The sequence below is a fragment of the Mobula hypostoma genome, chromosome 13 (assembly GCF_963921235.1).
Source record: "Mobula hypostoma chromosome 13, sMobHyp1.1, whole genome shotgun sequence".
Taxonomy (NCBI): Eukaryota; Metazoa; Chordata; class Chondrichthyes; order Myliobatiformes; family Myliobatidae; genus Mobula; species Mobula hypostoma.
Window position 1 is genome coordinate 17,814,742 of NC_086109.1, and position 72,089 is coordinate 17,886,830.

The following is a 72,089-nucleotide window of genomic DNA, read 5'->3' on the forward strand; positions in this document are numbered from 1 at the left end:
TCTGGCAGAACTTGTCATCACTCTCAATAATTTCTCCTTTGGCTCCTCCCACTTCCTTCAAACAAAAGGTGTGGCCATGGGTACTCGCATGGGTCCCAGCTTTGCCTACTTTTTTGTCGGCTACGTGGAACAGACTATGCCAAGCCTACGCTGGTGTCACTCTCCAACTTTTCCTACACCACATCGACGACTGCATTGCTGCTGCTTCCTGCACCCATGCGGAGCTCGTCGACGTCACCAACTTTGCCTCCAACTTCCACCCTGCCCTCAAATTTACGTGGTCCATTTCTGACAGTTCCCTCCCTTTTCTCGATCTCCCTGCCTCTATCTCTGGAGACAGCTTATTTACTGATATCTATTACAAACCCACTGACTCTCATGGCTATACGGACTATACCTCTTCCCACCCTGTTTCGTGTAAAAAATGGCTTTCTCTTAATTCCTCTGTCTCCACCGCATCTGCTGTCAGGATGAGGCTTTTCATTCCAGAGTGAAGAAGATGTCCTCCTTCTTCAAAGAAAGGGGCTTCCCTTGCTCCACCATTAACACACTGCCCTCAACTGCATCTCTTCCATTTCGTGCACGTCTGCCCTCACCCTATCCTCCCACCACCCCACTAGGGATAGGGTTGCTTTTGGCTTCACTTACCACCCCACCAGCCTCCGTGTCCAGCACATAATTCTCTGTAACTTCCACCATCTCCAACGGGATCCCACAACCATATACATCTTTCCCTTCCGCCCCCCCCAACACTTGCTGCTTTCTGCAGAGGTCACTTCCTTGTCCATTCGTCCCTCCCCACTGATCTCCTTCCTGGCACTTATCCTTGCAAGCGGAACAAGTACCACACCTGTCCCTACACCTTCTCCCTCATTACCATTCAGGGCCCCAAACAGTCCTTCCAGGTGAGGCAACACTTCACCTGTGAGTCTGTTTGTTGGGGGTCATCTACTGTATCTGGTGCTCGCGGTGTGGCTGCTTGTCTATCGGTGAGACCCAGTGTAGGTGCTTCGCAAACACTTACGCTCTATCCAGCAGAATCGATGCCACCCATTTTAATTCCACTTCCCATTCCCATTCTGACATGTCAGTCCACGGCCTCCTCTGCTGTTGTGATGAGGCCACACTCAGGTTGGAGGAGCAACACCTTAAATTCCACTTGGGTAGCCTCTAACCTGATGGCATGAACATCGATTTCTCGAACTTCTGGTAATGCTCCCTCCCTTCCCCATTCCCTTTTCCCTCTCTCACCTTATCTCCTTACCTGCCCATCACCTCCCTCTGGTGCTCCTCCTCCCTTTTCTTTCTTCCATGGCCTTCTGTCCTCTCCTATCAGATTCCCCCTTCTCCAACCCTGTATCACTTTCACCAATCAACTTTCCAGCTCTTTACTTCACCTCTCCCCCTTCCCTTCCCGGTTTCACCTATCACCTTGTGTTTCTTCCTCCCCTTGTCGCACCTTCTAACTCTGACTCCTCATCTTTTTTTCTTCATTCCTGATGAAGGGTCTCGGCCCATAACATCGACTGTACTCTTTTCCATAGATGCTGCTTGACCTGCTGAGTTCATCCAGCATTTTGTGTGAGTTGCTTGGATTTCCAGCATCTGCAGATTTTCTCTTGTTTGTCATTATGATAATTGTTTTATTAATCTAGTACTGTATATCCTCTTAACTATTAAATTCAAGAGTCCAGTTACATAAAATATTCAAAATATATCTTGTGCATGTACCCTGTCCACTCCTATTTACTGTGATAATGCATATTATGTTAAGGCTTCAAATTCTACTGCTTTTTCTCCAATATGCCCTTTCTCTGTGTTTATTTCGTAAAATAACTTTTCAATTTGGGTTTGTAAATCAATTGTTAGAGCAAAAGCTGGTTGCCCTCCATGTTCGTTGCATGCAGGAAAATTGGGAGTTTTATTCTTTTGAAGTAGACTGAATTTGTAATTCTGTCTTGGAAAAGCCCAAAAATACAGGAGGAAATTCTCTTAGCCTGAGGAGGGCACTGTCGCCACAGTATGCAAGCTGGCTAGGATATATAGTGGAGAGATTTATCAAAGGAAATTAACAAAACACTATATATTTTAATTATAATGATGTAACTGCTGCAAGCAATTGCAACAATTAACTTTGAAACTTTGCCAATGTTGGTATTTTTAAACTGAGATCCAATAACCTTAGTCCAATACAAATCCTTGATACAAAGATGACATTCTTTGCATTATTTTTGGTGACAATATAATTCTTAATTTTATTATTTCTACTGTAGGAGCAAAACAATAAGTTTAATGAAGTAGTAGTTAATGTAGTGTACAGCAAATAGGATTGGTATACTTTGCTGAACTAATGCATTTGAGAACAAGTTGGACTTTATGGTTGTAATAATTATTATCTCCTTGTATAGCACTGGAGTACTTTGTATTGTATATATATTGCAAAAAATAAATTAATTAAGATTAACAACATTGATATTTATTACTCTACGTGATGATTTTTAAATGGTATTTTTCCTCACTAGAGTGCAATTTATGAACGAAGATATTATAAAACTTGGTTTCCTCTACATAACAGTAGTAGATAGCATCTCTATACCAGCATCTGGAAATGAATGTACCTGGAAAATTAAACATCTTTTTCATCATCATCAATATTTCCAGAATATTTGTGGTTTTAATTTTTTATTGTCATTTAAATTTTTCTTTGTTTTTGAATCACCTCCTATTTCTACATTTCCTATTTGTTACTTAGTATTTGAAATTATATTGCAATTTTTTTTGGAATTGCCATGAAAATCTCACCTGTTTTTGGTCAAATAATACCCAGCATATCCTACCATATCCATCATAGATTGAATTTAGACCAGTTGGAACTATTAATGTGTCTTTGGAAAGTAATTAGTTCTAAAACCAGTACATATCCATATTAGTAATATTACACATGAGATGTTCACATATATGTCAAAGGAGGTCATGTTTACAAGTTGAATGTTCAAGGTTATTGGGATAAATTTCAACACAAGACATTGAATGGCATAAAAATACTGGAATTGTTTAAGAACTGGGAATAGTAACCGACTTGAAGATTATTTTAATATGTTGTTTGAGTAATCTTAAGAACTAACCTGTGATATTGTAAAGTCAGTCTTCTTCCTATTTCCCCTGGTTTGATGAAATGGGCTGTAATTTTGGCCATTCTGCTGAACAGCCCCAATGTAAATTCAAATGTACATCCTGTCTCATCCAATTCTGTCCTCTGAGAGATACATGTTCGAGTAAATTATGGCAAGCTATTAGTTATTGGGACATTTTTTGACAGTTTAACTATTTTCAGTATATATTTTGTAATTGTATCTCCTTCCATCAATTACTGTAGATTAGAAATATAATACTAGGTAACGTAAACACATATAGGTAAAATAAAATTGTATGGATTAAGAATATCTATATATTAAAATGTATATTTATTTATACAGTACTATGCAAACTTTCTCTCTTGTATGATTGGATAAGTTCCCATCAGAATTGTACATTTGAATAACCAGTTCTCCATTGTAATAAAAATTCCTATTTCTTTTGCAGCAAGTTAAGGATTTATTAAAGATCTCAACACGAGGCAGTTGGATGGGTATCTGAGAAGTTATGCAATCCTCTCAATTCAGGGAAATTGAAGTCCTTGATTGAAGCTGCATGTAGCATTCCAGTGTTATTAGCCCAATTGATTATAAAGCCACACAAGTAATAATGTTACATTTGGTGATAGTTGAATCTTTTCTTTTAATTGGAGAAGGCACACATGCAGCTGAAACTGTAAATTTGTTATTCTTCAGTATGCTGTTGCTATGGAATGACATCCATACTCTATGATTAACAACTGTGATATTATCACCATTGTTTATTTTTGAGGAAAAACACACTGGTAGTTAATAATCAGGAAATCTACATTCATGTCATTCTACATATGTATGTGTTACACATGTATTGTTTATTTGTGTCAGGGAGGGAGGTGTTACTGTGCCAGTGACGCCTCGCTCCCTGATGTTCTAAATAACTTAAGAGGCATGCAACACGTTGCCACTTTGAGGCATGAAGCACATTGCCAGCCATGAAAGATACCTCCATCCCTGATGAGCAGTCACTGTCTGTAACAGCAATAGATGTGAGAAGGTCTCTGCAGAGAGTCAACCCCCGTAAAGCAGCCGGGCCAGACAATATCCCAGGCCAAGTACTCAGAGAGTATCCACAGCAGCTCGCAGATGTCTTCACGAACATTTTCAACACTTCACTCATCCAGGCTGCCGTCCTCACGTGCTGCAAATCAGCCACCATCACTCTGTACCAAAGAACTCTACACCTTCAGAACTAAACAACTACCACCCCATGGCTCTGATGCCAACCAGCTTTGAATGGCTGGTTACGACACATATCAAAAACTTCATTCCTGCCACATTAAACACTCACCAATATGCTTAGTAACCAATATATGTGAGCAGATTCAAACTCCTGGGAGTGCACATCTCTCACGACCTCTATTGGTCTCAGAACCCATTCTACCCAATCAGAAAAGTTCACTAACACCTCTGCTTTCTGAGGAGGCTGAAGAGAGCTGGACTATGCACATCTACACTCACGTTTTTCTATAGATGCACAGTAGAGAGCATCCTAACAAGCTGCATCATTGCATGATATGGAAACTGCACTGCAGCGGAGAGAAAGACTGCCCAAAGCATCACTGGCACTAGCCTACCCGCCATCAAGGAAATATGTACAGAAGGGTGCTAGAAAAGGGTCAATAACATCATGAAGGATCCTACTTATTCCAGTCATGGGCTGTTTGTCTTGCTCCCATCATGGAGTAGGCTATGTAGCAACTATGCCAGGGCTACCAGAATCAAAAACAGTTCCTTTCCCCAAGCAGTATAACTGATCAACACTCCACCCACTAACCTACCCCTCCACATCTCCAACCACCACTACCTTATCATAATTTCCTGTCAGTTACCTTATGTACAGACACTCCTTTCATTTTTTGGACATACAATCGATCTACAGTATGTATATAAGCAATCTTATGTATTTATTGTGTTTTTATTATTATTGTGTTCTTTATCTTATTGTGTTTTTTAATGCTGTATCGGAGCCGGAGTAACAATTGTTTTGTTCTGTGCACTTGTGTACTGGAAATGATATTAACCAATCTTGAATCTTCAGTAGCACTTCTTCCTTCTCTAATTGTCAATCTTAGGTGCAATTTTGCTATCCTAGTTAATCTTTAAAGTACTATATGAAGAAGACACAGTGTAGCCATCAATTGCATACTGCATTAATCATAGTGAGACTACATGCAACAAAATCTATAATTACAGTGACTGCAAAGTTTGTTATCAGTGACTATAGTTATGATGTCTGCAAGGAACTTGGTGACATGCAGCATTAAGCAGCTTTAGTCCTTTTATGAAAGGAAGTACACTAGGGAAACATAATTCAGGTAAAACTATGGTCTGATTGGGGAGTGGTGTCAAGTTGAGTGTTATAATGCATTGTAACATACTTGTTTATAAAGATATTCAAAAAGACTGGATGTATTGTTGCATTGTTGGAAAGCTTTATAGCACTGTGTTACTATTATATCCAGGACAAAACAAGCAGTACAACTCTTTAATTTATCGTAATCTCAGCATTACCAGATGGTGCACCATAGTTTGCCTTGGTACTCTTGAGCAAAAGGCAAGATTCAAACAGAATTGCCAATTTTGTGTAACAGCTGGGAAATTAAACAAATAATTTGATGCAAAATAGTCATCATTACATATTAAGTTACCAAGTTTTGTAAATAAATCTCCTAAAAGTTAGAGCAAACTTTTCCTTGCATATTCCATCTTGCATGAGGTGACAATAGTGTCAGATTTGGCTTTATTCCACTTGTAGTCAAGGAGTGGAAGTGGAGAGGAATAGTGGCAAAAAAGAAGAGGTAAAGGTTTTACATACCACAAAAGTAATAATCCCAGAAATATGAAATGGGTGGAACAATTTGCTTCCTGTTAGATGTTTCTTTATTTCTTAAATTACTTCTTTTCTCTTAAAAACCTCAAATTACAGAATTTACAACAAAGCAATGTGGCAACTGATCTTTGCCAATGTTTGTGCTTCACATAAGACTTTCCAATCTACCTCTAAGAAAAAGTATTATATTAGAATTCCTTGCTTAAGAGAATCAATTTACTTAAAATAATTCGTGATTCTGTTTGACTAGTTTTTCAGCTCATCAGGTAGCAGAGATACTTACGGACTGTCAAGCTCATAAGAAATGAAAAGTATATGTACAGCCAGCACTACAGTCTGTTCCAATATAGCAAATGATATTTGCCGAATTTGATGAATACTGATTAGGGAATCTGTTTGCCAGCTTATAAAAACATTGCATAAGCAAAAAGCAAACAAACAAAAAAGATTTTTTGTTAGTTTCAAAAATCAGATGTCAACAGGATGAGGAAACTGGGGGAAGAACTAAAGCTCATTGGTATAACTTGCTTAGTTCATTTGGAGATGAGTTGCTGAATTAAAAGCTAATATAATCAAGGGGGCAGATGGGAGGCATGTGGTGGTAGCGTCAGTTTTAATGATATTTTAGTTCCTTCTAGATATGATGCTTGAACAATAATAATCAATTTGAACCTCAAGATTGTGTCAAAGCCTCAATGCATCATTACAATAATTGACTAGACTAAAACATTTAATGGTGCAGTCTGACAATGTCTGCATTAGATGTCTAAAAAACTTGACAAAGCTCCAGGGATTAAAGGTTTGTCTTCTGGACAGTTCTACAAGTAGCAGAAAAGATGAGATGTTAACAAAAACTTGACTTAATTTTATTTAAGCATTTTCAGTTGCTGCAGGGAGGGAACCGCTTTGCTGATTTGCCAATTGATCATAATTATATACTGTTCTCTATCACAGCTCTTCATTTCAGAGGGAACAAGCATATATATAGCTTATTCCTTGATGACAATTGAATATTGCTGGTACAGGTATATTGGATTTCTTCAGGATGTTGAATAACACTCACAGTAACTGAATGTTCTCTGGATGTTTGCTGGCAAGGTATAGCATTTCTTTACCACCGCAATACAAATTTGGTTCAATCAATTGACTTATTAGGCTATTTCAAGAGCAGTTAAGAGTCGAGCACTTTGTTTTGTCAGTTATATAAGTCACAGGTTTATTTTATCTTGAGACATTAATGAATTGGGTGGATTTTTACAACAGTCTGCTATGTTCATGATTGTCATTGTGGATGCCATTTATTCCAGATTTTATTTAATTATTGAAGCATATATTTTCCAGGTTATGATGTGTGCAGATCGTTAATCCAAGCCTTTGGATTGTTAGAGCAGCAACATAAACTCTCTATTCCATGTCCTCTACCATCTCCTCACTCAAATATTCTAAAAGGATTTTTAAGATGCCAGCGAACGTTTAGCATCGCCTGTATTCTACGCAAAACATTTTGGATATCTTGCAGTGTCAATTATAAAGACATGGATCAATAGAATGAGAGAGAATGGTAAACCCATTTCGAATAAAACTTGTGGTGATTCTTTTGTGGAGCTGTCTATGTAAATCATGTAATCATGATATAACTTGTAGCTTGACCCATTCCTAGAGGTTGCTAATGCACCCTCCAATTGGTCTGCAGGACAAAGGCTTTCCTCTCTAGATGGACTAGACTGCATTTGACAATCTTGTACCACTGATGATTTGTTTGTTCATTTGGGGTTACAGCATCACGTTGGATTCCAAGCAATGCAATTGCCCCATTGGGGACAGGCTGAGTATACCATAATCCTTAGTCCATTTTTACACAGATGTTTCCCGTTCCGAGCCATGTTTTTCTTTTTTTTCTTTAGAATTGCAGAGGCCATGGAGTCCACAGAAACAGGCAAATGTGAACTGGGGCATCGCCTATGCGAATCGGTGCATGGTATCAACAAGACGTAGATCTGAAAAATAAATAAACAATGCCTTCAGGAATTGAGACATTTAGATAGTACTCTGGGAAATAGTGAGGTAAGATTACGAATGAAATCCTGTAAATAACAGCTGATGCCTTGACTTTACAGGTGGATTGTCCCAAACTTTTCTCCCTCTTTAAAATTTAATATGCTTTACAACATTAAGAAGTAGCATAATTTCTATATACAACATTTCTGTAATTTATGTAAAAGAATGGTTCTGCCTCTGGTGATTTTTCATGCAACTAAATTTGTGATTTTAGTAAATTTCTATCCTACTTCAATGAAGAAAGCACTCTATATAAGTTTAATTGATTTAATTTCACTTATGCTTTTATAAGGATGAAATGACACAGGCCAATATCCACAGCTAAAGCACGCACCTAAACGTGTATGGAAGTGCCATATTCCTGTGCTGGATTAGCAACACAAGGTTGGAATCTCAGCTCTGATCCATGTCCTGGAACTTGAGTTTCCTGCTGCAAATATTCAGATTTGCCTCAGTAATCTAGATTCTGAAATTTCTTATCGCACGTTTACTGAGTAACAGTGGATGTGTAACAATGGATGTAAGTGCAAATTTCTCCAATGCAAGTTATGGAAATGAACTTAAAATGTTTAGCAAATTTATAAGCTAGCACCAAGTTGATCACAACTCTATTGTATAGATTTCTATACACTATCTGTTATATAAGGCATAACTACCTATAGTCTGCCACTGACAACTTTTCCTAAGTAGTACAAAGCTCATAAATACCCCTCTAAAGCACATCATATGAATATGGAAATTGAAGTCATCTTGTCCTGCCATTCCATTATGTAATTGTTCATCATAATAAATGCAGTGTTAGTGATGGAAATGAGAAATATTGATGTAACACAAACTCTTGAGTTCATGATCCATTGCTAATATGAACTTAAGAGTTTATGTTAGTGATGCAGCATGGACTCAGCAGCTAAAGACCCAACCATTTATAACATGTTTAGGAATTATTTCCTGGCTACCTTCCCCCAAGATCTTGCTGTCCCTTCATCCCTGCACACTTATCCTTTCAAAGCACCCTACTTTAAACCCACTTAAACTGAATCTGCCTGCTTTGAAGATAATTTCATCACATGGTTGGTAATTGCCTATAATCACAATTACATAGTAAATTCTAAGTAAAAAAAAAACAAATTTTCTATATAAAAATAAACTTATAATTAAGGGGAATCTGAGGGGGAACTTCTTCACTCAGAGGGTGGTAAGACTGTGGAATGAACTGCCACTGGATGTGGTGAGTTCGTGTTTGATTGCAACATTTAAAAGAAGTTTGTAGAGGACTGTGGTCCAGGTGCCGATCGATGGGACTATGCTGAATAACAACTCAGCACAGACTAGATGAACAGAAGGGCCTGTTTTTGTGCTGTAGTGCTCTATGACTTTAAATCTGTTGGTTTTGAACCCACAAACTTCTGACTCAGAGGTGACCAAGTTATCAGTAAGCCACAGCTGACACCAGTGTAGTAGAGTCTATGGATTTTCTGAGTTCAAAAATAAAACGTGGAGTTTTACAATAAAGAGAGAATGGATAAAACAGCACTGAGAGTAGCTTTCCATGTCTAACATGCAAATGACGTAAATGCATTATAAAAAAGGACATAATTGCTCTCAAAAACTCGAGTAACACTCTCCAGGACCCCTGTCTAATGATCTTCCTGGTAGTTCCAGCAATGGTCTACATCTTTTCTATAAGGATAAGCCATGTATTTGACTGATAGAGTCTGAAATCTGTCTTGCACAAAATGTGTTTTTAGCTTTGTTAGCATCTATAAATATTACCCCCATATTCAGGACTTACTGCAGCCTTTTCTGAATCCTTGAACAATACTTTTTTATCACATTATAAATTAAAAATAACATGCTAATGGAAGGCTGAGAAAGATACTGAAACATCAATCATTTGCAGCGACTGAACAACATGCACTAATGAACGTGATCAGAAATAGATTTGGGTCTGAAACATGCAGCTTGACTGATGTAAGAGAAGTTCATTTGATGCATAATCAGTGTCTGGAGTGTAATTTTCACAACAGGAAGATTTTTCTAAAAGCTTTGTCCTTGGTAGCCTTAACTTCACTCTCTTTCCTATATTTTCCCAGTATTTCTCTCTCCTGGTCTTCATGAAATCTCGCATTCAGCTTGGGCTGAGGCACAAAGTGATAATAGAAAAAACAGAGGTTAAATAATTTTTAATGAATTTCATTGAGTGCAGTAGTTCAATTAAATGAAGTGTAATCCATATAGATACTTGCATTATAGAGGCAATTGACAAGGAGGCGTACAGGAGTGAGGTAGATAGCGCATTGAGTGGTCTCGCAGTACTGACTTTGTAATTCATGTCAGCAAGGCCAAGGAATTAATTGTGGGCTTCAGGAAGGGGAGTCAGGACTACACATACCAGTTCTCATGGGGGGGGGGTGGGTGGTCAGTGGTGGAAAGCACAAACAACTTCAAGTTCTTGGGCATCAATATCTCAGAGTATCTATCCAGGGTCGAACACATTAATGTAATCATGAAGAAGGTATATCAGCGGCTCTACTTTATTAGGTGATTGAGGAGAATGGTAGTCTCCAAAGACTTGAAAATTTCTGCAGATGTACTGCATGTTTGGGAGCATTCTGACTGGGTGCATCACAACCCAGTATGGAGCCTTCCATGCACAGAATCGCAAGATCCTGCATAGGGTTGTTGACTCAGCCAGTTCCATCATAGGCTCATCATCCCTTGTCACATCGAGGACATCTTAAAGTGGTGGTGCTTCAAGAGGGCAGTATCCATCATTAAAGACCTTCGTCATCTGGGTATGCCCACTTCACACTATTACAATCATGAAGGAGGTACATCAGTCACTGAAAGTAAGCATGCAAGTACAGCAGGCTGTGAAGAAAGCTAATGGCATGCTGGCCTTCATAACAAGGGGAATTGAGTATAAGAGCAAAGAGGTCCTTCTACAGCTGAACAGGGCCCTGGTGAGACCACACCTGGAGTACTGTGTGCAGTTTTGGTCTCCAAATTTGAGGAAGGACATTCTTGCTATTGAGGGAGTGCAGCGTAGGTTCACAAGGTTAATTCCGGGGATGGCGGGACTGTCATATGTCGAAAGATTGGAGCAACTGGGCTTGTATACTCTGGAATTTAGAAGGCTGAGAGGGGATCTTATTGAAACATATAAGATTATTAAGGGACATACATCAAAGTTGCTGGTGAACGCAGCAGGCCAAGCAGCATCTATAGAAAGAGGTGCAGTCGACGTTTCAGGCCGAGACCCTTCGTCAGGACTAACTGAAGGAAGAGTGAGTAAGGGATTTGAAAGTTGGAGGGGGAGGGAGAGATCCAAAATGATAGGAGAAGACAGGAGGGGGAGGGATAGAGCCGAGAGCTGGACAGGTGATAGGCAAAAGGGGATACGAGAGGATCATGGGACAGGAGGTCCGGGAAGAAAGACAAGGGGGGGGGGTGACCCAGAGGATAGGCAAGAGGTATATTCAGAGGGACAGAGGGAGAAAAAGGAGAGTGAGAGAAAGAATGTGTGCATAAAGCTTTTTCACCCAGAGAGTGGTGGATATATGGAATACTCTGCCCCAGAAGGCTGTGGAGGCCAAGTCTCTGGATGCTTTCATGAAAGAGATGGATAGAGCTCTTAAAGATAGCGGAATGAAAGGTAATGGGGATAAGGCAGGAACTAGATACTGATTGTGGATGATCAGCCATGATCACAGTGAATGGTGGTGCTGGCTCGAAGGGCTGAATGGCCTACTCCTGCACCTATTGTCTATTGTCTATTGACTCTGAAGATCCACAGTCAATATTTTAAAAACAGCTTCATCCTCTCTACCCTCCGATTTCTGAATGGTTCACGAACCATAACTCTTCCTTGTTATTTATCTTTTCCACTACTTATTTAGTTTTGTGGCTTATAGAAATTTTTATGACTTGCCCTGCACTGCTCCATTTTGGTTGATTGTTCCAGCTTTACAGAATTGGAAAGGCCAGGGTATGTGAATTTCTTCACAAGAGAAGGATCGTGCGGTTTTGTGTTTGTAATGTGGTGACCTTTGGGATGTTGTGGTGTTGATTCTGTCTAAGCTTTCAAGAGGAAACTTTATTTCTAACAGAGGCTGTGATTGCCTTCTATGTGTTCATAGATAATACTTGCTTCAAATAATCTGTTAAACGGGAGTTCTCCAGCCTGATTGTTCATCAGTCGTGCTTTTATTTAAACTGAGTTCTCTGTTCTAGGGAAAAGGGCTGTTTTACTTGGAGGCACACCTAAGGATGGAGATATTCTCATGCACCTGCTACCTTATCATTTGTGGTAAAGTTAATGAGTTTGGGAAGTGCTGTTGGAGTAGCCTACATGGAAAATGGCATGTATTTTGTACCTGCAGTCATGGTGTGGTAATGGTGGAGGCTATGAATAGTTATGGTAGTTATGGAATGCTAATCAAATGGCAGTTTTATCTTGGATGATGTCAAGTTTCTTGAGCATTGTGAGAGTTGCGTTCATTTAGGCATGAGCAACATTTTTCTTTGTTGTTCTGACATACCTTGTAAATGGTGGGAAAAGTATCAGGGGGCCAAGAAGTGAATACTGAGATCCATGGTGGGTCTAGATGAGTTTTTCGTCAGTGATGACCCTTAGGATGTTGGTACCAGGGGTCTCAATTATAGTAAAGTCATTGAATGTTAAGATTAGGCATTTATAGTGAAGCTGGTTATTACTTTTGTAGTGTGCATGTTCCTTGTTACATAGCAGCCTGTGTCCAAATCCCATCTGCATACAGGGACATTTTGTTTAATTTTTTTAGGAGTTATGAATAGCATTGAAAACTGTGTAATCATTAGTGAACCTTATTATTTCTGACCTTCATGATGGAAGGAGTGACATTGATGAAGCAGCTGGAGATGGTTGTGGCCTAGGACATTGCCACAAGGAACTCCTGCAACTCCTGCACAAGTTGTTCTGACTGATTTTCGTTGGAGGTAGAATGATGTATTCAGTTGCAATTTCTTTGCTGATTGCAAAGCTGCATCAAATTGTTTTTTTATTGTTGCCAAAAATATATGTAACAGTTGAGATAGCTGACTTCCAAGCTACATGAATTTCTCCACTTTCAACAAGCTTGAAAGAAAAACTAAACAACTCAATGACTTTTGACGATTTAGGAAGTTTTGAATAAATTATAATATTAAAAATAACATTCCACTTTCCTGATAATAGTGACTAGCAGATCTTTATATAACCTTTTTGTTTGGTCTTCAATCGTTTCTTATAAAACAGCATAAATGAGGTTTGGTTTCTTTACATTAACAAGAAGCTTTGGAAATGTTGGCATTCCAAGGTGTGGTGCATAGACTGTAAATTGCTACAATATTTAGATGTGTATCACTCGTGATAAGTTTCATGAGGTTTATGAACCATTATGTTCTCTCGAATGTGGAAAGTGAAGATATGATTCACTGTGAGGTATTTCTCTGGCAAATGATACCCTAACAGGAGTCACAGCCTTGTATTTAGAGCTAGGCTGTTCACAGGACTGCTTCTTTAGAATATACAGTTTAGCAGTTCTAAAATTTTGGATTGTACTAGTTACTGTTTGGCTAATAAAACATAACATTCAAGAAAGGCAAATGGATAGAGTTAAGGGCAGGACTGATTATCATCTATTTGGTTTATTGATGGGCTTGGGGGACTGAATAGTTTACTTCTATTCCTTTTGTTCAATTTTATTTCATTAAAATTTCTTTGCTTGTATTGAAATTAGTTCAGTTCTCTGCATAACTATAAAACAGTAAATGCTTTGCATATTTCTACATATCAGACCCATATTGTACAATTGCTATTCGAAGAAACACAGCTGCTGCAATATATTTTTTGAAATGCATTTTCCAACAAATGTGCTGTTTAATGATTAAAGCAGAATATATAGTGGCACTACAAACTAAATCATTTTCCATCCAAACCGTTGATGCAAATAGCTTTTAGCTACTGACAAGGAGCCTCCTGCCAGGATGGCAGAGAACTTGATGATAACACATGGCAATAACACTACTGTGACAAACACTGCTATTTTTATAATACCAGTGGCATTGCTTGCTATTACACTACATAGATTGGATATTCATCAAGCCATGGCCTCCCCTTACAGATCATATGGGATTTAAGGTTTAAAAGAAATGTTTACATAGCCTAATTGTTTACCTTCTGAGACTGTTTCCATGAATATTTTTAAATGATGGGTTGCTTAAAATACATTGTGAAATGAAAAGGATCAGTTTTTCCATCGCTGATTTGAAAATAAAAACTGCAGATGCTGAAAATCCAAAATTAAAACAATTGATGTTGGAGATATTCAGCAGATCGACAGCTTCTGTGGAAAGAGAAATTGTTAATGTTTCAGGCCTGGGGCCCTTTGTCGAACCTGGGAAGATACTGGATCATTTTTAATTTCTATTAAATCCAATAGGATGCCACAACCAAATTAATTTTCCTTTACTCCCATTTTGAAGGAATTGATCCCCTCACAACCCCTTGATCCGCTCTTCCGCTCTAACTACTCCCCAACTGCTGGAAATGCACTACCTATCCTTTCATGTCTTCCCTTCTCATCATCCAGAGGCCCAAATCAGTCATTCCGGGGTGCAGTGCGCTTGCACATCTTCCATTCTAGTGTACTGCAACTGGTAGTCATAATGTGATATTTACCACACTGGGGAAACCAAATGTAGATTGGGTGATCACTTCAAAGCACGCCTTCATTCAGTCCACAGACTGACCTGAGCTTCCATTTGTCTTCCCCTCTAACTTTTCTCTCTGCAGTATCCTATGCTGTTGCAATGCATGATTGAGCAACACCTTGTCTGTCTGGGCATAGCCTCTGCATTTTATAATGAATTCTCTATCTTTAGGTAACTTTCTTTTTCTGTCTGTGACAAAACTGGCCATTTCAGCCTGACCTCATTTTTGGCTCTGCTTTTCTTAATCAGATGGGAATGTCTCATAGCCTTGCTAATAACAATGCATATCATAGATAAAGAAGTTTACGTGTTTGTAACTGCCTATCCGAACTCACTCCCCTTTGTTTGACCCAATCCCCCATCTTCTTTTCTACTGAGAACGAACTTATTTTTCTTATTTACCCCAATTCTTATGAATAGTCCAACACCTGAAATTGTAAGTTTTCCTTTCCATAGATGCTGCCTGACACGATGAACGTTTACAGCATCCTCTGTTTTAAACCTTATCAGTCTTTTGCACAGGAAAACTCAATAGGTTTGGCCAGAATAATTTGGACAGGCAGGCAGAATGGTATTTATTTTTGGAGAAGATATTTGAGGTAAAGCTTGGGAACATTCTCACCAAGTAAAAAAACAGGATAATCACAGCCAGTGCTCTGGATGGTGTAGAAGCAAAAAATATGAAGCAGAAAAAGGAGTGTATGATAGGTACCAGTTTGAAAGCATTTGAAATTGGCTAAAATATATAAAAAGATGTACAAAATAAAAGAAAGGCAATAGGTATTGGAAAACATCCAACTCACTCCTCTTTAATATACATAATGACTCTGCCGAAGAGATTCCAACTGTGAAGGGATTTGGGGAAAGTGATAAAGCAACTGAGTATCTGCATTTCCAATGTCTAAAATCCAGGATATTTTAATTTGTAAGGATCATTTACATTCTCTGATACTGACCCCCTCTGGAAAGGTTCTGGATATTCTAAAATAACATTTTTTTTAAATGCCTGGAATCTGTATAAAAATGGAAAATAGTTGAGACGTTTAGCAGGACAGGCAGTATCTTTGGAAAGGAACAGAGTTAACATTGCAGTTTGAAGACCTTTCATCAGAACTGGAAATAGAATATATTCTGAAATGCAATCAATGATATGAATTTGAGGGTTGGGATCTATTGTTAAGAGGGAGATACTTTGCAGATGGATGAATCCATCACTCTGCATTTCTCTGCAATGTAAGTGGAAAAATTAGAAAAATCAAAACAGAGTAGTACGGATTAAATGTAGCTACAACAATAAAGCTACCTTCCCCCTTCTCTCACAGTCCTGAAGGAGGGTCTCAGCCCAAACTGTTGACTGTTTTTTCATTTCTATAGATGCTGCCCAGCATTTTGTGTGTGTTGCTTTGGATTTCCAGCATCTGCAGACTTCCTGTATTTACAATGAAGATATCTTGTGTATGTCTGCAAATATCTTTGTAAGTTATCTTGAAAAAGTACTGTAAAGACACCTGGAATCCTGGATTTTATTAAAAGCATACAAAAGAAGTGGAGACGTGTTGAAGCATTAATCTAGCTGCAACCAGAGCATTGTAGTCAGTTCTGATTATTGTGCTATAGGAAGGATGTGAAGGCTTAAAGCTATGTAGATACACTGGAGAAGCTGATACTGTTCTCCTTAGAGTGGAACAAAAATGAGAAGTGATTTGATGGGCCTGCTCAGAATCATGTAAGATCTAGATTAAATAAATAAAGAAAAGCTCTTCTAATTGAATCTGATGGGATAAAACTTCAGTGCCTGACAGTGCGATATTCAAAGTGTAGTTGGAAGCAAGTTAAGATATGCAGGTTATTAGATCTTGTTGACCATTACCATATAGTCTTTAATCTCTCTTCAATCAGATCTATCTTTAAACTGATTCTGGTTTCTTCCCCTTTCCTTTCCAGTACTAATGAAGGGCCTTGGCTTGAAATGTTGGCTTTTTATTTCTTTCCATAGATGCTGATCTGCTGGGTTCCTCCAGCATTTTGTGTGTGTTTCTCTGGATTTCCAGCATCTGTAGAATCTCTTGTGTTTTGTGGTCTTTAATATTTTCTTTGATACGTTGGAATAGAGGAGCAGTGGGTTTTCTGGCTTCTGTACTCACCAATAGGGGTGGCAGAGTAGAGATACGTCTCTACCAAAGGAGGTGAATGGTGCTCCTTCCCTCTGCTAGCCTGCAGGTCACTCTTGGGCAGTACCTGCTTAGCCCCCCCTGACCAGGGTCATGTGAAGCCATGAGAACAGGGGGTGGATGGTCGTATGAGCAGCTGGTGCATATCACAAGTCCTGGTTATGCGATCACTGACGCCAGGCAGATAATCTCTGAAGTGTATTGATAATGGCTGGGGTCACCTGTCTTGTAAAGACTCTGCCCAGAAGAAGCCAATGGCAAACCACTTCTGTAGAAAAACTTGTCAAGAACAACCATGGTCATGGAAAGACCATGGTCATCTACATCAGAAGACACGGCACATAATGAATGAACTCACTAATAATGTGGGGTGGTCTACTAATTAATGCAGGAAAGGAGAATATTTCTATATTTTCAGCTACATGATATTCACACACCAGTCTCCTCCACAGATCTGCTTCGATCAACAACCCATCACAACTCACTTTTATGGGGTTATCTATAGACAGTGGCTCATTATAGAGTCATTCCAGGCATAAACCTTTCTGTATAAAACCTATCGCTCTTGTAAAATACAGAAAAAGGTCCACTATAGTCAAACTGTAGATATAATGCCTCAGCTATAAAGTCCTTAGGAGTGATTAGATTGGCGAGGGACAAATTTCAATCTAATGCACCTCAGATGCATTATGTAGATATTGTTTGCTTCAGTAAATTCTCTTCACTCAGTAAACGGAAAATGTCTTTCATTGAAACGGTTGTCGAATCACATGGAAACAGGCCCTGTGGCCCAACTTGTCAGTTTCAACCAAGATGCCTATCGTCACTAATCCCATTTTCCCACATTTAGTTTATAATCATAATTCCATCTGCTGAGCCATCCTCTCAGTTCATTCATCTTAACGCAAGACTCCTTGCGTTAAAGTAAATACACTTAAGGCTGCCAGCCCTCTTATGCTGTCCCATACATCTCTGGCTGCTCTGCCGCCTCCATTTACTACACATGCTTCTCACTTTCTTCTTGCTACATCGTCATTTTGGGTCCTACCCTTCCTTTGTCACTAGCTTGAGCCATTCCTAGTAGCACTGGCCAGCCTCTGTCAGGATCTTGATACTCGTCTGGTTTAGGTGCAACCCATCCTTTTTGTACAGTTCATTCCTGGCCCAGAAGAGAATTTAGTTATCCACTTAAAGTCCTATCGCATTAGGAGAGTTTTAGTAGACGCCTCATGATTCCAGCAATAAGATCATTGTCTCTTAAATTTATTATCATTTATTTAGCGATACAGCATAGCAAAAGGCTCATCTGGCCCATTGAGTTTGTGTGGCCCAATTGCATCCAGGTCACCAATTAATCTACTGACCTGTATGTCTTTGGGATGTGAGGGGAAATTGGAGCACCCGCAGGAAACCCATGTGGCTTCAGAAAGAACATACAAACTCCTTACAGGCAGCGGCGAAATTGAACCTGGGTCGCTGGCGCTATAAAGTGTTACTCTAACTGCTATGCTACTGTGCCTAAAAGAAATCACTTTCTATCCTTTGAGCTGAAAAACATTTTTGTTTAAGATGAGTGTGAGCTACCCAGGTTACAGTTAACTTGATCTGTGGAAATCTGACTTTATACAAATTCTCCCATATGCTTATCAACAATGGGTTAATCTGACCTTGGTTAGGGTCAGTGTCAGGTAATTTCCCAAGGCAAAAGCTCATCTTTTCATGACCTGATGTTTTAATACCTAACATTCAAAGATAATGATTCACTGTTAAGGCATTCACTTCAATGTACAGTGGTCTCATCCACTAGACTGTCTTATTTAATAAAGCTTTGATACTCAAAGGTCTTTGTAATTAGGAAAGTCTAGCAGGAGAGGCATTTGATGTTGTAATAGAGGTTTAATGATCATTAAAGCATTTTTCAAGATAGTAATAACAATAAAGTGTTTTATGGTATTCATTAGTGATTGGATGTAATACTTAGTTCAATTATAAGTGGTGTTAAGATGAATATTTGATGAACTGAAAGTGTACATGGAGTGAAATGATAAGCAAATGGATGTTTCTGACTTACGGAGAACTTGGCTTGTGTGCAGTTCTCAGGAATGGAACCCTTGCGTGACCAGGGAACTGCTTGAGTACTGAAATACAAATTAAAATCACAACTGTGCAAAAAAATAATCTGGCTTGCAAAGTATCTGAGATGTAGTTCTGATCTCTCATTACTTGACATTAGAAACAAAACAGCAAGGTTGTTCATGCAAAAGAAAGAGCCAAGTTTTTTTACTATCAAAATATAGTAACAGAGATAAAGGTATTCGGACAAATTTTCTTTACTGTTTTGCAAGGGTGATTCTTGCAGGGATTCGTTCAACAGATGCTAGTAATCCTGCAGTTCCTTGCCCTATGATCACTTTGGCTTTAATGGTCAACTCTCTGATTTTCCAAAGGCCATTGCACTGCTGGTGATTTACTGACTATAGTACATGCGGCTATCCATATACGTCTATAAATTCTAATGTCAACCCAGGCTCCATTGGGAAGAGTGGAGGAAGCATTTTTTTCTGCATGGTAAACATGTCTCCTGTGTCTACACATCATTAATTCATCTCTTATTCACATTCTATATTTTTTGATTATGCACTACCACTCCCTTGAATGATTCTGCACTCAGCTCGCTCTTGTTCTTCTCCTACAGTACAGGCCATCCTTGGAGACAATTTTTCCAGCTCAAATCCTCTTTTCCAGCCGAATCACAAACACAGCAACAACAACCGCAACAGAGCAGCAACAGAAAGAGTAGGAGATGGAAGAAAGTATTGTGGGGCAATTTGTCACAAGCCTAGACCATTGAGACCCTATTGAAAGGGACAGACTGTACATTATTAAATACTGTACATACGATGTACTATGATATATTAACTAAAATAACCTATACAATGTAGTTCTATAAATAATTTGGATCAATGAAAGGTGCGAACTATGTAGGTAAATTATTCAGAAGCAAGAGTGGATTGATTCTTGTTTCAGAACTCTGTTGTAATATTGGATGTGTTGAGTATGTACTATTGTTAATAACCTCTTAATAACCAGGATATGTAGATCCCATGTTAGTGGTTCTCTGTCAAGACACCAATAATCAGAATGAGCAGGTTGCATTTCACTCTGTTAAATCAGTTAAACATAGACATTTTCCCCCAGAATATGTAATCTAACTTGTAGGTATATGTTGGGTTGATTGGTAATGGAAGGGCAAACACATGCACGTTGAGAGGTTCAGGAATAAATAAATTGAAGCATTATTGATGGATGGATGAACAGAAACTGTTTAAAAGGTGGAGCTGCTTTATCAAAACTGAAGTGAGTAGAATTTTCAAATCCTTTTCATTTCAATTATGATCATTAGCTGATCCACCGTAGCCTTGGCAGGCATACAAGACAAGGTGCAATTCTGACCACTTACAATCTGAAATTGTACTTCATCCAGTTTCATTTCACAATGCACCGAATGCTTAACATTTACTACAGTGGGGTATTAGCATAAGGTGGTGACATTTGTGCAATTATATAGATTAAAAAACAAATCCCATCATAGCTGCGAGATTCCAATTGCTAATACCAGCTGGTAGTGGGAATGTGCTATCACTGAGGCATCTGGAGAATTCTGACTGCCAGTACCTGATGTTAGGCAGGTGCCAGCTGTCACTCATTGGCAACTGGAGGGTTTGATTTGTTAATTCTTATTGCTACATTGCAATAGAAAAGTGCCAAGTCTTATTCAAGAGTATCTGGAGTGATGTAACTAACAATACCAGATAACAGCCAGCAGGGTCTTTTGTGCCTGGGGTTTAAATCACTAATATTGCCTACTGAGTAAATGGGGAATTTGCAACAGCTGTGGTCACAAATCTCACTTTAATTTCTTGTACTGTGGAAGTGCATTGTTTGTATCTATGGCTGCTATTCAATATAACAATTTATAGCAATTCAAGAATAGATATTGTGGAAGATTAACGGCTTAAATTCCATAGATGTGTGACAGTTGGTGGTCAGGACAGAGTGGAGACAGCAATAGAAACCAAAAATTACAGGGGATCTGTGATGCTTTTAATAATATTGAGGTCTTTCAGTTAGAAAACACACCAACAGGTTAAAGTAAATTAAAATAAAATACCCTACACTCCTTAGTTTTGTGGGTGCTTGTAGTCCCTGAGTACCTTTGGGCCAGCTCCAACTCTTTAAAAAAAGAGCAGCTTGAAATATAATCAGGTGGGTTGGGAATTGTATTTCTTTGAAAAACCAACAATTGAAGCTTTGAGTCAAAGAACTAGGCAATCACATATAATTGTAAATATTACGACGCAACACAGTAAGAAAATCAACAAACCACTTCTTGCACAATTAGCTAATTACCTTTGTTGGATTAAAAAAAATAATTTCCTGGGCATGATCATTCTCACAAAGATGAGGATTTTTTCCATCCCTTGAGAATGTTGTGGTCCAAAATTGTAGACGCCATGGCCGTGACAGCTCACTAACACCTCTACTTCCTCAGGAGGCTAAAGAAATATTGCATGTCTCCATCAATCCTTACCAATTTTTATTGATGCACCATAGAGAGTATCCTATTTGGATACATAATGGCTTGGTATGGCAACTGCTCTGCATTTGCCCCCAAGAAACTGCAAAGAGAATTTTAGATACAACTCAGCACAGCATGGAAACCAGCCTCCCCTCTGTGGACTCTCGCTGCCTCAATAAAGCAGACAGTATAATACCCAGATATTCTCTGCTCTCCCTCTTCTATCAGATAGAAGACACCTGATAGTACTCTGACCCAGTGATGTGAAGGAGCTGCAATTTGTTCTTGATGGTTTGTGTCTTGAGGGTTGGAAACACTTGTATCTTTATTTTCTTGTTATTCCAGTCCAGATTTGTGAAGAGCACCATCAGAGAACCTTGAATGCAGTAATCATGAGCATTTATTAAAAAGGTGATAAGTCTTACTGGGGAAGATTAGAGAATGGTGGTAATCCTTTGTACAAACTCAGTGCACTGATATGATGAAATGATCCATATGGATGGCATGCAAAACAATGCTTTTCACTGTATCTCACCACATAAAACAATAATAATAAACCAATTTAAGTGATCATTTCTACAATTAAGCTATCCCGGTACCTCCTGCCCACATGTGGAGGAGTCTGTAGTTCCACATTCAACCCATCAACCACCTCAAAACACACAGAACTGGAGTGAAAGCAGACTTGGTCAAAACTGAAGGGGCTGCTGAAGATAATCTTTTTGTCAGGTGCAGCTGAAGAAGCATCTCACATAAAAAATGCTGGTGAACGCAGCAGGCCAAGCAGCATCTATAGGAAGAGGTACTGTCGACGTTTCGGGCTGAGACCCTGCATCAGCATCTTGTGGCTAATGCTCACTGCAGCAACGGTATACTAATCTGGAGGTTTGAGGTGGTTGAAGGAAAGTTAAACAAGCCAACTGCTTTGTATTAAAGGTTCCAACATTGATATTTTGAATTCAGTCAAATGGAGATATTCTATTAAATTTCTGACTCTATTTTTAGCTAAGTGGGAAGGTCTGGAAAGCTGTGAGTGGAAGAATAGCAGTTTCCACCTACTCTTGAGACCATTTTGTTGTGTTGTCTATTCCATTGACTTCTGGTGTATGGCAATCCTGAGATTCTAATGGTGGAATACTTGGAGCATTGAAAGAAAATTTACTTTTTCTTTCTGGCATTTCATTAAGATAGGACCACAACCAGAAATCATACAATCTACTAAACCCTCTTATTAATTATTTTTGCCTTTCCATCAGAAATGTCTTCATTTGCTCAAGCCTTTCTTTATTTGCTCAGTTTGATCCTTGCAAATCAGCCCACCATATTGTATTTGGTAATCTCTGCAATAAGCATTGTATGAAACAAAAATCGAGGACTTTCTATATTGTTGCATTCTTACAAGCATCCAACCCAATGACCATCAATGTTGGCAATGATTTGGTTAGGATGAAAATTTTCATTGTAATCCTCCAACAATATCATTTTAGAGTACTGTCATTGGATGAAATGACAAAATAGTTCATATTTGGCAATTGGCCAAGTTAGGCATTTGGCACCTAGTGACATAAATATTGCAGCTGTAGACTAAATTTATTACTCTTTGCATCAAAATAAACAACATTTAACATGTCCAGCAACATACAGTAAATTTCTGATAATCTGGTACTTCAAAGGGGCTTTGATGCCAGACTGGCAGACTCTGTAGACTGTTGGATATTATTCCCGTTAATAGTCCAACACCACTTTTAAGATGTAACATGGTATTATAAATTTTCCAGTCATGCCAAGTTTCAAGTAACAGTACCTGATGAGCCAGATGCCCAAATATTAAGACTTTGAAATAGTCAGATTGTGAATTATCAAAGTTTTCCTGCAGATGTATGGTTACAGTGTTGAATATTCTTTTTCCATTATCTTGATATCACACAGAGAAATGGCCTTGCTTTTCTCCTGTTACTTATATTACTCTAAAGTTATTTCACTTACTTCTTGGATTATAATATGTTTTATAAATTCTTTACTAATGGTAATAGCCTTATTCTACAGCCTTAGAATTTAACAGTATACTTACACATAACATTGCATCTCACATTGTGACTTATTTGCAAGCATGCACATCAGTTACTCCATCTTGTGACCTGAGCTGTATGCCTCCAGCAAACCCAATGATACGAAGAAAGATTTGTATTTCTGTGGGATCTTATGCTATGCCTAATCCAAAATAAACTATCTTCCAACAATGTAGCAACAGACAGAAGTCTTAAAAAGAATTTGTATTTCAGTCCCTGAAGTGAGACTTAAACCCACACAATCTGAATCAGAGCAACACATAACAAAATGCTGGAGAAACTCAGCAGGTCAGGGAGCATGTATGGAAAGGAATAAAGAGTCTACATTACAAGTGGAGACCCTTTATCAGAGCTCCTGCTGAGGTCTTGGCCTGAAACATCGAATCTTTATTCCTTTCCATAGATGCTGCCTGACCTGCTGAGTTCCTCCAGCGTTCTGTGTGTGTTGCTCTGGATTTGCAGCATCTGCAGCATCTCTTCTGTCTCTGAATCAGAGACAAGGGGGCTACATGCAGAGTGACAGCTGATCCTTGCAACATTATTAAGATTTTATTTTATTCATGTTTTTGTTTTGCAGATCTTAATCCTGCTCCGTTCCATAAATGTCTTCTATGTAACGAGTGAGCACCTTCTGCCATCAATCACTAATTGCAGCTATTGCTTAAGTCTGCAATTGAACAGGGTCTGCAGCAGCAGGCACTGAACAGCAGATCAGAGAAAGTAGCAGTAAATTCTGTTCCTGCTCTGACCGTAATTAGAAGCCATATGGCATCATTAAAATCCAGACTATTCCCTTCACAGTTGTACACATTCACATTCTGAGTTTCTTGTTTGAGAAGAACCATTTGTCCCACATTAAGCGCTATGCTTTGCAAGTTGAAACAAAAATGCCTTCAACTTAAAGAAAATATCCACTTTGCATTTCCAGGCATCCTCTGTACACAGTAATATTTTGGCTGTCTTGAGAAGAGGCAGAGGCTGACGTCCAAGGTTTTTTTTGTGTGATTGGAAGCTTGTGATCTGTGGTGTACCATGGGGATCTGGCTAAGACTCTTGCTGTTTGTTTCAAGCAGTAACAATCTGGCTGTGAATATAGGAGGTACAATTATTAAGTTTACATATAATATGGAAGTTGGTGGTGTTAATATAGAGGAGGGTAGTTTTCAGCTACGTAATATAATTGAGTTGGTAACAACAGAGAAATGCATGAAAAATGTGAAGTTATTAATTTTCCTGGACGAAAAGGTAGGATATACATGATGAAGGATATACTGTGGAACAGAGCAGCACTGATATACTGTACAACATTGTTGTGAAGGCATACAGTATATTTGCCTCTATTTTGGGAGGGAGAGTGAGGGGGTGGGATGTACGTGGAATACAAGAGCAAGGAGGCTATGGTATAGGGGGTTATGGTAGTATAGCGGGGGCAGTACGGTAGCGTAACCATTAGCGTAACAGCATCAGGTGTAAGATCGAGGTTCAGTTCCTGCTGCTGTGTGTGAGGAGTTTGTACATTCTCTCTGTGACTGCATGGGTTTCCTCCAGGTGCTCTGGTTTCCTCTCATATTCCAAGGATGTACAGCTAGGGTTAGCTATGTTGGTGCTGGAAGTATGGCGACACATGTGGGCTGCCTAGCACAATCCTCACTGATTTGATTTGACACAAACGACACATTCATCTGTACGTTCGATGTCCATGTGATAAATAAATTTAATCTTGATCTTAATCTAAATGGTGCAATTAACAGAAAGCATTAGTGTGCAACGATAACTCCACAGCCTACTCCATCTATGGTGTAACCATAGGAAGGATGTGATTGTACTGGAGAGGGTGCAGTGTAGATTCACCAGAATATTACCTGGGATGGAGTGTTTCAGCTACAGGGAAAAATGGGTAGGATGAGGGAGAATCATGATTGTGTATATAAAACTGAGTGGCATAGATAGAGTAGATGGTGAGAAACATTCCCCTTTAGCAATAATAAGAGATTTCACTGGAAAGTAAAAAGCAATAGAACACTTTGGATATTTTTTCCCACCAGCTTTCTCCCCCTCCTGTTCTTCAGAGTACTGTGGATTCCTACAAAAATGCCTGATAGAGTTTATAGCTCGAGGTGTTTGACACTATCTGCAACACAGGAGAGGGTGGTTTGGGAGAGGTTGAGCAGTTAAGTTTCTCTGTGTCATTCGTCTGCCTAAGGCTGCCAGCGTCTGAGTCATCAGATCCAACTGAATTATTTTCCAGGATCTCCGAGAGGAACCAGGCATTCAACTTCCTACCAAGCCTTCTCTGCACAGCTGTCAGTCAGAAGAAGGGTCTATAAAGCTGAGTTTGAAATGTGTTCTCATGAGTCAGCGGGATCCCCATTTAGCCACAAAATTTATGAAAAAAATGATTAGCAAGTAAATTAGAATGATAAATGACTTATGGAGGACTAACAGCCCCAACAACAGCAACAATTTGTACTTGTATTTGGACAGCCTTTAAATGTAGGATAATATTCCATGACATTACATAAGCACATGGTCACCAAAAAATGTGCATTAAGCTGTGTCAGTTGGCCAAAAAGAGTACCTTTGAGAAGGAGAGGGAAATTGAAAGGATGAGTGAGGTATTTCAGGAGCTTGGCGCTCCGCTAATAATGGAATGATTAAAAATTGATGACCTGGGCTAATTTGCAGGGACACAATGATTCTCACCCTGCAAAAGGAGAGGCTGGGAAAATAGGAGATTTCAGAGGGATAACTTTAGTCAGGGAGGGAATGAGATTGCTAAAGAATGTAAACAACAGGAATTCTGCAGATGCTGGAAATTCAAGCAACACACATCAAAGTTGCTGGTGAACGCAGCAGGCCAGGCAGCATCTGTAGGAAGAGGTGCAGTCGACGTTTCAGGCCGAGACCCTTCGTCAGGACTAAAGGAAGAGTGAGTAATCACACATTCTTTCTCTCACTCTCCTTTTTCTCCCTCTGTCCCTCTGAATATACCCCTTGCCCATCCTCTGGGTCCCCCCCCTTGTCTTTCTTCCTGGACCTCCTGTCCCATGATCCTCTCGTATCCCTTTTGCCCATCACCTGTCCAGCTCTTGGCTCTATCCCTCCCCCTCCTGTCTTCTCCTATCATTTTGGATCTCCCCCTCCCCCTCCAACTTTCAAATCCCTTACTCACTCTTCCTTCAGTTAGTCCTGACGAAGGGTCTCGGCCTGAAACGTCGACTGCACCTCTTCCTACAGATGCTGCCTGGCCTGCTGCATTCACCAGCAACTTTGATGTGTGTTGCTAAAGAATGTGGAGTGTTTGATCTAAGAATAAGTCCTTCAGTAGTTTATCCGATTGTAGCTCCATGGAAGCTTGTATGGCCTGACATAGACTGGCATTTATTAGAGGTAAAAAGGACAGGAAAATATAAAACTGATTTGGTAAGTGTATTTAACTGTCATGTGATGGAAAAATATAGTGATTATACTCAGATTTATACGGATGGTGCTAAGGAACCTGAAACAGGAGTGACAGGGTTTGGAGTGGCTATACCAGCAAAAGAAATTGGAATCAGCAGAAGAACATCTAATAAATTAGGGGTGTATACAGTGGAGATGCTGGCAGCGTTGGTTGCAGTTGCGATGGGTGGAGAAAGCTAGACAAGTCAAAGTGTTGGTATGCTCAGATTCATCCTCAGTTCTAGCAAGTTTAAGGTCTTTTCACTCAAACAGTAGGCAAGATCTACTTTATGATGTCCTTCAATCAGTCACAAGAATTGCAAATCGGGGATGTCGGGTAAAATTTTTATGGGTTCCAGCACATGTAGGGATGCAGGGGAATGAGAGGGTGGATGAGTTGGCAAAGAGGGTGTTAAAGAAAGAAAATATAGAAATGCATATTAGTATCAGTAAAGCAGAGGTTAAGTGTGTAATCTGGGAAAAAAATCAACCAAATGTGGCAAAAAAGATGGGACAGGGAAGGGAAAGGGAGGCGTTTATATCAAATACAGAAGAGTGTTGCAGGTACTAGGGTAGGTAGTGGATACAGAAGAGAGGAAACAGTGTGGACTAGGTTAAGGCTGAGGCACTGTGCATTAAACAAAACATTGAAAATGATAGGGAAACACCAGACAGGATTGTGTGAGGAATGTTAGGAAGAGGAGTCAGTAGAACATGTAGTTCTGAGTTGCAGGAAGTATGGGATACAGAGAGAGTTGATGAGAATTAATCTGAGGAAATTGGGGGTGCAGGAATTCACATTAAAAGGGTTGCTGGGCATGGGCGCGAGGGCAGAAGTCAAGGTATTTTTAGCTTTCTTAAGGGGTACAGGGTTTTTTTTATAGGATATGATGTATAAGCAGGAATAGGGTACTAGGATGGCCAAAGATGGGAGGATAAAATGTAGGTTAGGGTATGTGTGTGTGTATGATTGGGTGAAGAAATTTGGAATGTAAGTCTATTGCACACTCCAGAGCAGAAGGTGGTGGTAATGCACCATTAAACTGGGTGCCAACCGCCATAAAACAAGAAGACGAAAAATTGCTGACATGTAAGAAACCAGAATTGGAACAGGTTTCAAAGATAAGTGAAGCTCTAGAGTGATTTCACACTGAAAGACTAACCGGCTCAGGTTTGAACCTTTCCTTTGCTAGTTCCAACTGATCAGCATCGACCATCCAATGCTGGGATGAGGGACTGATAATTTCCACAATGAGGCATTTTACCATTAGTGATACATTGAGTCATCCAATTCAAAGGAAACATTTCTTTGGTATAAGAGGAGATATATTTATATTGTTTGCTGTGTGACGTGAATTGTTTCAAAAAAATGTAAGAAATTTGGGTGAAGGAGCAGTGTCTAAAATGTAGGAGAGATGATGTGGGACAAAGCACACTGGGGTGGCATGGTAGCATAGTGGTTAGTGTTAACTATTACCAGGCGGCAACCCAGGCCGTAAGGAATTTCTACACTCTCCCCGTGTCTTCATAGGTTTTCTCCAAGTGTTCTAGTTGCCTCTCCTATTCCAAAGACATACACATTAGTAGATTAATTGGTCATTGGGTGTAATTGGGTGGCGCAGGCTTGTTTGGTTGGAAAGGCCTGTGCTGTGTATCTCTAAATCCCTTTTGTTTTGGTGTGTGCATGCGTGCCTGTGCATCTGCGTGCATGCGTATGTGCGTGTACAATGTTGGCGGGATGATGTCTTCTTTCAAGCCTTTACAAGGCGCGGAGCGAGAGAGAGAGAGAGACCGTGTGGCACGCCACTCCTCACACAGACACTTTGCAGCATTTTTCCCTTCATTTTACGAGGTCGACTTGCGATGGAAACTGTACTCGGGAGCGGACCCGACTGGGTTCGAACACGGGAACCTCCATTCCAGAGTCCAGTGCTGATGCCATTGCGCCACCAGCCAGCCCGTGTATCTCTAAATCTAAAACTAAAACTAAAAACAGGCCATGGCTTCAATGAAAAGAAAAGCAAATAAAGTCGCATAGAACCATCTATTTCAGGAAATAATGATGGAAGGGTTTCACTATCATGGGAGGTTGAAGGGATAGGCAAATTCAGGAGGTACCTATTGATTGAGGAATACAAAGAAAGCCGAGGAAAGTAGCATTCTTTGGTTACAATGTCTTAAAAATTAATATCTGAAAGCAAAAGTGCCATTGATGGGTGTTCATCTCAAAATAGTAAGGAAATGGAAATAATTTCCTTTTTTTTCAGTATGTAGGTGTCACAATACAACAGTAAAAGAGCATGGCTTGTATAAAAATTAGGAAGCTCTATCTGTAATCAGTTTGTTACAATGAAGACTGAGTATTCATGGAAGTTGTAATATTGAAAGTTAATAGACAATCTGAAATTTATAGTTCTCCTGTGCCTCAGTGCAAGGTTTTTGAATAGTAATCACAGACACTTTATTGATTTGCACCAACAGAAAAGAATCTGTGGCTCTTCCTCATCAGTGTCAGTCATGATGGATAAATTGCCTGATGATACCATCATGCCTGTTTTCGAAATATTCTCTCGATACGTTATCCTCTAATGCCTGTTATCCTGAAGGAGTGGTGAAATCTGTATTACTGGGAACTGCATAAAGCAGATCGAAACCAGAAAATCAATTCCATTGGGCCTGTTGCATATCAATTTGTAAAGTTCGATCTGCAAAGCCTTAAAGAAGAATGAACTCCTTTTTAAAAAATCCCAGTAATTATACAGTAAATTAATGATCCCCAGTTACAAATAATGATGTATGGAATTCTCTTTTCTGCCCACCCTCCCATGCATTGGCTAGCATTTCCCCCTCATTCGTGGCATCATTAATATCAATTCTTCCAAATGCAGAGGAAGACTGAATGTTTCTTGGTCACAGAGCTAAAACAGCTGAAGGGTTTGACACCATAGACTGAACTGAATTGTTCCACTAATTTTAGTGGTTGGTGGCACAGATTCACAATTGAAGCTTTTAATATTTCAGTGATATTCCGGTAAATTTCATACAGAATCCAGAATACAGAAAATGAGTCATTTGATACAAATGTTGTCACTGTTTAACTATATCCACTATACTCTTTCTGCTCATCTTCCTAATCATTTATTTCAGATATTTTTCTAGCTTTTAAATGTTTCTAAGTTACTCACCTTGCCAAGTCCCATCCTCTAATCACTATTCAGATAAAGAATTATTTTGTTCAATAATTTTGTTTAAATGAAAAGTTTGTGAACATCTTGTGGAATTGGCTGGGAATAATTCTGAAATTTGATTTAATGAGACAACTGGATTAATATGACTGTACCTCTTCCTAGAGATGCTACCTGGCCTGCTGCTTTCACCAGCAACTTTGATGTGTGTTAACTGGATTAATATTCTTGTGTTCAGTAATATGAGATGTTAACTGGGGATGAAATATAAAACTGATAGAATAAGGGGTATATGACCATAGTAACTTGCATTTAAATAACATCTAAATGTAACATAATAAGGTACTAAACAGGACAAGAATTGGGGAGAAAAATTGACTGTAAACCAAATGTTGGAATTATTCAGGCAAATGGACAGAAGGAGGAACGGTTTAAGTTATAGAATAGAGTAATTTATGAAATAAGGTCAGGATCTAGAGGTTAAGGATGACAATATGACTGCCAAATGTTGGCTGATGAAATTACTATGAGTAATTAGTTAGAATTGGATGGATGTAGAATTCTCTGAAGATTGTAGGGCAAACTGTGATCTAATTAAGTGATCAAAAAAGCAATGAGAGAAAACCAGTAACTGAAAATAATTTCTTCTAATAAGTTTTCTTTAGTTTTTTTTTACCTTCATTGCTCCAGTTTCCACAGAGCATACAGTATATGATATCAGAAGAGACCTGTCTTTTCCATAAGGTGGAAATGGTTGCTCTCAAGCATCTGGCAACACTACTGTGAACCTAATCACTGGAGATATGTAGGAGAAAGAAAAAAAATCGAAGCGGCAGAGCTGTGGTTCCTAAAAGCCCTGCAGAAAAAAACATGGGAAGTTTTCATTGCAGTGGACTTACTGAAGTTCAGCAGAAACTATTTATTATGCATTACAAGTGATTCAGTTCTTGGTACTCTGTTCAGTGAGACTGAATGAAAACCAGATTTACCTTATTGCTGGTGGGTCCTTGGAAAAGAAATTCCACATAAAGTGAGAGTAAATGGCAAATAGTTTTGCCAGATGGAATTCTCTCTTAATGATTTACAAGTCATTTGCCTCAGTGGAGTTAAAGCGTGAATAAAAAAAGAGCAACAGAAGTAGTCCAATTGTCACCTCATGGCCAAATTAATGAGAATGGATCAAAGGATCTGAGTAAGGAATTGATCTATTGGATTTCTCTAAATAAAATTGCTAAATGTGCCTTTAATTCCACCACCTTTCTATAAATAGGGGAGAAAATAAACTGAAAACAAGCCAGCTTGATTGATGTAAAATGGTGGTTCCTCATTAGAACACTTTTGCTAGTTAAAACGTTATTTAATCTAAAGGATGAGCGAGTCTGGCTGGTTCTACCCATTTATGGTTCTGAGACGTTACACCTGAAGGATGCATGGGCAGCTACACACTATTATCCAGACATAATGGCAAGATTTTTCTTCTAATATTTCCTTCCAACAACAGAAAAAACCTGAAAGCTTCAAACACTGATCTAGAGATTAAAAAATAACAAGGAGCTCAATGGATATGATACTTCCATTGTTTTCTCGCATCTGTTTCTGCAAGTTAAAGCAATTACAGTTGGCTATCCATGAATGCATTAAATCCAACATAAAGTTAGGTAAAGAAGCACGCAGTCTTATGTTGGCTTCATATGTGTTGTGAAATTTGTTGTTTTGCAGCAGCAATACAGTGCAATACATGAAAAAACTATAAACTACAATAATAAAAATATACAAAATATTAAATTAAGTAAGTAGTACAAAAAGAGAACAAAAATAGTGAGGTAATGTTCATGGGATTGTCCATTCAGAAATCTGATAGCGGAGGGGAAGCTGTTCCTAAAACATTAAGTTTGTGTCTTCAGGATCCTGTACTTTCTCTGTGATGGTAGTAATAAGAAGAGAGCATTTCCTTGGTGATGGAGCTTCTTGATGGATGCTGCCTTTTTGCCTTTTGAAGATGTCTCCGGTGCTGGGGTGCTGGGGTCTGAACAACATTAGAGAGCCAAGGCGTATTAGCCTTGTTTTTAACAAGAGGATGGCTAGTGAAATCAGGGAAATACTGTACTCATTTGCAACATGGTGACACCAAATAATTGATCCATTATCTTGTTGCCATTGTTACAAGTAGGCTGCCCTCTCTAATATTTTGGATAGTAGCTGCTGCTGGGAACTTCTTTGCTGGATGAGAAGGTCATGGATTCAAATCTTACCCCAAAGACCTGAACACAAAGTTTTTGCTGATTCTTTAGTAAAGTACAGATGTGCTGTATGGTTGACAGTCCTGTCTCTGAGGTAAGACAATCAAAAACTCAACTGCCAGTGCAGCTGATGTAAAGGGTTTCATGGCTCACTCAAAGAACAATGAAGTGCACTTGGTATTCTAGCTAATATTTATCTTTTTATCAATGTCACTAAACTAACTTTCAGGATAATATATTGCTGTTTGTGATATTGCATGTTGCAGCAGTAACTACACAATAAAAATGAGGATAGTTACTGTTAAATGTTCTGTGATATTCTGATGTTGGGAAAGAAGTAAATGTTTTCAAGTTCAAGTCCAAGTTTATTGTCATCTGACTGTACATATATTCAACTAAACGAAACAATGTTCCTCTGGACCATGGGTGCACCCATAATACATAGATCACACATAGCCCATAAAATAAAATTGTACCACAAATAAGTTAGTAAAATGTAATTCCAAATGCATGTGAAGTGCAATGTACAGGTAAACAGTTAATAGTACAGCAAACAGTAAGGAGCTCGCTCTTCTGGAGACTAGACCTCGGCGGTGGCAGGGTATTCATTAGTCTCACAGCCTGAGGGAAGAAGTTGTTACCCAGTCTGGCAGTCCTAGTCCTGATGCTCCTGTACCTCATTCCCGACCGTAGTGGATCAAAGAGATTGTGGAATGAGTGGTAGGGATTCTCAACAAAGCTTTGGGCTAGCTGGATATTGTGAGATCCTGGGCCATGAAGACCAGCAGCAACACAGCACTTCGAAGGTTATAATGCATGGAGATAATCACAGTGTTCACTCCCTTGTGCTTCCTTTCACCCAGTCTTAACCGATGCTGAATGCAATAGTTGCAGATTGAATCAGACCACAGTTACTAGAGTTATTGATATTCAATCCAGCTCACCTAAAGTCACTGCCTTTTTGAAAAAAACCTGGAATAGCAATTAATGCCTGTCTAATCATTGGGGAGCAGCTGAAAAATGGGAAGGAACTAGCTAGAGAAGAAAATTCAAATGATGACAAATCTCAAAGTTTAACAAAAATGTTGCTATTTCAAATTTATATTTGGAAAACTAAGTGAGCTTTTTTCTTTAAGAATAACAATTTTAAAATGCTTGACACATCTGATTCCATTCAGTTGCAGGTGCAATGTTTAATGCAAGGTGCATCTTCACCTCACAATGAATACCTGTGCGAGACAGACAATCCTCGACAATGAAAGCACCTATCTCTCTAAACTAATTAACTTAATTGTGAACATGCTCATTGTTTCCACAAAGTATTCACTGTAGCTTCTGATTGTGCCTCATCGCCACTTCCTCACTCCCCGCCCTCACAGTATTCCTTGTAAATTGACATTTTAGCCAAGCATGTAAAATCATGGGATTATGCAGCACATGCAAGGGTTATTTGGTCTATCATGCATTGCCAGATCTTTGAAAGAGTATACTCCCCAAGCATTTTCCCAATATCCTGAACATTCTCAGTTTCTCAAGTATTTATTCTAATCCATTTTAAGTTACTATAGAAACTGTTTTTATCACTCTTTCAGGCAGTGAATTATAGGTCAACATAACATACTGTGTTTTTTTAAAGAAAGCTCACCATTCTGTCCTCTGATTGACTTAACAATTGTTTAAAATCTGATAATACCACTAGAAGAAATGGGTTCTCTCTACTGTCCATTTACTCTATCTGAACTCCTTATTTTCAAAGCCTGTATTGAATTTTTTTTTATATTCTAATTTTTTAAAGCCAAGTACCCCAAATTTTCCTCTCTCCACATGGCTGAAGTCCTTCATTCTTGATATCACTTTGTGAAGCATCTCCAGGACCTTTTCATAGCCTTAACATACCCTAAGTGTAGCTACCAGAACTAAACAAAGCACAAATTTCTAAACCAAACACATCACCTTATTTGACCACACCAGCCCTATGCAAAGTTTTCCCTTCCTGTTCTATTAACCTCTGGTTCCACCAGTACTTGTTTCATCAGGCCTTGGGGATTTATCCACCTTAATTCACCTCAAGATAGTCACACACTACTGTCTTTAGAGTTTATAGAGAAAGGTGCCGAAAACAAAAGAAAAACATCCAGTGGATGGCAGTTCAGTGGGCGAAAATGCCTTATGAAAGGAGAGGTCAGAGGAGAATGGCTAGACTGGTTCAAACTGACAGGAATGCGACAGTAACTCATTTGACAATAGAGGTGTGGAAAAGAGTATCTGTGAATTCACAATATATCAAACCTTGAAGTGGATGGGTTATAGCCATGGAAGACCATGAACATATATACTCAGTGGCCAGTTTATTAGGAAAATGGCCACTGAGCGTATTCCATGGCATTTGTTGTTTTGTGGCAGCATAGGATGCAAGAACAACCGATTTCTAATATGGCCGAAGAAATACGAAAGTGCAGCTTTGTTAATCGTGGTTCCTTGGATCACAAACAAGAGAAAATCTGCGGATGCTCGAAGTCCAAGCAACACACGCAAAGTACTGGAGGAACTCAGCAGACCAGACAGTATCTTTTCGAGAGGGTCTCAGCCCAAAACGTCGACTGTACTTTTTCCCATAGATGTTTCTTAGCCTGCTGAGTTCCTCCAGCATTTTGAGTTTGTTAACATGGTTCCTTGAATAGTAATTTAGAGAGAGAAATATTAAATCGAGAATATTCTATCCAATTCTTGTAAAGAATCTCAGCAGTTTCAACCAAATGATTTATTGGACAACCATTATCATTGCTCTTAAATCGTTTCTCATCATTCTGTGGATCAAAACTGTTTTGTTCACTTTAAGTGCAACTGGAATGGCCATTACTTTTAGCCAGAGAGTTAAGAGGCTCGAGAATGGTTTTTCATTTTCTCTGGTCAAGAGTCCCATCTCATGTTTTTTAATCCCTTTAGCCCTGTCACACATGCACTTCATTCCCTTCAAGGCCTCCTCAATTTCTTGTACTTTGATTGGCTTTATCAGATCATTACTTTTCTCATGGAATTGGCATCTTGCCATCTTGCAGTCTGCAGTATACAGTTTGGCTTGGAACCATGCCTGTACCTCTCCACATTGAAAAGGCAGTGGACATATCTAATGAGGTTCTAAAAGAAAAAGAAATTAGCTTTATTTGTCACATGCACATTGAAACATTGTCATTTGCATCAAATAAAATTAGCAAGGATTATGCTGGGAGCAGCCCGCTAGTGTCAATATGCTTCCAGTGCCAACATAGCACGTGTAAAATTCATTAACCCTAACTGTACATCTTTGGAATGTGGGAGGAAACCAGAGCACCCAGAAGGAAAGCCACATAGTTAGGGGGAGAACGTACAAACTGCTTACAGACAGCGGTGGGATCGAACATTGATCAGTGATCGCTAGTCTTGTTGAGCGATTGCACTAACCACTACACTGCTGAGGCACCTTCACAGTCTAGTCTCCCCAATCTTTATAATGCATTCTCCTGAGGTTCCTGTAGTTGATTTTGCATTTATATGTGCATCTCTTTGCCTTTGTTTACTGTAATGTTGAACCTCTTCACTATAGGCTTTTATGAAGAATCCCATTGGGCTGATTGTTCCATGATTTCTGCTATTCTTTTAATACTTCTTGGTTGGCCTAACGATGCCGCTTGTAAGCGGCCAAGGCCTTTGCACATTTTATAGAATTAATCCTTTGTGCCCCGTGACTTTTTAAGGGTCCTTACGCCTAAGACAATGGTGTTACATTGTGTGGAGCTCTCTGGCAAGCAGGTGTTGATCATTTGATCATAAATCAAATTTGGTGTTTCTCTTGAGGATTCGATTGACGTAGTATCAACCTCATTGTATTTTCCAGTTCTGGGCTGTTATTTCTATTGGTTCTCTATGTTGTCCCTTTGGGATTCTATCTGCAGGCCCTCCTTTATTTAATTATTTATTTAGATACAACGCAGACTAGACCCTTCCGGCCCTTTGAGCCATGTCACACAGCAAACCCGTACAAACTCTTTACAGGCAGTGGCGGGAATTGAACCCGAGTCACCTGTACTGTAAAAGGATGTGCTAATCATTACGCTACTGTGCTGCCCTTCTTGAGTGCTATTCCCTGGACATCCATCTACAATGCCTTGAAAAATTATTCAGTTAGCAATTATTCAGAAAGCAGTATTACAACCAGGGATTTTGATCAATCTAACTGATCACATGCTTTAGGAAGATGGACTTCCTCCCCAGATTAAGCTTTCTGGCAGAGGTAGCAGGTTTTTATCTAGGATTTCTTTGTATTTAGCAGGATTCCTCCTCCCATCAGTCCTGACCAGATTTCCAGTCCCTGCTGCTGAAAAGCATCCCCAGAGCATGATGCTACCTCCACTTTACTTTACAGTTACCTGGCTGATGTGCCATCTGAGATTTACACAACATGTACCGCTAAAGACTTGCAAAGCCTCACTTAGAAGATACTGTAAAGAAGATCTTGTGGTCGATGAGACTAAAGTGGAATGCCTTGGCTTCAACACTAAGTGGCGTAAATCTAATACTGCGCATCAGCCAGGTAACGCCATCCCTACTGTAAAGTATTGTGAAGTGAGCATCGTGCTATGGGGATGCTTTTCAGTGTGACTTGGTGTGGATTAGAACCATTAAGGATACCATAGCTACAGTATTCGAATGCAATCTTGGCCCTTGGCCAAGAATCATAGTTCCTCTTGTTTTGCAGGTGGCCAGAAAGCAAAGCACTGCAGATGTTGCGTCTGAAATATAAACAGAAAATGCTCAAAATATTCAGCAGGGCCGGGTAATGCCTGCTAAGAAGGATGTATTTAGGTAGATGAACCTTGTAGATGCCCTGATGAAAGGTCATAGATCACAGATCAACTATTTCTCTCTCCACAAATGCGACCTCTCCTTGTTCACCCTTTTGAAGCCTGCATCATTTGGAAGAATTCAATCAGTTCTTAATAGTTGCTTTTCAAAGACCCTCAGCTTCTGCCACAATTGCAATTCTCAATCCTGACACTTGTACACCTTTTCAGCACTTTTCTCAAATGCTTCAATATGCATTTATCATATGGAGACTATAGCTCTGCACGGTATTCTAAGCACAGATCTGTGCAGAATTTATGAAGTAGAAATAGGGTAGCTTCCCCAGGAGCGGCCTGGAAGACATATGGCTTCGGGGTGCAACCCTGTAGCGCTGTGGACAACCCAATTCCTCACCGGTGTCACCCACTGAAGCGTCGCGGAAGATCAGAAGATCAAGACAACAAATAAGCAATGCTGCAGACTGTAACAACGAGCTGCTGGTCTCCCTCTCGCTGCAGCAGGAGTGATACCTCTCTCTCCCTCGTTAGTGAGAGAAAGAGCCTGTGGGATATCGAGGTGTTGGGATGGACAGTGTTTTTTTTTTGATGGACTTGGGTTCATGGTCTCTTTGGATGCTATTGCCTGCATGGCAGGTGGTGGGAGGGAGGGGCTGATGCTTTTGCTGAGGCAGGTGGGAGGGGGAGGGTGGAAGATTGATGCTTTGCTGCTGCTTGCATGTGGGAGTGGGAGGGGACTTTGGGGTTCTAATGTTTTTTTATGTCATTCATTCTTTGGGGTTTTTTTTCTGTTTTGCAGATACCTATGGAGAGTAAGAATTTTAGGTTGTATTCTGTATTAATTCTCTGATATTAAGTGGAACCATTGAATCATTGAACCTTATCACCATAGTCTGTAATTGATTGCAAAAGCTGTTTTTGTGAAAAAGCATTTACTTCGACTTAATGTCATCAGTTAGATGTGGCTAACTGGGAATGTAGAAGTGACTGTGCGTTTCTGATTTACTAAATTTTAAACATGGTTTCTCGGTATGTTTCACATAGTATAGGTCTGTGAACTTTGTCTTCTTGTACATTTGCAGAATAATCTGAGAGTTTTTTTTGTTTTGGTTTTTTTAATTTCCCAAGTTTCTATATATTTATGAACGTACAGTAAACCTGTTAGTCTTGCGAGACCATGGATCTGCACCTGGAAAGTCTTCACTCTCCAGGGCGCAGGCCTGGACAAGGTTGTACGGAAGACCAGCAGTTGCCCATGCTAAGTGCCTTGCTCAAAGACACAACACGCTGCCTCAGCTGGGGCTTGAACTCACAACCTTCAGATCGTTAGTCCAATGCCTTAACCACTTGGCCACGTGCCCACACAGTAAATATGCACCTGCAAAGTACATTTACCCCGTGTGAGCTATTTTCCACATAAATTGCTGCTTGTGGTTAATATAGCATGGCCATAGATGTAACAATAGAGATCAGGCACTGATTGTCTTTTTACTAGTACTGAGTTATTGAATTGAATTGAATTGACTTTATTTCTGACATCCTTCAGATACATGAGGAGTAAAAATCTTTACATTACGTCTCCGTCTAAATGTACAATGTGCAATCATAGTAATTTATAATAATTTATGATAAATAGAACAGTCAATGTAACACAGAAATATACTCAAATCAGTGTGAATTAATCTGTCCGATGGCCTGGTAGAAGAAGTTGTCCTGGAACCCGTTTGTCCTGGCTTTTATGCTGTGGTATTGTTTCCTGATGGTAGCAGCTGGAGTAGATTGTCCATTTTTTTCACACCTGTCTTTGTAAATGTCCTGAATCATGGGAAGTTCACAACTACCGATGCGCTGGGCTGTCCGCACCACTCTCTGTAGAGTCCTGAAATTAAGGGAAGTACAGTTCCCATGCCAGGCAGTGATGCAGCCAGTCAGGATGCTCTCAATTGTGCCCCTGTAGAAAGTTCATAGGATTTGGGGGCCCATATCAAACTTCTTCAGCTGTCTGAGGTGAAAAAGGCATTGTTGTGCTTTTTTCACCACACAGCTGGTGCATACAGCCCACGTGAGGTCCTCGGTGATGTGGATGCTGAGGAAATTAAAGTTGTTTACCCTCTCAACTCCAGATCCATTGATGTCATTAGGGATTAGCCCATCTCCATTCCTCCTGTAATCCTTTGTTTAGGAACAATTCTTTTGTTTATGATTCTAGAAGAAGATGGCTCATTTGTATTGTGCTTGTGCATGTTATACATAAAAGTATTTGTAAAAAAAAATAAAATGTGAGCACTATTTGCAGATATGTGGGTCAAAAATCAGGAAGAGCCAATTCCTGTTATCAGTGGAAAATGCAAAACCCTGGGAATGATGTGGTGTTTTTATAATAAAACTAACATGGAATGGCTTGGCATCCGACTGTTAAGCTGCAAATCAAATTATTAAGAATGCTGAGATATTTCAAACAGTCTAAACTGTGTACAAAAATAGCATTGATTCATATTTGTATCTTCACTCTGTACTGGTTTCTCTATAATGGAACATGGTCTGTGTATGTGATCATAAATTATATAGCTTTGTTCTTTTATGTCGCGTTGGTGCAGCAGAGTGACTCACGCATGCAGAAAGCACTAAGAGCTTTGATTTCAAATATATCAAGGAAATTGCAAAATATTAAATATTCCCTCTGTTTCTACTAACTTCACCCCTTTACTCTACACCTTGTTCCTCCTTTATCAAACGTGCCTACTTCCGTGGTAAACTGGGACATCTCCTGGTGAGGTTGGCTGGTCTAGAGCCTTTGTTTCAAGAAACAACTTCTTCTTGCTCTATGGATGGTTTTAAGTGGTAGACGCTGACTCATTTGTTCAGCCCCTTCACGTATCAAGCTCACAAACTTATCGTATGCAGTGGAGTTTAAGTAGTGATATTGAAAACGGTGTAATGCTTAAGAGGTCTTGGATGCTGATGCAATTGCCAGGCACTTCACTGAAGTATTATGAGACAAGAATTAACACGGAGTTAAAAGATGTAAATATATGTGACCAGAAACCTGATCAATGAAGTAGTTTCAAGGACTCAATCCAAAAGGTTTAGGATGAGAACTACAGAACTTAAGGCTTATGAAATGGAAAGTAATGATGCAGATGGTGGGACGTACAGGCATGATTTCATACTACAGGAAATCAGCTCCTTCAGCTCACCGATGTCCATGTTGTCTGTACCTATCTACTCTAATCCCAAACACAAAATACTCTGCAGATGCTGGGGTCAAAGCAACACTCACAACACGCTGGAGCAACTCAGCAGGTCGGGCAGCATCCGTGGAAACGATGAGTCGACGTTTTGGGCCAAAACCCTTCATCAGGACTGTAGAGGGAAGGGACAGAGGCCCTATTAAGGCTTTATAGGGCCTCTGCCCCTTCCCTCTACAGTCCTGACGAAGGGTTCCGGCCCGAAACGTCGACTCATTGTTTCCACGGATGCTGCCCGACCTGCTGAGTTCCTCCAGCGTGTTGAGAGTGTTACTCTAATCCCATTTACCCACATTAGGTCTGTAGCTTTCTATGCCTTGACACTTCATTACGGAAGTGCTGCCTCATTAAAGACCACCAGTGTCCAGGCCATGCCATCTCCAGTCAGGTAGGAGTTACAAGTTCAAAGCAGCAAAACCCTAATCACTACAATTTAGCAACAGCATGGTCCCACTGATCACTCTGCACTAAAACGCATGTTAATTATTTTTAGTCCTAGTTACGTTCTTTCTTGCAAACATGGGGTCAAATGTATGTTTTTCTTGTGAATGCTAATTACATGCCTAAGATGCGGCAGCAGGTTTTTCATTGCACCTGTGCATATGTGTACTTATGCATATGACAATAATTGACAATAATCTCAACTTTGAGTTTGACCTGTGCAGAAGTGTAGTCTAAGCAATAAATGACTTTTGCAGTGCAGCTAGTGCTACAATATACAAATTGCATTTTAATACAAATAGCATTTTAATAACCACACAAACTGTTTTGGTGATGTTAGCTGAAATGTAAATGCCAGAACCTAGTGGGAGTTATCTTGATCTTCAAATAGTGCTATGCATAGGCAAAAGGAGACTTAGTATTTCCTCCAAAAGTAACCTCTACAACCTCTATGTTCCTTCAGCTATACTGGAGTTTTAGCATACTTTCTGCTGAAACCAAGGACACAACAAATGCTGGAAAAATATGTACAATGATACACACAATCCAACCAAAAACCCACCACTTTTCATGCATTATTTTAACTGAATGGTAAATCAGGCTTTGGTCAGTAGTCAGATTTTCATCCCTCAACCTAGTTAATGTCCAGTAACAGGAGAGGCTAGCTCAAAATTATCTCTTCTATGGGAGTATATTGAAGCTGTCCACTATAATGAGTGTCATTGAACCAGAGTTGCTTAATAAATCCTTTTCCTTTTCTGTGAAACCTTCGCTCAATATAAACTAAATTGTTCTTCAAATTCAATTTCATACCTATGGTGCTGGAAAATGATTATATAATTCAACTTTAAAGTGAGGGACCAGCATAGGCCAGTCGGAGATAAGTAGCATCTCTAATCATGAAGCCAATGCAAAACACTTTTAAAAAGAAAAATAATTCAGAACCTGATGACTGGTATGACACAGGCACGGAGAAACAATGTGCTCCATAGAAACCAGTTACAATCTAATGCTCCATCAAGCATTGCTATAGTGCCCTAGTAAATTGAAATCTTTTCAGCTACCAGGAATCTGCCCAGGAGACAAACTGCAATTTGTCAGAGAAGAGGCTTGCAGTGCTAATAGAAGCTGTCAGCTTATTTTTTTGCAACAACAGAATCTGCATTGCATACAAATCAGAACAATGTAATGCTATTAACACCTTGAATATCTTGGGTCCAATATCTCACTGTGCATTGAAATGGCATTTATGTAGTGGCTTTCATAACATTTCGTGATTCTTCGCACCCAATTTAAAGAGCGGCCAGGAATGCAGTGTTGAAAACCCAGCAGCAATTTCGCACAAGAAAGATTCTGAAACAACAATGAGACCATCAATGACAATCCATTGATCTAGAGAAGACCATTACATGGTTTACTAGCAGATCTAGGGATAATTTGGTAATCAGACCCTTAACTGACTGATCTGTTTGTAGTTTGAGGCCATGTGGGCAAGCTGCTCTTTGTTGCACCTTCTCCCTTTCCACGCTCTTAGTGAACGAGAGCGCAACATCTTGCAGGATGGGAGCCATTTGAAAACTACAGGAGTAAGCCTAATTTGAGCCAATAAAAAGAAAGGAGATGCAAGCGGAGCAGCCATTGTTGGAGTGGGACAGTGTTAGAATGGTTCGGCTTTGGGTTAACAGGCTTGGACAAACACAGGCAGAGGTTCTAAGTAAGTTTCTGGTAAGTTTTTGTTTTACTGTTAGTACATAGATAGTGCACCGAGAATGCATCTAGAGTTTGTGGTACGTTCATTATGTGAGATGTGGGAACTTTGGGAGACCTCCAGTCTCCCTGCCAACTACATTTGCATGAAGTGGTCCGAGCTTCAGCTCCGTAGCGACCATGCTAAGGAACTGTAGCTGCATGCTCAGTGACCCTTGGCTCATACGGGAGAATAAGGAGATGATAGAAAGGAGCTACAGGGAGGTAGTCACCCGTAAGTTGCAGGAAGCAGGTGCCCGGGTGACTGTCAGAAGAGGGAAAGGGAATAGGCAGCCAGTGCTGAGTATCCTTGTGGCTGTTCCCCACAATAATAAGTATACCATTCTGGATACTTTGGGTGGGGGAGGGGGTGGAAATGACCTACCAGAGAGAAGCGGCAGAGCTGTGACTGGCATTAAGTCCGGCTTTGTGCTCAGGGGAAGAGGAAGAAGAGGAGTGCAGGAGCGATAAGGGATTCCATAGTTAGGGGAGCAGACAGAAGATCCTGCAGATGTGATAAAGATACCTGGATGGTATTTAGTCTCCCAAGTGCCAGGGTCAGAGATGTCTCTGATCAGGTCTACAGCATTCTAAAGGGAGAGGGTGAACAGCCAAAAGTCATAGTACGTATTGATACCAACAACATAGACAGGAAATGGATGGAGGTAATGAAGAGAGAATAAAGGGAGTTAGGTAGAAAGCTGAAAAAGCAAGAACTCTGAGGTAGTAATCTCTGGGTTGCTGTCGGTGTCACTTGCCAGTGAGGGTAAGAGTAGGATAATTTGGCAGAGGAATGTATGGCTGAAGAACTGGTGCAGAGGGCATATTTCTGGATCATTGGCATTATTTCTGGGGAAGGTATGACCCATACAGAAAAGACAGGTTACACCTGAACCCCTAGGGGGATCAATATCCTTGTGGACAGTTTTGCTCGAGATGTTGGGGGTTTAAACTAATTTGGAAGGTGGATGAGAACCAGAATGACAGGGCTGTGGGTGGGGCAGTTGGTGTACAAGTAGATGGAGTGTGTAGTGAGAATTTGAGTAAGGACAGGCAGGTGAAAGAGCACAACTGCAGTCAGTGGGATGAGCTGAAGGGTGATGAATACAGGACTGAAGGTGTTACATTTGAATGTACACAATATATGGAATAAGGTAGATGATCTTGTAGCACAATTACAAAGTGGCAAGTATGACATTATGGACGTCACTGAGCTGTGGCTAAAAGAAGATCATAGTTAGGACCTTAAATCCAAGAAGACACCTTGTATTGAAAGGTCAGCAGGTAAGCAGAGGGGGTGGGGTGCCTCTGTTTGTAAAAATGTGAAATCAGATCTTAGAATGAGATGACATAGGGTCCAAGAATGTAGAATCCTTGTGGGTAGAGTTAAGACATTACAAGGGTAAAAAGTTCCTGATGGGACTATGCAGGCCTCTGAACAGTAGCCAGGATGTGGGATACAAATTACAATGGGAAAGAGAAAAGGAATGTAAAAAGGGTAATGTTATGATAATCATGGGGTGGGGGAGATTTCAATATTTAGGTAGATTCTGGTTTAAGGTGGCGATTGTGAACCTCTGCAACTTCTGCCTGGTGGATAATGAAACAAGGAAGGCAACTAAATACTTTGTTAACCATACTTTTTCTGGCAAATGATGATCGCAAGTAATAGTCTACAACTTCCCTTTGGACTTGGAGGCAATTCAATATAGCAGACAAATCTCAAGGTTGTATAATGTATACATATTTTGAAAGTAACTGCACTTTGAACTTTGAGATTGGAAAAATCAGTTGGTGCTGGATCCCAAAAGAGGGAATTTGTAGAATGCCTTTCAGATGGCTTTTTAGAACAGCTTGTGGTTGAGCCCACTAGCAGAAAGCCAATTCTGGATTGGGTGTTGTGTAATGAACCAAATTTAATTAGGGAGCTTAAGGTAAAGGAACCCTTAGGAAGTAGTAATCATAATATAAACATGAGAAAGTCTGCAGATGCTGGAAATCCAAAGTAATACACACAAAATGCTGGAGGAACTCGGCAGGTCAGGCATCTATGGAAATGAACAGTCAACGTTTCAGGCCGAGTCCTTTCTTCAGGACTGATAATATGATAGATTTCCACCTTTCAGTTTGAGAGGGAAAAGATAAAGTTAAGTTGTATCAGTATTATAGTGAAGTAAAGAGAATTACAGAGCCATGAGAGAGGAGCTGGCCAGAGTTGATTGGAAGGGGACACTAGCAGGGATGATGGCAGAACAACAATGGCTGGATTACAAAGATGAAGAAATATTCTAAATAGAGGTTAAGGCAATTGTGGCTGACAAGGGATGTCAAAGACAGCATAGAAGTAAAGGAGAAGGTATACAATATAGAAAAATTGAATAGGAGGTCAGATGATTGAGAAGCTTTTAAAAACCAACTGAAGGCAATTAAAGAAGCTAAAAGGGGAAAACAGATGAAATATGAAGGGAAGCTAGCCAATAATATACAAACGTAAAAGAGGATACCAATAGATTTTTTTTCCAATATATAAAGAGTAAAAGCAAAGGGAGAATTGATAGCAGACTGCCTGAAAATGATGCCAGAGAGGTAGTAATGGGGGACAAAGAAATGGTGGAGGAACTTAGTAAGTATTTGCCATCACTGTTCACAATGGAAGACACTAGCAATATGCCAGAAATTCAAAGTGTCAAGAGCCAGAAGTGCGTGTTGTTTCAATTACTCAGGAGAAGGTGCTTGGGAAGATGGAAGTTCTAAAGGTAGGTAAATCACCAGCACTAGCAAACAACACCACCAAAGGCAACATTGTCAGGATGGTTCAAAGAGCAACTCCTTTAATTTCTTTGACTTCTTTTACATCTTCATTTTAACTCAGATGTGGTTCTGCTACTGTTGGAGCCTGTTACCTACATTCTGGCAAAGTGTTTTCAGGCTGATTGGGTAATCTGGCGCTTTGCCGTCTCGGAAAGGGTCCCACGAGGCCGTGAGCAAAGCGTGCATCATGGAGGCCAGGAAGTCATCTCTTGCCAATTAAAGCACCGAGAAAAATTGAAATAATTGAGGCGGTTGTGGAGGGCGAGTGAAAGTTCAGCACCATCTACCAGCTTCTCACTCGCTGCTGGTGGAGGAAGGTATCTGCATCTGGTAGACTTCCTCTCCCTCTTGCTTGCTGCTCTTGAGGGAAGGTTCTTGGATTCAAATAATCATTACCTCTCTGTCTCCCCTGATTCTGTCAGAGGATGGAAGGTTTAACTGCTGCGGTTTGTAGATTTGGACTCTTATTATGACGTGTTGTGTTCCTGGTCGCCCCTTTTTTGTTGGGTGATTTTTGAATCGAGGGGGCCTGCAGATAATGAACACTGAGCTGAACTGAAATATGCCTTTTTGCTTTGTGTTTTGTGGTCTGTATTTCTCCCTTTTTTTTGTTATCGTTTGCGTGATTTTATTTGCACGTGTGGGGAAGCGGAAGGTTGATTTTTTCTTTGAATAGTTTGGTTTCATGGTTCTTTGTTGCATGGTTGTCTTTGGGGAGGACAAATTTCAGGGTTGTGTGCTGCATTTATACTTTCATGATAAATGCACTTTGAATCTTTGAATTTTCTAAATAAATATATGTATACTATAAATAATCTTGAGATTTGTTTCCTTACAGGCAGCCACAAAACAAAGAACCCATTAAAAAAAGACCGTCAAACACCCAATGTGTAAAATAAAAGAAAAAAATCAATGCAAACAATAAAAAGTAAGTAAATAATATTCACGAAAGTGAGTTCATAGCCACAAAGCCAGTCATCACTACAGCTGGTTCAGAGGCCTGTTAAGTCACAGTCTCAGTTCAGTCAGAGATGAGTAAACCTCACTGACCAGCGAGCTGAACATCAGCCCCTCCATCACCTCCCAGCCCAACACCCTGACTTTTTCAACCTGGCCCAATGCTTAAATCGGCCAAGTATTGGCTCTTGAGCCCGGGACCCACCACCTTCATTCGGCCAATACATGCAACGCTGCAACCATCTTGCATCTTCGAGACTTCAGTTCGCACCGCAAAAATGCCAGGTCGTACTGGAGGTTCAACAGCTCAACTCCGAAAGCGAAGCTACGGGCCATTGATAGCACTGTTCATTGTCCAGAAAAAGTGTGACTAACACAGTAGTAAGTAGATTCGCTTGCTGCCAGAATAGTGCCACTGTGTTTCACCAGTTTCAACTGGTTCTGAAAGAGGTAGCTAAAGAAATTATGAAGGCATTAGTAATGATATTTCAAGGATCACCAGATTCTTGAATGGTTCCAGAGGACCGGAAAATTGCAAATGTCATTCCACTCTTTAAGAAAGAAGCAAGGCAGATGAAAGGAAATTATAGGCCAGTTAGTCGGACTTTGGTGGTTGAGAAGATGTTGGGATTTCGGGGTATTTGGCCATGATAAAGTGGGCTGAAATCAGCATGGTCTCCTTAAGGGGAAATCTTGCCTGACTAATCTATTGGAATTCTTTGAGGATTTAACAGGCAGGATAGACAAAGGAGAGTCAGAGGATGTTGTTTACTTGGATTTACAGAAGGCCATTGACATGGTGCTGCACATGAGGCTGCTTAACAAGATAAGAGCCCATGGTATGACAGGAAAGATACTAGCATGGATAGAAGGTTAGCTTACTGTCAGGAGGCAAAGAGAGGGAATAAAGAGGGCCTTTTCCAGTTGGTTTCCAGTGACTAGTGTGTTTCCACAGGGGTCAGTAATGAGACCACTTTCTTTTCATGTTATATGTGAATAATTTGGATGACAGAATTGATGGCTTTGTGGCCAAATTTGTGGATGATATGGAGATAGGTGGAGGGGCATGTAGTGTTGAGGAAGCAGGAAGGCTGCAGAAGTACTTAGATTCAGAGAATGGGCAAAGAAGTGGCAGGAGAAGTTGAAGTGCAGGGAAGTGTAGAAGGAATAAAGGCGTAGACTATGTAAGTGCAATGTTAGCTTTCATTTTGAGAGGACTGGAATACAAGAGCAAGGATGTAACATTGAGGTTTAAAAAGGAATTGGTCAGACTGCACTTGGAGTATTGTAAGCAGTTTCGTGCCCTTTTCTAAGAAAATATGTGCTGGCATTGGAGAGGGTCCAAAAGAGGTTCACAAGAATGATTCCAGGAATGAAAGAGTTGATGTATGAGGAGCATATGATGGCTCTGGGCTTGTACTTGCTGGAGTTTAGAAGAATGAGGAGGGATCTCATTGTAGCTATTGAATATTGAAAGGTCTGCATAAAGTGGATGTGGAGAGAATGTTTCCTATAGTGGGGGAGACCAGGACCAGAGGGGACAGCTTCTGACTGGCGTGTCCATTTAGAACAGAGATGAGGAGAAATTTCTTTTGCCAGAGGGTAGGGTAGTGGATCTGTGGATCATTGCTACAGGTGGCTGTGCAGGTAAGTCACTGAGTAAATTTAAAACTGAAGTTGGTAGTTTCTTGATTAGCCAGAGTGTCAAAGGTTACAGGGAGAAGGCAGGAGAATGGGATTGAGAGGGATAGTAAATGAGCTGCAATAGAGTGACAGAGTAGACTCGATGGGCCGAATGACCCCATTCTGATCCTATGTCTTATGGTCTTATTTCAGTTTAGGGGTAAGGTACTTTTATTCAGAGCAGGTTGTTTTGGCACCTTCAGTTGAGGGCTAATTCTTCACAGCTTATAATGTGCTTTCGCTGTGACTGCCTCCTCTCTGAGTTGTTGACCAGTTGTTATGGATGTGAAATTATCACATTAGAGCCATGGAGTTATGTCGCAGAGAAACAGGCCGTCCTGCCCAGCTTGTCCAAGCTGATCACATTGTCTACCTGAGATGTGAAAATATGACTGAATCGATGGTCAATACGTAAAGAAACATCAACCATACCTCCAGTAAGTCAAATGATTTTAATGCGAAGACTTCTGCACTGACATCTGTGTTCTCATCGAAACAAACTTTACCAACATTGAGCCAATATTTTCTGTCTATCCAATGGGGCATCATGCTGGCCCTGCTTTCTAGGTGGATCACAACTAGAGAATCCGTGACAATGAAATATTGTCAAAATAATATATACTATTAGTGATGACAGAAGGATTAATATTAGCCAATACACCAGGGAGAATAACTCTCTTCTTTGAGGAATCATCTAATATTCATCTGACAGGACAGCTGGGTCCTGTACGAGCATCTCATTTGTAAAATGTCACCTTGGATTACACATCCCTGACTATTTCACTAGGTGTATAGTATCTGTCTAAAAGATGTGCGCATCCCCCAGAGATGGGCTTGGTTCCATGATCTTCAATGTCAAAGATGAGTGTTACGTTTGAGCTACCATTATAAAGAAGCATTTTATGAGACATTGCTGATTTATTGCAAAATAACTTCCCTGATTTCTTTCTTTGTTACTGCATTTGCATCTCCTGAGTCATGTTACAATGGAATTGTTCATATTCATTGTAAGAATATTTTTGCACTTTTCTCAAATTAACCTGTGAAAATATTCTTACTTTTGAATCTGTAGATATCTTTTTAAATGTCTTCACAGGAAGTATGGGATGCTGAAAAGCCAGTATTTAAAGTCCTAAGTAATAGTATTTAGAGTCCTGATGAAGTGTCTTGGCCTGAAACATCAACTGTTCATTCCCCACCATAGGTGCTGCCTGACCTGCTGAGTTCTTCCAGTGTTTTCTGTGTGTTACTCTGTATTTTCAGCATCTGAAGAATCTCTTGTGTTTATGTTAGGCTTGTATGTAATGTTCATCTTCCTGATTATCCTGAGAAAGCGGGTTGGCTTATATCCTTACATCTTCTAATCTGGTGATATCTTTCAAAGGTTGTGGAAGACGTTTTGCAGAAGCTGCTCTGGTATTAAAACATAATATATTTAAGACTGGATGGTTTGTGCCTTAGGAGAACAGCTTGGTGAATTTTTGTAGTGTTCTGTGTCAATAATGCACATCACTACTGCAGTGTGTCAGATGTGATCACTATGGTGGACTGCAACCAAGTTACATGCACAGAAATGAAATGTATTTGACATGACTTAGAATGCAGGTTGTAGAACTTTAAGCCAACTGTATGGAAGCTGTTAGATTCATAGGCTGAATCAAAGGGGTTGGTGAATCAGCATATAGGAGAGAGATCGAAAATATGGCTGAGTGGTGTTGTAACAACAACCTCTCATTCCAATGTCAGCAAGACCGAGGAACTGATTATAGACTCCAGGAGAAGAAAACCAGAGGTCCATGAGCTAGTCCTCATTGGAGGATTAGAGGTGGAGGGGGTCAGCAACTTTAAATTCCTCAGTGTTATTATTTCAGAGGACCTGTCTTGGGTCCAGCACGTAAGTGCAATTATGAAGAAAGCACAGAAGAGCCTTTACTTCCTTAGGAATTTGCAGAGATTTGGTGTGACACCTAAACTGACCAATTTCTATAGATGTGTAGGGAAGAGTATATTGTCTGGCTGCATCACAGCCTGGTATGCAAACACCAATGCCGTTGAATGGAAAATCCTACAAACTAGTGGATCTCAGTCCATCACTGGTAAAGCTCTCCCAACCACTGAGCACATCTAAATGAAACACTGTTCCAGGAAAGCAGCATCCATCATCAGGGACCCCCACATGCTTTCTTCTCGCAGCTGCCATCAGGAAGAAGGTAAAAGAGCCTCAGGCCTCACATCACCAGGTTCAAGAACAGTTGCTACTTATCAACTATAAGGCTCTTGAACCAAAGGGGATAACTTCACTCGCCCCATCAGTGAAATGTTCCCACAACCAATAGATTCGCTTTCAATGCTTATTTATTAATATTATTTCTTCTTTTTGTATTTGCACAGTTTGTTGTTTTCTGGACTCTGGTTGAAGACCGTAGTCAGGCGACCTTTCATTGATTCTGTTATGGTTATTATTCTATAGATTTAATGAGTATGCCCACAGGAAAATGAATCTCGGCATTGTGTATGGTGACATATATCTAATTTGATATATCCTGATGGCCTAATCAGAGGCAGGAGCAGCGCACCGCGAGGAGGTTTCTCGTAGGTTGAGGGTGCTCGTTTAAAGGGAGAGCCTTACGGGCGTTTGGTGTCATTCTGGTCACCCAGTTAGTGGTGGGAGCAGCGCAGAGAGGAGTAAATGAAAGTACAGAAGGGGCAAGTGGAGCGGCCATTGTGGGGAGTGGGCCAGTAGTGAGTGTGGTAGTGTCAGGCTTTGGCTCAAAGGAGGCTTTGTCTTGGACGAGGCATTGGGTCTGGGTAAGTTGTCTGATTAAGTTTCCCTTTTTTTCCTACGGTGTCCGGGGTACTTTGTGTAGTTTAAATAGCCGTTGTGTATTCTTCATGCCTGATGTTGGAATCTTGGGAGACCCAGTGTCTCCTAGGGTACTCCATCTGCCTGAAGTTCATCTGGCTGCAGTTCCTTGAAGACGGCGTTAGGGATCTGGAGCAGTAGCTGGATGACCTTTGGCTTGTATGGGAGAATGAGGAGTGAATCGATCAGAGTTACAGAGAAGTAGTCACCACTAAGTTGCAAGAGGCAAGTAGCTGGGTGACTGTCAGGAGAAGGAATGGTAAGGTGAATAGGCAATTAGCACTGAGAACCCCTGTGGCCATTCCCCTCAATAATAAGTATACCGTTTTGGGTACTGTTATGGGGGATGACCTTCTAGGGGAATGCCACGGAGGCCAGGTTACTGGTACTGATCATGGGAATGCAGTTGTGCTGGGGGAAATAGTCAGAGGAACAGACAGGAGATTCTGTGGACATAAATGGGACATCTGACTGATATGTTGCCTCCCAGGTGCCAGGGTCAGGGACATCTCCGATCACATCTACAGCATTCTGGAGGGTAGGGAGAGCTGTCAGATGTCTTGTACATCAATGACATAGGAAGCAAGAGCAAAGAGGCCACGAAGAGAGAATTTAGAGGGCTAGGCAGAAAGCTGAGAAGCAGAACCTCCAGGGTAGTAATTTCTGGATTGTTATCTGTGCCATGAGCCAGCGAAGGTAGAAACAGGATGATTTGGCAGATAAATGCATGGCTGAGAAGCTGTTTCGGGGGCAGGGTTTCAGGTTTTTGGATCATTGGGATCCCTTCTGGGAGAGGTATGACCTTTACAAAAGGGATGGGTTGCACCTGAACCTGAGGGGGACCAATATTCACACAGGCAGGTCTGTTAGAGCTGTGGGGAGGGTTTAGTTTAAAAGGGGGATGGGAACTGGAGTAAAGGAACTCAGGATAGGATGGATGGTAAAAAATCAAAGATAGAATGGCAGGCAGATGATAGGACAAAATTGCAGCCAGTGGGATGAGTATCAGTGCCTTAGGGATACAGAATCAAAAAAGGTAGCAAATACAGCACTCAAAGTGTTATATCTCAATGCACGGAATATAAGAAATAAGGTGGATGATCTTTTTGCACTTTTGCAGATCGTTGGGTATAATGTTGTGGCCTCGGCGGGAGTTAGAAGATGGCAGTGCGCCGCGTGTGCACAGCTCTCCGGTGAAAATGATATCGTATCCATTAAATAGGGGCCGTGGACAATTCTGATTTGATGGAGAATGGACGGGAAAGCACAGAGGAACATTGGAGAAATTTCTGAAACGCCGTTCGCTGCTATCGTTACTGTGTGGTCGTGAATCTTTTGGAGGGTAGGCCTCAAATCCCCGGACTTGCCTGCTTTTGGCGACTGAGAAGGAGGTCGAATAGTTCAGACAGAGATGGCGCTCAGTACTCGGTGTCGGAGAGCTGATCAGAGCTTGAAGTTTTTGGATGACTCAGAGTCGGATTGTGGTCGGGCATGGCAGGGAGAGTTTTTCTTCCTTTTCCCGTCTGCGTGAGGTGTGCAACATTTGAGAAACTTTGAACTTTACTGTGCTCATGGACTTCTTCATCAAGTTTGGTATTGTTACACTGTTCGTAACTATATGTTATAATTATGTGGTTTTGTCAGTTTTTTCAGTCTTGGTTTGTCTTGTGTTTTGTGGTATCACATCGGAAAAAATAATGTATCATTTCTTAATGCATGTATTACTAAATGACAATAAAAGAGGACCACGTGTCTTCATAATCATAATCATAATCACTGAATCATGGCTGAAGGATGGTGTAGTTGGGAGCTTAATGTCCAGGGTTACACATTGTATCGAAAGGATAGGAAGATAGTCGGGGGGGGGGGTGGCATGGCTCTGCTGGTAAAGAATGGCGTCAAATCATTAGAAAGATGTGACATAGGATCGGAAAATCTTGAATCTTTGTGGGTTGAGTTAAGAATTTGCAAGGGTAAAAGGACCCTGATAGCAGATATATACAGGCCTTCAAACAGTAGCTGGGATGTGGATTACGGATTAAAATGGAAAATAGAAAAGGCGTATCAAAAGGGCAATGTTATGATAGTCATGGGAGATTTTAACATGCGGGTAGATTGGGAAAATCAGGCTGGTAATGGATCTCAAGACAGTGAATTTATTGAATGCCTATGAGATAGCTTCTTAGAGCAGTTTGTTGTTGAGCCTACTACGGGATCAACTATACTGGATTGGAGTTGTGTAATGAAATGGAAGCAGTTAGGAAGCTTAAGGTAAACAAATCTTTAAGAGGCAGTGATCACAATATGATTGAGTTCAACTTGAAATTTGGTAGGAAAACGTAAAGTCTAATGTAGAAGTATTTCAGTGGAATAAAGAAAATTACAGTGGTATGAGAGAGGAATAGGCCAAAGTAAACTGGAAGGAGATGCTGGCAGGGATGACAACAGAGCAACAATGTCTTGAATTTCTGGGGAAAAAAAATGAGTAAGCTGCAGGATAGATGTATTCCATAAACAAAGAAAAACTCAAATGGCAAAATACTGTAATACAACTATGGCTGACAGGGGAAGTCAAAGGTAATGTGAAAGCAAAAGAGGGGACATGCAACAAAACAAAAATTAGCAGGAAGATGGAGGATTGGGAAGCTTCTAAAACCTACAGAAAGTAACAAAAAAGTCATTAAGAAGGAAAAGATGAAATACGAAAGCAAGCTCGCAAACAATATCAAGGTGGATAGAAATGTTTTTCTCTGCTATAAAAAAGAGAGATAGTGGATATAGGACTGCTAGAAAATGAGGGCAGAGAAATATTACTGTAGGACAAGGACATGGCAGATAAACTAAACGAGTATTTTGCATTAGTATTAACTGTGAAAGACACTAGTGGTGTGCCAGGTGTTGAAGGGTGTGAGGGAAGAGAAGTGAGTGCAGTTATTATTACAAGGGAGAAGGTGCTCAAAAAGCTGAAAGACCTAAAGGTATGTATGAACCAAATGAACTGCACCCTAGGGTTCTGAAAGAAGTAGTGGTAGAGATTGCGGAGGCATTAGCAATAATCCTTCAAGAATCATTGGACTCTGGCATGGTTCCAGAGGACTAGAAAATTGCAAATGTCACTCCACTCTTTAAGAAAGAAGGGAGGCAGCAGAAAGGAAATTATAAATTAGTTAGCCTGACCTCAGTGGTTGGGAAGATGTTGGAGTTAATTGTTAAGGATGAGGTTATGGAGTACTTGGTGGCTCAAGACAAGATAGGACAAAGTCAGCATGGTTTCCTTAAGGGAAAATCTTGCCTGACAAACCTATTGGAACTCTTTGAGGAGGTTACAAGTAGGGTAGGTAACAGGGATGTGATGGATGTTGTATATAGGGATTTGCAGAAGGCCTTTGACAAGGTGGCACACATGAGGCTGCTCACAAGTTAAGAACCCATGGAATTACAGGAAAGTTATTAGCATGGTTAGAGCATTGGCTGATTGGTAAGAGGCAGCAAATGGAAATAAAAGGTTCCTTCAACGCACATCAAAGTTGCTGGTGAACGCAGCAGGCCAGGCAGCATCTGTAGGAAGAGGTGCAGTCGACGTTTCAGGCCGAGACCCTTCGTCAGGACTAACTTTTTTGGTTGGGTGCCAATGACTAGAGGTGCACGGCAGGGGTCGGTGTTGGGGCCGCTTCTTTTTATGCTGTATATAAATGAGTTAGATGATGGAATAGGTGGCTTTGTTGCAAAGTTTGAAATGATACAAAGATTGATGGAGGGACAGGTAGTATTGAAGAATCAGAAAAGCTGTAGAAGGACTTGGACAGATTACGAGAATGGGCAAGAAATTGGCAAATGAAATACCATGCTTCAAAATGCATGGTCATGCACTTTGATGGAAGAAATAAATGTGCAGACTATTTTCTAAACAGCGAGAAAATCCAAAAATTTGAGATGCAAAGGGACTTTGGAGTCCTTGTGCAGAACACCCTTAAGGATAACTTGCAGGTACAGTCGGTGGTGAGGAAGGCAAATGCAATGTTAGTGTTAATTTCAAGTGGTGTAAATATAAGAGCAGGGATATGATGCTGAGGCTTTATAAGGAACTGGTAAGTCCTCACCTTGAGTATTGTGAACAATTTTGGGCTCCTTATCTAAGAAGACGTGTGCTGGTATTGGAAGGGTTCAGAGGAGGTTCACAAGGATTAGTCCAGGAATGAGAGGTGTATCATATGAGAAATATTTGATGGCTCTGGACCTGTACTTGCTGGAATTTAGAAAGATGAGGGGGAATTTCAATGAAACCTAGACAGAGTAGATGTGGAGAGGATGCTTCCCATGGTGGGACAGTCTCGGACAAAAGGGCACAGCTTCAGGATAGACGAGTGTCCATTTAAAACAGAGATATGGAGAAATTTCCTTAGCCATAGGGAGCTGAATTTGTGGAATTTGTTATCACAGCCAGACAAGGAGCCAGGTTGTTGGGTGTATTTTAGATAGAGATTGATAGGTTCTTGATTGGCCATAGGGAGGTTGAGAAGCTGAGGAAGGGGAAAAAAAGGATCAGTCATGATTGAATGGCAGAACAGGATTGATTGGCCAAATGTCCTAATTCTGCTCCCATGTCTTATGGTCTATGGTCTTGATAATAACATTTACTTTGAATAGTTGATTATGGAGGAGTAAATGCAGAGATGGTTTTAGTGCCAGAATGACTGAAGCAGGGTGCAGATGGGGTCATTCAATATAGATTGTGTGAGAGTAGAGGTGTTTGCCGCTGAAGATTATATTAGGATGGAAGTTTATATTGTTATCAGGTAGAATGCTGAGTCTAACAATAGCCTGATTCCGCGATGTGCCTGACTGGCCGGAAATTAAGTGCAGTATTAGAAGCTGGTTATTAGTGCAATGGGCGGGAGGTTCAGTGGAACAATACCCTCGTGAAATTCAGACTGAAAGTGGTGCTGTGTGAATGACAGGACCATTTTACATGGGTAGAGGTGAAAAATCTTGTAGAGGAAGAAAATTGCAGCATAGTTGTTACACTTGGCTCCCTTGCCACAGGATTAGAAAGGGCAGTAATTCCTTGGAGCCCCAGTCCTAATTGTTTTCGAAGGATTCTTATTAGAAATTGGACAGTGTGTGAAAGAAGCAAATTTAGATGAGATACCAGCTATGGTGAAATAGTCTGTTAAAACATCTACAGGGCTGAAGCTGAAAACCAGCGCGAGTCAGTGTCTTGTGAAGAGTGGGAAAGTACAGAGGGATGTTTTCAATGCGGAAAAATATCAATTATGAGTCTGGGAGAAGGGCAAGCCCTTTAAAGCAATATTTGACAACTAAAATCTCTTTATGTTCCTTCAGGCAGAAAGATACTAAAAGCAAGTCAGACTGAGAAGAGAATGGTTCTAACTCAATGCCTTCAGTCTGCTGCCTGATTATAATCTTTGAATAATTGATTTTTAAAAAATTCATCAGCTTTTATTAATGAAGAAGGTGCAGAATCTAATCTGGCAGCCTTACTCTAAAGAAAGGAGATAACCAGAGTATTAATATATGAAAATAATGGATAACTGAGAATCAGACTGCAGATTATTGGTGCTATGTTTATCAAAGATAGATTATTGCCTAAAGGGATCAGGCAAGCATATGTTGATCAGTAATTCAGAGATATAACAGCATGCTGAATAAATCTAACCAGCCCTGGAGCATGTTTTGCACTAGGGTAGGCTGTCTTTCACCCTTTTCCTCCTTCCTGACTTCAACAATCGTGCTACTAGTTAATCAGTATCATTAACCGAGGAGCAAGATGGCGTCAGTGACCAAAGCCACTCATGCAAACAGTTCATGAAACTACTTCTTCTCTTTCTTCATTTAAATATACTTCTACTGCTAACCTGTGTGTAATTGGAACCTGTAATTTACGTTTTAATAACGTGCTTCTGGGTTGACTGAGTGATCTGGTGCTTTTGCAGCCTGTGAGGGAGTTTGGCGTGGTTGAGAACGGAGTATGTGGGTTAATGGCACAGCGCGGACCCATGATCGGCCCTGTTTCTCACGGATCTTGCCGGTTAATGTGCCGACCAAGATTGAAATCAGCGAGGACGAGAGCGGAAGGTGAGTGACAGTGTTCCGTACCGTCGGCCTGCGTTTGGCCGGTCTCTCTCTCCCTCTCACTCGCTGCTGCTGGAGAAAGGTGCAGGGTCTTGGGTCTTGGGCAAGGGTTGCATGGTACAGTTTGTGGATCGGACTCATTTTTAGAGCACTCTGTTATTCACGTTATCTGGTTTCTGGTTACTCATTTTTATTGCTATTTTGCGCGATTTTATTCGAGGTAGATTGACCCTGCAACCTGCAGTCAACAAATCACACAGAGCTAAATTGAACTGAACTAAACTGAACATTTCTAGACTGTTTCAAGGACTCTCTGGTTTGATATTTTTTTAAAAAGTTAGTGTAATTCGCTAATTTTTTGCCATTTGCTGGATTTCTTTTTCTGTGCGTTGGGTTTTATTTTGAATGGGTTCAATAGTGTTTCTTTCTTTTGTGACTGTCTGTGGGAAGACAAATCTCAGGGTTGTATACTGCATCCATGGGGGAGGGAGGGAGGGAATGTCGACTCGAACCATGAGAGGCCTGCGTCGGGCATTTTCATGCCTTACAAGATGCAGATTGGAAGTCTATGTGGGGCGCTACTCCTCGCACAGACTAGAGCAATGTGTGATTAAATGCCTTGCTCAAGGGCACAAACACGCTGCCACAGCTGAGGCTTGAACTAGTGACCTTCAGATTACGAGACGAACGCCTTAACCACCTGGCCACGTGCCCAACTTCATTCATACTTTGATAGTAAATGTACTTTGACTTAGTTTCTGCAGATGCTGGAAATCCAGAGGAACACAAACACAAAATGCTGGAGCGACACAGCAGGTTAGGCAGCATCTATGGAAAGGAACAAAGCAGAATGGTCTCAGCACGAAGCATTGACTCTATTCCTCTCCATAGATGCTGCCTGACCTGCTGAGTTCCTCGAATATTTCGTGTGTGTTACTCTGGTTAATTAGTATCAGTAGAAAGTTGCGAGCACGACAAATTGAGTCTCAACATGGTCAAGACCAATGAGGTGATTGTGGACTTTAGGAAATTGCAGGTGAACCACTCCACATTACAGATACACTGCTCCTCCGTGGAGAGAGTTAGGAACACCAAGGTTTTCAGTTCTGGGAGTGCATTAAGATATCTCTGTCACATTTACTCACTGAAACTCAATGTCCCATGATGTGTTTGCCCAATACTAATTGGGTTTCAATGAAAAAAAATCACAAAACTGGTAATGAGGTGTTTTGTGTCCAAAAGTGCCAAAGCATTATCTGCATGTTTCCCACACAGAATTTCAGCTATGAGTTTTTCCATCATTATCATAATCTTTTAGTAGCTTTCACTGTATCTACATTTGTGGCGCGTGGCCAAGTGGCTAAGGCGTTGGACTAGCAATTTGAAGGTTGTGAGTTCGAGCCCCAGCCGAGGCAGTGTGTTGTGTCCTTGAGCAAGGCACTTAGCCATACAATGCTCCAGTCCACCCAGCTGAAAATGGGTATTGGAAAAATGCTGGGGGTTAACCTCGTGATAGACTGGCATCCTATCCGGGGGGGGGGGGGGGAGTCTCGTACTCTCAGTCACATCACGCCATGAGACCGGCATAAGCACCGGCCTGTAAGGCTCAGGACAGACTTTAACTAATGTTAACTGTATCTATAATCGGCTGGTCTGGTGTAGTTGGAGAGTCCACTTGTATCCAGGAGCTATCTAGCTATCTCTTAGGATAGTGCTAGCCACAATACATGTCTGGCAGTGTGGACTCCTTCTAACCAGTAATCTGCTTGTTTGAGGGACTAGACTTCTTCCTGGCCGCTAACAGGCATGAAATCAGTCAGTAACTGTCTGCATTAATAGGAAGCCAGCAATTCCTGCGAATTATGTCACTTCCTTCTCAGAGCCGACGAAGTAACTTCTTTTGCAAGCGCAACCTCTTGATGCTGCAATGAACCAGAAACCGGGAGACATGGCATTGTTCTGCTGTGATTGGTTGTGGTGATCCTCAAGTGAAGAAATGCAAAGTCAAAGTGACCCTGAATTCTATAGGGAGAACTCGCCAGGAATGAGAGCATGCTCAAATACCTCCTTGCAAAAATTTCACGTACCTGTGGTTTGTCGAATGCTGGATGAAATGCAATAGCCTTTGGGTAACTGCAAGTCTGTGTCTTTGCTATCACCTAGCTCATGCTTGTGCTCAGTAGTGGGTGTGCTGTTTTTGCTGGGGTGGAGGGGGGGATGGTTGCTCGCTGCCGCTTACGCGCGGGGGGTAGCTGTGGGGGGACTTTGGGGTTCTCACATTCAACTGTCATTCATTCTTTGGGGCACTTCTCTGTTTTTGTGGATGTTTTTGAAGTAAGAGCATTTCAGGATGTATATTGTATACATTTCTCTGACATTAAATTGGACCTTTGAACCTCATTGATAATAATCTTGGAAAAATTGGAAACTGCAAATACATTGTTCTTTAGCTAGTATGTGGTGGGATCTCTTACCAATCTCTGGCTCTTAGCTCTTTTCTCCAAGGAAAATCCTTGCTTCTTGCTCCCAGGGCCTTGATCCACTCTGAGAGACACGCACAGCAGGACCATGTGTAAGTCTCTCATTCCATTGTCTCAGCAGTTGAGTACTTGAGAAAATATTGTCAAATGCTGCTTGCTGTGGACCTTGGAAGGTGTTGGAACAACCTAAACCCATTTCTGGATGTGCCCACTCAGGGCCTGATGTCAGCAGATTGGTCCTTAAATTGGTTGAAGAGAAAAAAACAACAAACCTTCTCTATATGTTCCTAATTCTATTGAGACTCCTCCAAGGTATTCACAGTTTGTGGTTTTGTGTATGGGTGGAACAAGCATACTGTGAATAGTGATGCCATTTGGTGCGGTATATCTGACACGTGTAATGGGCCAAATGTGTTAAAATGGATCATAACTAGAACTGCCAACATGATTTTATGATTGGAGTTATTTCATATATCATGAAAATGATCATTCTGGATGAAATTGAAACTGGACATTTTTCAGTTCTGTGGGATCCAATTACCAGATTCAGATCCTGTGTTAATTTCATTATTAAATTAAATTTTTTTTCATGCGGCTATCTTCTGAATGCTGTCTTATCTTTCAGCTAGTGATCAATACTGTCCTGTCTGGTCTGAGCCTTCTCTGCACTAATTGGTAATTAAGTAAAGCAATTGTAACAACGATTTTCAGAATTTTGCATTGCATTACCACACAGTAATACTTTCAGGACCATATCTGGTCAGAAATGATCCTTTAGTTAACTTCACTCACTACTGGGGTGTAGGAAGCACAACAGTTTAGATTAGGATGCTATGTGACTTGATGGAAAGCTCGGAAAATAATGGCATCACCTTGCAGCAATTTACTTATTCTAAATGGTGGAGATAATGATTTGTGCTAGTATTATGTTTCAATTAACTGCACTTCTTTGCTCAAAATGGCTCAAGTGAAAGCTCCCATAGGTACTTTTCCTCCAACTAAAGTTTCTATAATTTCCTCCTGAAACTTAAGTGTCTAAGCAAATGTAAGTACAAGTTGATATACGCTGTTGAAACCCAGGTACTTGCAGTATTCACAAGGAACAGAGTTTTCCATAAATTCAGTAATCATTTTCTAGGAGCTAAGTCTCACTTCTTTTTGAGGCCAAGCCTTTATCCTGTCCCCTCTGCTGCCCTGGCTTTTCTGTATGAGCTTTATCCCTTTAATAAATATTTGCTTATTCCCCATACAAAATTGTCCAGGAATTATCATTTTCTAATGAAACTATCATTAAATCAGAAATTTTTGCATTAACCTACTGAAATGACGAATATAATCACCAGCAAGCAACAAGTGCAATTTGAACTCATTATTTCTATCATTATTACGGATTTTATTGAGATGGGAAGGATTTGCATGCCTTTTCAGGTAAAAGTAATAGATCCATTTTCATTATTCTGAAGAACAGCAGGGGATTTCTCAATACCCAGGCTAATCTTTATCCTTCAATCAACATCAAAGTAACCAAAAAATTTGATTATCTGGCCATTACCTTGTTAGCAGAGTTCTGCTTATGTATTTTAATTACTACAGGAGCCTTCTTGAAGTATTTAATTGAGTTTAAACCACTTTTGTAACATTAACAGTGCTATAAAGCTACAAATTTCCAATACCGTTTAATGGCACCATTTTGTATATTTCATCTCTGGGAGGGAATAGGAACAAAATTCTCATTTCAAGAAGTGTAACCATAATGTGAATTATTTATTCATAACATGTATTAGACCTGCATTGTACAGAGTCTAACTCTGTGCCACCATAGGATTAGGTAACATGGAAACAGGCCCTTCAACCCAACTCGTCCATGCTAGCCAACTTAGCTATTCAAAATGGTGCCATTTGTCTGCATTTGATCCATTTCCTTCTAAACCAGGGGTTCCCAATCTGGGGTCCACGGTTAATGATACGGCTCCATGTGTAAAAAAGGTTGGGAACCTCTGTTCTAAACCTTTTAGATCCATGTATAGTACCTGTCCTAATATCTTTTAAATATCGTCATTGTACAGTACCTATCTTTCTCTGGTAGTTCCTTCCCAACAGTCTTTATGCAAAAAGATTTCTGCTTGGGTTTCCTTTAAATCTTTTCCCCTTTCACCTTATCTGCACATATTTTGATTTTATATACAGTACCTCAGCAAGATCATCCTCCTTGAAAAAGTCCCAGCTTATTCTGCCTCTCCTTATGGGCGCCACAGTAGCATAGAGGTTAGCATAACGCTATTACAAATCTGGGCATTCCAGAGTTTGGAGTTCAATTCCAGTTCCGTCTGTAAGGAGTTTGTACCTTCTCCCCGTAACTGAGTGGGTTTCCCTTGGGTGCTCCAGTTTTCTCTGACAGTTCAAAGAAAATACCAGTTAGTAAGTTTATTTGTCATTGTAAATTGTCCTGTGATTAGTCTAGTGTGAAATAGTTTGGTTGCTGGGCAGTGCATCTCATTCAGCTGGAAAGGCCTGTTCCATGCTGTATCTGTAAATATATAATTCAAGCCCTCTAATTCCTGTAATGTCGTCATTTTCTGCACCCTTTCCAGCTTCATGACATCCTTCCTGGAGCTAGGTGACCAGAACTGTGCACAATACTGCAAATGGAGTTTCGCTATTGATTTGTACATTTGCAACACAACATCACAACTCCTGTAGTTAATATCTTGAGAATGAAGGTAGCATTCTTTTTTTAAACACCTTGTCTACCTGTGTCACCTCTTTCAGGGGAATGATGTGCCTACAATCTAAAGTCTCCTTGTTATGTCAACATTCTCTATAACCCTACCGTTTACCATGGAAGTCCTTTTCTTGGTTAACTTAACAGAATGCAAAATCTTGCACTTGTCAGAACTAAGTTCCATCTGCTATTCCTTGGCCAACTTCCCCAGTTCATCTAAATCCTGCGCAATCATAAATAACCTTCTTCATTCTCCACTATACCAAGCCTATAAAAAGTATTCACCTCCCTTGGAAGTTTTCATGTTTTATTGTTTTACAACATTTCATCACACGACCTATCTTTGAAAGCTCCTTCCCCTTGCTCCATCCATTGCCACCCGAAGATGTTTATCTTACTTCCACCAGCTATGGAGCAGCAATAAATTTTTGTTATCCTGTTGAATAATTCCTGGCCATTGACCTTGAATTATAACAACTCATGCTACAAAAAGAGGCCATTATTTTCACCTGAAAGTGTAATTGTGTTATAGAACACACAACAAAGAAATGACTGTGGACTTCAGGAAGGGGAAGTTGGGAGTCCTTGTTGAGGGATCACCACTGGAAAGGGTGAGCAGCTTATGTTCCTGGTGTCCACCACAATGATGCAGACATGAAGAAGGCTCACCAGTGGCTCTACTTCATTAGGAGTTTGAGGTGATTAGATTTGATTGGGAGGACACTCAGTCCTCGTTTATTGTCATTTAGAAATGCGTGCATTAAAAAATGATACTATGTTCCTCCAGAATGATATCACAAAAAACACAGGACAAACCAAGACTAAAACTGACAAAACCACATAATTACAACAGTGCAAAGCAATACCATAATTTGATAAAGAGCAGACCATGGGCATGGTAAAAAAAAAAGTCTCAAAGTCTCATCATCTCACGCAGGCGGTAGAAGGGAGAAACTCTCCCTGTCATGAACCTCCAAGCGCCGCAAACTTGCCGATGCAGCACCATTGGAAGCACCCGACCGCAGCGGACTCTGAGTCTGTCTGAAAACTTCAAGTCTCCGACGCAGCCTCTCCGAGCACCATCCTCTGCCTAGCGCTTCGACCCCGCCTCGGCCGCCGAGCAACAAACAAAGCCGAGGACTCGGGGCCTTCCCCTCCGGAGATTCTGGACCACACAGTAGCAGCAGCAGTGAAGCAGGCATTTCAGAAGTTTCACCGGATGTTCCTCCGTGCTCTCATGTCTGTCTCTATCAAATCAGGATTGTGCATGGCACCCTACTTGACAAGTAACAGACACCAGCACCGGAGAGGCCGCTGCGAGCTGCGTGGCGCTGCCATCTTCTCCTTGCTCACTAGGCCTTTTGTTAGAGCCTTGGTATGTCCCCAAAGGCTCTAGCAAATTTCTACAGCTGTATGGTGGAGAGGATTCTGACTGGTTGCATCACAGCCTTCTATGCAACCTCCAACACACAGGATCATCAGAGGTTTGCAGACAGTTGTAGACTCAGCCAGCTCCACAGGCACAGGCCTCCCCACGTCTTTAAGTGGCAGTGCTTCAAGAAAGCTGTATCCCTCATTAAAAACCTTCACCATATGGTCATGCCCTCTTCGTGTTTCTGCCATCAGGGAGGAGGTACAGGAGCCAGAAGACCCACACTCGGCACTTTAACAACAGCTTCTACTACTGTGCCATCAGATTCCTAAAAAGTTCATGAATGCATGAATACTACATTGTTTTGTGTCTTTCTTGCTAGTTATTTTTGCAACTTTAGCAATTTTAATGTCTTGCACTGCACTGCTGCTGCAAAACAACATATTTCATGACATACATATGTCAGTGATAATGAACCTGGTTCTGATTCTGACGTGGACTGTACAACACAGGAACAGGTCCTTTAGCCCACCTTTTCTGTGCTGAAAAGTTTACTCTCAGTTTTTCTTCTTGTCGCATAGATTTTTTTCCCATCTCTAATATAAGATATTATACCTCCAATATAAAAATGGTAAGCAGTGAAAACTAATGAAGAGGTTTCTTTTACCACTGACTCCATGATCTTTTTTTTCTCCAGTTTTGCTCGAAGTAGTAACCTGAAGTACTTCAATTTAATTCTTGTAGACTCCAGCCAATCCTGGAGGTTTGCCAACACTACTGCCAGGAGGAAATGTACAAAGTGAGTCCAACAGAATGTAATGATGTAGTATCAAAGTGGAAGGTTCCCAATCTAATCCATAATTATAATAAGGAAGCACCTGTTTGGATGACAAGATATTTCAAAGTGATATAAAATATTGAAGGGCAATTACTCAACATGTCCCTTGTACAAGATGTGATCTGGACAAAAGGAAGGTAAAATAGAATTTAAAAATGTAAACACGACAAAATCTGCAGATGCTGGAAATTCAAGCAACACACAAAAAATGCTGGTGGAACCACAAGCAGGCCAGGCAGCATCTATAGAGTCTTGACCCGAAACGTCGACTGTACTTCTTCCTGTAGATGCTGCCTGGCCTGCTGCGTTCCACCAGCATTTTTTGTGTGTTACATAAAATAGAATTATACCTTTTGTACTTTACTTGAATTATTCATTCTAAGTTAGATAATGTAACCAGGTGACCATTGAATATCTTTTTTTTATTATTAGAGCGCACTTATGTATTCACCTTGGTAATGCTAAAATAGCTGCCTGTGCCTTTAAGAGAAAATGGTGATGGCATTTTTCATGGGTGGAGTAAAACAGAGAGTTGCCATGTTCTAGAAAGGACGACGTTTGAGTGCTTTCCTCAGGTTTGGTGAGGAAAGATTTTCGCGAGTAAATTGATCAGCGCTGGATAGCGTGATTGAGAAGTTCCTTAATCGGCCTACTATCGTGAGCGAGGAGAACTCATTTGAAGGCCTAGCCTCTATGTGTTTGGAAGTTTGGAAGCCAAATAATTGCCACTACTGTATTGGTTTTGTATATTTTGTTTTAGTTATTTTCATACTGTATACGTAACAAGAGTGTGGTCTGAAGTTAAACTGAGGTTGTAATAGCGGGAACTGTTTTTAAAAAATTTATTTTGTCATTTTTATTTTGATACCCTCTTTCTGCAAAAAAAAATGTAAAACAGATAAAGGAATTTAAGACCCAAAAAAGTATTTGTTGTCCTGCGTGTGTATTTTTCCCTAGGTTACAAAAATAATTTGATGAAAAGCTTCACAAAAAGTACAATGTTTAAAGGCCAATAAAGCTCCTCAAACTTGCATCTAATCTCTCTCCAACATGACGATTCCTTTGATTTGGATAACAGCGGTGTTGCCAGCAAGCTTAAATATAGCACTGGAACTGTTCTTGGCCACACAATGGTAAATATAAAGACTTGTCTATGATGATGTCTTTTCTTGCATTATTGTCTTGTTTTTGCACTGTTTCTTTCTTCACTGATACACTTTATAGTCTCTGTGCTGTCTAAACCTGTGATGCAATTTTTTCACCAAACTTGTACCTCACCATACTTCTACATCATCATCGTTATCATTATGTGCTGTGTTGTATGACGTGGACGATCATAGTCTCATGACCATGATAGCTCTTGGCAAATTTTTCCACAGAAGTGGTTTGCTATTGCCTTCTTCTGAGAAGTATCCGTACAAGATGGGTGACCCTAGCCATTTTCAATACTCTTCAGAGATTGTCTGGCGTTAGTAGTCACATAACCAGGACTTGTGATGTGCACCAAATGCTCATACGACCATCCACCACCTGCTCCCATGGCTTCACGTGACCCTGATTGGGGGGCTAATCTGGTGTTACACCTTGTCCAAGGGTCAGTGGAGGGAAGGAGCACCTTACACCTCCTTTGGTAGACATATCTCCACCCCACCACCCTACTTGTGCCAGTGTTACATACCTCATGGGTATCTTGTGACTGTCTTATGATCATGATGTAATTGAGTATCTGATGAGCATGATGTAATGGTCTTGTGGAGGTCACATGATGTAATTTTCCCACTGATGTGAGGTCACGCGATGACATGTTCTCACCAGGTATATAAAGGGAGACCCTTGGTGTGACGCAGTTAGTTTTTCCAGTTGAGTTTTAAGTTCAGTTCTTTATTTAATTCATCAGATACTCCATTATGCTGGGTATTCGTCTTATGACGCAGTTTTGTTTTAAATTGGAGTTCTACTTTCTATTGTAAGTAGTATTGGAGACTGAAGACCTTACCAAAGTACAGGAATTCGTAGAGTCGAGTAAAGCTGATATCGTTCGGCGGTTTTGGAGAGAATCGACCTTTACTGAATCTTCGTTCAAGACATAGTGACCTGCATTTTGAGATATCCTCTGCTAAAGCAGGAAAGATTGTGCAGTGTCTATTCTCCAGAGGAAAAGGTCAGTTCCTTTAAACCGTTTTATTTCCGTTGTTGTGAATCCTGCGGACAAGGCAGGTTCCGGCTAGGATCAGCAGTAACATCACGTCTTCGAGGAATTCTTTACTTCAGGAAAGTCTCTCCTAATTGACTGTGTAAATCTCTTGGACTTTCGAATTTACCATTCTAAGAACTGTGTTCGAATTTACCATTCTAAGAACTGTTTTCGCACTTACCCTTTTAAGAACTGTTCCAGAGTTGCCGTATAGCAATGAACTTCCGGTTAAGTTAGTCATTTAAATACATTTTGCTATTTTTGAGCAGAGTTTAATAAATGTTTGTTTGTTTTTATAAAACTTGACTCAATTCTATATTCATTGTTGCCGGTCACGTGACACAAGTGACAATAAACTGGACTTGATCTGAAATTGTATACAATTCACCCATTGTCACATTCTTCTGTAAAATAACTCAATATTTGCAGCTACATATAAAAGCCCTCTCAGGATGTGGAGGAAACTACCTGTGCTTGGTTTCCTTTAATGTGGCGACATTGTTGTGTACTGGCAGCTATATAATCTGTGGCAGATTAATCTTCTAGCAAGGGTATACCAAAACAATCAGCGATTCATCCTATGGTTTAGCAGTGCTCTGCCATTGTGAAGTGAGGCCATTTAACTCACCAGTTAGTTGTTGAGGTCTTAGAGTTGATGGTTATTGATAGATTACCTCCCCTTTATCTTCAATTGTATGGGTATCCCTGCCAGGAGTGCTGACATTCACACAACATCATGCTCCGATTCACTTACAAGCATAACTCTCTGAACTATGGTAACATGTGATCCGCAGAGAAAAATATTTTTATCAGATTCAGAAGACCATAAGATAATAGGAGCAGAATTAGACCATTTGTCCCATCGAATCTGCTCCGCCATTTCTTCATTGCTGAACCAATTTTCCTCTCAGCCCCAATGGCCTGCCTTCTCCCTGTAGTCATTCATGCCCTGACCAATCAAGAATCTCTCAGCTTCTGCCTTAAATACACATAAAGACTCCACAGCTGCCTATGACGAAGAATTCCACAGATTCACCACTCTCTGGCTAAAGAAGTTCCTCCTCATCTCTGTTCTAAAAGGACGCCCCTCTATTTTGAGGCCATGTCCTCTGGTCTTAGACTCTCCCACCGTAGGAAACGTCCTGTCCACATCTACTCTTTCAAAACCAATCGACAGGTTTCAATGAGGTCACCCCTCTTTCTTCTGAACTCCAGTGAATACAGGTCCAGAACCATCAAATACTCTCCAAATGACAAGGCATTCAATCCTGGAATCATTTTCATGAACCTCATTTGAACCCTTTCCAGTGTCAGCACATCCTTTTTAAGATGAGGGGTCCGAAACTGCTCACAATACTTCAAGTGAGGCTTCACCAGTCTCAACATTACATCCTTCCTTTTGTATTCTATTCCTCTTGAAATGATTGTTAACATTACATTTGCCTTCCTCACCACAAACTCAACATGCAAATTAACCTTTAGGGACCCCTGCACTAGAACTCCCAAGTCTCTGTGCACGCCTTTTTTTTTGTATTTCCTCTCCATTTAGAAAATAGTCAAGGCTTTCATACAGGTTCGGGTTCAATTATTTATCGCATGTACATCAATACAAACAGTCAAATGCATCATTTGCATTAACAGCCAACACAACCTAAAGATGTGCTGGGCGTAGACCACAAGTGTTGCCACACATTCCAGCGCCAGCATAGTATGCTGACAATGTTCAGCAGAACACGACAACCATCAATGACAACAACACAATGACAGCAACAAAACAAAACAACAGCAGCAAAATCTGCAACTTTCCTCCCTCCCACCCACCAACTCATCCATGCACAAAGGCCGGCTTCCAGTCCCAGGACGGGCCACCTCTGGGCCTCCAGCGTCCGGTGGGCTTGCAGACACTGGGACCCCAACTTCTGGGTATGCTGAGCAATGGGCCTCGACTTCCAGGCACTGACTTCGGTCTTCAACCTATTGGTTTTGATCTTTGGTATCGAACCCAGGGCTTACTAATCACTGTACTTTGAACTCCAGCCCTCAAACCCCAGGCTCGCACAGACCTTCGATCCTAGGACGTGCCAACCTGATGGTGTGGTGGCGGGGGGGAGTGGTGGTCACTGGCCCTTGAGCCCCCTGACTGGACGGACCTCTGACCCCAGGGCTCGCTGTTAGTATTTGTTGTAATGGTCCTGAAGCAAGCTGATAAAGTTAGGTTATGTTGGAAAGACTTTCAGTAGCTTGGTTTAGGAGACTGCAGAAGCATTTCTCACTGAGCACCCCATGGCTTTCACCCCTACGTGAGGCTGAAATACTATCACATAGGAATAAAAAGCCATAGGGCACAGCAGCAACCCAACACACAGGCAAAAAAGTTGGTCTTGGTAAGTACTATAAGAAGTTTCCTATTTGATCCAAAAGATTTTCCATATTTTCATTCTCTGTCAGGAATTAAACTTTTGATCCCAATGTGAAAACAGCTGTGTGGCTCCAGTCAGACTATCTCCAGATGCACAGTTGCTTAGTGAAATAAGTTAGAACAAAAGGATTTTGTTGCCCTGGGATTGATACACATGTATTTTTACAACTCTTACAATGGTATGGTGCGATACTACCATGACTTCTGTACAGATTCAAGCTAGTTTATTCAAACAGTCCACTCGCTCATTAAACACAGTCCACTCCAAGGTTGGTTTGATTCTCCAAGTGGTGTTACCATGAGAATACATCTCCTGAATCATGACATGCATGGGAAATAATTCTTAAAGTTATTATGTGGCTGTTATCTTTCGATAAGTTATTGAAATCAACATCCTTCATGTTTGAATTAGATGTAACTGCTATCCTTTCATGGGCACGTGGCCAAGTGGTTAAGGCATTGGGCTAGCGACCTGAAGGTCATGAGTTCGAGCCCCAGCCGAGGGAACATGTTGTGTCCTTGAGCAAGGCACTTGATCACACATTGCTCTGCGACGACACTGGTGCCAAGCTGTATGGGTCCTAATGCCCTTCCCTCGAACAACATTGGTGTCATGGAGAGGGGAGACTTGCAGCATGGGCAACTGCTGGTCTTCCATACAACCTTGCCCAGGCCTGCGCCCTGGAGAGTGAAGACTTTACAAGCGCGGATCCATGGTCTCGCAAGACTAACGGGTGCTATCCTTTGGTAGATAACTATAATGAACATTCTTCATGTTTTAAATGAGCTCTCTGACTCTAAGGGGCTATCTTTGGTGATCCTAATTCTATTTAGTCATCTCTCACTTGTGTAGTGCAGCAGATATCAAAACGATACCAAATGCCAAGGAAGGCATTTTCTGGCATACCTCCTCCGTGGGTGTTTCGTCCTGTTTCTGTCTTCCTCTCCTCACGTAGTTTGCGATCAATAAATACTTCTGATCGCAGGTTGAACGTTCCAGTCTATAAAGCTCATTTCCACACTCACCCACTCCATTAGACATCTAAGTGATCAAAGACTTTGTTTACAAGTTCTGAATGTTGTCTGGTAGATTAAGACTGATGTTGCTTCAGTAAAGTTCAAAATTCAAAGTAAATTTATTATCAAAATACATGTATGTCACCATATGCCGCCCTGAAATTCATTTTCTTGAGGGTGTGCTCGATAAGTCCAAAGAGCACAGTAGAATCAATGAAAGACAACATGAACATGGCGAGCAACCAGTGTGCAAAAGACAACAAACTGTGCAAATAGAAAAAGAAGGAAGAAAAAGCAAGAACTAATCAAGAACATGGGATGAAGAGTCCTTGAAAGTGAGTCTGTAGGTTGTGGGAACTATTAAGTCTTCAGTACTCGGCCAGGTTACCCCTCTGGGCCGGATGCTTTCCGTGGGTTCAGCCTCCTGAAGGGTGCTCTCACTGCAGCCTCAGAGCCTGAAATCACAGGATACTTGGCTGTGGGAGTTTGAGATGTTTCCTCCATGTTTTGATAGTCAAAGCGAGCATAGAAGACATTGAAACAATGCACACAAAATGCAGGAGGAACTCAGCAGGCCAAGCAACATCTATGGAAAAGAGTACAGACAACGTTTTGGGCCAAGGCTCTTCATCGGGATTGGAGTCAGGAGTAAGAAAGTGGGGGCGGGGGGAGAGGAAGAAACACAAGGTGATAGGTGAAGCTGGGGGTGGGGGAAGGCGTGAAGCTGATTGATGAAAGAGATACAGGGCTGGAGAAGGAGGAATCTGATAGGAGAGGATGGAAGGCCGTAGAAGAAAGAAAACGGGGAGGAGCACCAGCGGGAGGTGATGAGCAGGTAGGGAGATGAGGAGAAAGAGGGAAATGGGAATATAGAATGGTGAAGGAGTGGGGAGGAGCATTGAAGTTCGAGAAATTGATGTTCATGCCATCAGGTTGGAGGCTACCCAGATGGAATATAAGGTGTTGCTCCTCCAACTTGAGTGTGGCATTCACCTTCACCATTCCCCATTCCCATTTCCCATTGGCCTGCTGAGTTCCTCCACCATTTTGTGAGTGTTGCTTGGATTTTCAGCATCTCCAGATCTTCTCTTGTTTGTGATAGAATGCATTGGGCTCACCTGGAAGTGAAGCCCTGTTGTCACCTATGTTGCTTGATTTCAGAAATAAAAAAAAAAGGAAATAAATAAATAAATAAGCTTGCCATAAACAACACTTTTCACAATGTTTCAAACTGGTTTACAATCAATAAACTAATTTTGAGTGCAGTCACTTTGTATTGTCCAAAACACAGCAGCCAAATTGCACCCAGAAAGGTCACTATTAAACATTTTTTGTTGTGGAAATTGAGGACAAAGTACTGGGCAAAGGCATTACACTTTCAAGATGATGTCATGGAACTTTTGTGTCTACACAAGATTTTATCTCTTTTGTAAAATATAGTCTCCAACAGCATTATGTTTCATTGCCACTGCACTGGAATGTTAACCAAAACTTTTAACTCAAATTTCCAGTGTGAACTTCATAACTTTGAAGCTCACGGATGTCAGCTGAAAATCAGCTGCTGATATTGGCAGCAGGCGTTAATTCCTAGGTTTCCTTGCTTTATATGACAACAGATATTAATTCTACAATTATTTTGTATTCCAGCATATATTGGCATAATTTAATAGGATAATGATTTTTCATGTATGTCTACCAGGCTGCAATCTTATCAAAATCAATGCCAATATTGATTTTGTTTGTTTCCTTTCAGATGAGATAGCTTATTAAAGATTCAGTTACTGAGGATTTGCCTGATCTTCTAAAAGCAAACAGTTTTTTTTTCATTCTATCTTCAAAAATTAGAGACAAGTCAATCTGGACATATGTGGAAAACACATTAACAAAGG

The 72,089-nt window shown here is 40.6% G+C and overlaps 1 long non-coding RNA gene across 1 annotated transcript; it reads left to right on the forward strand.

Annotated features, from left to right (window-relative positions):
- The first annotated feature begins 8,052 nt into the window (after positions 1 to 8,052).
- Positions 8,053 to 52,615, forward strand: LOC134355463 (uncharacterized). The gene is made up of 3 exons (XR_010020090.1): positions 8,053 to 8,067; positions 46,401 to 46,490; positions 52,186 to 52,615. It is a non-coding gene; the product is annotated as an uncharacterized LOC134355463 (long non-coding RNA).
- The last annotated feature ends 19,474 nt before the right edge of the window (positions 52,616 to 72,089 follow it).